This window comes from Geotrypetes seraphini, chromosome 2 (genome assembly GCF_902459505.1).
Source record: "Geotrypetes seraphini chromosome 2, aGeoSer1.1, whole genome shotgun sequence".
Taxonomy (NCBI): Eukaryota; Metazoa; Chordata; class Amphibia; order Gymnophiona; family Dermophiidae; genus Geotrypetes; species Geotrypetes seraphini.
In genome coordinates this window covers 353,287,603-353,359,437 of record NC_047085.1, presented here as the reverse complement: position 1 = coordinate 353,359,437, position 71,835 = coordinate 353,287,603, and the positions used below count along the sequence as shown (strand labels likewise).

Here is a 71,835-nt window from a genome sequence, read left to right as displayed (position 1 = left end):
CTCGATCCAATTCAGCAAGATCCCGCGATGACTACTTCTGCTGCCTCTGCTTCGGAAGAGGTAAGTGACGTCATGGGGGGTGGGCCGGCAGACGCAGGGAGTTGTGGCAAGGTCCCGCGATGACTGTGGCTGCCGGTCCACTCCCTCCGACGTCACTTACCTCTACTGGAGCAGAGGTGGTAGACGCAGTCATCGCAGGACCTACCTGCACTTCAGCACGGCTGCCAACTCTGCTCCGGAATAAGTACAGCAGCCGCGCTGAGGTGCCGTTTAGAGCAGCGTGGGAGGTTCTGGACCCGGTCGGCTGTGCACCCCCTTGGAGTATGCACCCAGGGTGGACCTCCCCCCCGTCCTCCCCCCCCTTGGTATGCCACTGCTTTCTGGTTATGACTTTTATTCTTTTTCATTTCCATCTCCATTTATGCCATTGTCACACATACTTGAGTCATTAGTAATGTTTCCTCTTAGGCCCAGATTCTCTAAAGATAGCGACTGAATCGCTATTGGCCAATTCTCTGGCTGATTTTCAAATAGCGATTGATTCACTATCAAGTTTGCATGTAAATGATTTGTACTGCAAGCTGGCATGAGAGGTCATGGCAGCCATTTTCCAAAGGCACTGCAAGGGACAGGAACAAGAGGGTTGCACTCCTGTCCCCATTGTTTCTGGACCACCATTTATGCAGTTAGGCCTGGAGTATGTGTGTGTGTGGGGGGGGGGGGGGGGGAGGGAGGGGTTTCCAGGCATGGCAGGATTAAATCGTCGAGGGCCCCTAGACACACAAGTACACTGGGCTCCCCTGCCCTACCCCACCCTACCATGCCTCGCCCTCATGTATTTACCCATTTTCTTATTTACTTCTTTATTTCCACTTTATTTCTTTTATTTTAAAATTCAAAACAAACAACAAAGATTACCATACCAATGCCAGTGTACAGTTTTTCTTCTATGCAACCTCCAAACATATCTGAACAAATCTCCCCTTCCTTCCTAGAGAAAGAGATCTTCAGCTGGCAGGGCTTTGGGAAACCCACCAATTTTATATTTTGCATATGGGTAGGAGGCATGGGGCATGGCAGGAAGAAAATTTAGTGCCCATCATTTTATTGGACTAATATATTTTTCACTTAGCTTTCAGAGTTTAAAACCTCTTTCTTCAGATCAGTAAACTATAATGCTGTTACAGTATCCCTGTCCTGACCTGAGGAAAGGAGTTATGTTCTCTGAATTAGTAAAAAATGTATTAAAATTAGTTCAGTAAACAGTATCATCTTATTTCCATTTTCTATTAATAAACGATTATCAACACAGCTACAATAATACCTTATCCTAAAGCAAAAATAAATAAAACAAATATAATTTTTTTTCTACCTTTGTTGTCTGGTTTCTACTTTCCTCATCTTCTCCTCATTTTCTTCCTTCTATCCACTGTCTGCCCTCTCTCTGCCTCTTTCATATGGCATCTGCTCTCTTTCTATTCCTCTTCCAGAAATTGTCTGCCTGTCTCGTCCATATCTCCCTCCCCCCCATTGGTGTGGCATCCATCTTCTTCCCTTCCCTCCTCCAATAGTCTGGCATCTCTCTCCTCTCCTTCCCTTTCCCACACCTCCATGGTCTGGCATTTCACTCTCTCCTCTCCCTTCCCCCCACTTCCATCAGCATCTGACACCTTTCTTTCCCTCCAACACAATTGCATCCAGTATCCTTCCCCCTTATGTCTCTCTCCCCTTTCCATGCACACCAATTCCATCAGCAACTGCCCCCTTTCTCTCCCTCCACCACCCTTCCATACCACGCTACCCCACTACCCTTCCATACCATCCTTCCCACCACCCTTCCATACCACCCTGCCCCCTTTCTCTCCCTTCACCACCCTTCCATACCATCCTGCCATACCACCCTGCCCCTTCTCTCCCTCTACCACCCTTCCAAACCATCCTTCCCACCACCCTTCCATACCACCCTGCCCCCTTTCTCTCCCTTCACCACCCTTCCATACCATCCTGCCATACCACCCTGCCCCTTCTCTCCCTCTACCACCCTTCCAAACCATCCTTCCATACCACCTTGCAGCCTTTCTCTTCCTCCGCCACCTTTTCATACCATCCTTCCCACCACCCTTCCATACCATCTTTCTCACAACCCTTCTATACCACCCTGCCCCCTTTCTCTCCCTCCACCACCCTTCCATATCATCCTTCCCACCACCCTTCCATACAACCCTGCCCCCTTTCTCTCCTTCCACCACCCTTCCATACCATCTTTCTCACCCTTCTATACCACCCTGCCCCCTTTCTGTCCCTCCACCACCCTTCCATACCATCCTTCCCACCACTCTTCAATACCACCCTGCCCCTTTTATGTCCCTCCACCACCCTTCCATGCTCCTTTCTCTTTCCCTCCAAACATTGCAGCTGCCGCTCTGCCCTCTGAGCTCCTTTGCAAAAGGTAGCCCGGAAGCAGAAATAAAACAGCTGGTGGCATCAACGCCCCCCCCCTCCCCATCAACGGCGATGCCCCCCTCCAGCATCGACGGCAACGCGCCGGCTCTGTTACAGGAAGGTCCCACGATGACTGTGCTGCTGGTCCATACCCCTCCATCACTTCTTCTGGAGCAAGTGACGTCGAAGGGGGATGAACCAGCAGATGCAGTCATCGCGGGACCTTCCTGTAACAGAGCCGGCCGTGTTGCCATCGATGGGGGGGGGGGGGTTACCGTTGATGCCAGGAGGGGGCCATTGCTGTCGATGCCGGGAAGAGGGGGGGCCGTTGCTGTTTTTTAAAAAATGGCAAGATGAGTCATCCTCCTTCAGCGGGCCCCCCTCACAGTTTCAGGCCCTAGGCACGTGTCTACTGGGCTTATCCATTAATCCAGCCCTGGGTCCAGGCCTACCTGGACAGCAGGAGGAGGGTGCAGGGCCATTGGGGTGAACGCAGTGATGGACAGATTTTTCTGCAGGCTAAGGGAGGTCAATCAGAGCTCCGGGGTTTTTATTTTTAATTTTTAAAAAATTATGTGCTGGCCTGATATTCAGTCAGGGCCACTTAACTCCTATGTGGGCCCAACTGAATATCAGCTCGGCCAGATAACCACCCAGATTTATTGTCTGGCCTGATATTCAGTGCAGCTGCCTGGACATGGCCTGACACTGAATATCAGTGCATAACTTATCTGGGCCCAGTGACCTATGCAAGTGACTTAGCTGGGCCCATAACTGACCTATACCAGTGAATATCAGGAGGAATGCATTTTCTTGGTCCTGGAATCTTTCAGTCATATTATTTATTTGTGGGACCATAGTTTGCCCCACCTCTGAAATAGCACACTGGATCGACTTCAATGTATATAAATTGCTCTGGGCAAGATAATTTAAACTGTAAAAGAGGTTATTTCCAGGATAATAACCTATGCCTTGAAGAGAGGTTCCTCCTTCAACAACTATGATTGGTAGGCTCTGCTTGACTTCTGCGGTCATTGTAGATGACACACGCAGCTGCTTAGGCAACTTTCTTTGCTCGGGACTCAAAGTGGACGGCAAGCCAAGAGGGTTTGTCTATCCTCCTGTCTCTGACATAACTTTTAATGCAATCTCACATGAGTATTCTCCCCGAATTTCTCCACAGTGAACAAAAGAATCCACAGGACCCAAGAGTGGAGGAACAGGGTGAAGCACAGACCTGTGCCTTTCCCTTCTGCTTCCCCATCAAGGTAAATAAAATGCAGAACCGCAGAGAACATGCAACCATTTTAGTCCCCTCCACCTAGTGACAGATTTCACTCTTTCAAAAAGTCAGCAGCTCTAGAAGAGAAAGAAAGTGCTGTACCATGGCAAGCCAAAGACAGCTGCGACAGGAGGCAACATCTGCAGTGGCAGGAGTCAGTGATCATAGTGGCTGTGAACTGTGGACCAGCTGGATTCTGATGTTCATTAAAGCTATTTTAAAAAATGAATTCAGAAATGTTGTGTAATAATAAGTTATTTAAATTAACATGGAGTCCATTGACAAATTTTGTTAATGATGATTAGCTGGATTATTCTCCGGATTTTTAATTTGATTTACACATCCAGGGAGGGTGGGCGGGCGGAGGAATATTATATTTTGATGTTATCATTGATCAATAAGTTCAATATGATTTTCACTATCAGCCTCTTTTACAAAGCAGTGCGGCAACAGCCCCGAAGCCCTTTAAATCTCTATGGGCTTTGGGGCCGTTAGCGCAGAGCAGGCGCTAGCGCGGCTTTGTAAAAGAGGCCGTATATCTCTGAAATAATAAATTTTGTTTTTGTTCTTGTATTGGGGTGGAAGGGAGGTAGAAATGTTTTTGAAGTATTTCTATGATTGAAGTACTTCTTCACCGAAAGAGTAGTGGATCATTGGAACAGACTCCCACTCCAGGTGATAAAGGCCAGCAGCGTGACGGATTTTAAGAGAAAATGGGATACTCACGTGGGATCTTTAAGGGAGTAAATTCAGGGGAGGGGATACTTGGAATGGGCAGACTTGGTGGGCTATAGCCCTTTTCTGCCGCTTTTTTCTATGTTCCTATGTTTCTTTGATGGCAGATAAAGGCCAAATGGCCACAGCATCCACTATCTCCTCCTCTCCCTATTGGCTAAGGCTCTTAACATTTGCATCTCCTCTTCCTATTGGCTAAAGCTCTTTACATCTGCATTGTGAGGTCATAGGGCTTTATGGTTATAGAAACAGACTCCCACTCCAGGTGATAAAGGCCAGCAGCGTGACGGATTTTAAGAGAAAATGGGATACTCACGTGGGATCTTTAAGGGAGTAAATTCAGGGGAGGGGATACTTGGAATGGGCAGACTTGGTGGGCTATAGCCCTTTTCTGCTGCTTTTTTCTATGTTTCTATGATGTAAATGCAATTTTGAAGTTAATTATACGTATATGTATATTTTAATGCATTGTTTTGGAATGAAAATTAATAAAGATTTATTTTAAAAAAAAAAAAAGCTATTTAAAAAAAGGAGCCATATTGGGCCAAAATGTCAAAGATAATCATGTGTGGATGGGCCTTTCAGGTCATTATCTGCCGTCATTTACTATGTTACTATATGAGATGCAGAAAGTGCTGCGGAGCTTCTCCTGCCAGCTTAAACAATGCTGAATATTCAGTGTAGGATGGGCTGGTGAGAGCATCAATGGGAACTCCACTAACTTGGAACATGAGAACGTTACTGGCCAGACTTTACGGTAGATATCCTGCAAACAACAGGATGGCTAGATAGGCTGGAATGAGCTTAGATGGCAACTTCAGCAGTTGGAACCTAGGACATTACCAGGTGGATTTAGAAGAGACAAGTTAACTACTATGATAGCTTAGCAAGAATACAGAATAGAATAGTGCATACCTTCAAAGGAAGCATATTTTGTCTGAGGTTCTAGAAAAGTTTTCTGTTCATTTTGTAGTTAGCAGTAAGTGCATCAATGGACAGAAGGACATTTTAGCTTTCAAATGGGAGTAGAACCTTTGGTGTGATATCCCAAATCACCTTTTGGACGATATCTACTCTTCAGATGCAGACAACTCTTCAAGGAGACCATTTATGAGAGCTACCCATTCAGTCACACAACGCTGGCTAAAACAATACCTTAGGAGGTGAACATTTTATTGGGATGCTCTAGGGCTTGGTATACTGTGCACATATCAAAAGAGACAATTTTTTTTTTTTTAATTTATAACCCTCTTAATCCTTTTTCGGGTTTCATCTTTTTTAGTTTTATGTACACTATTTTTGCCTGTCTTTCAGTAAAGGTGGTATACGAAGGGGTGCTGAAAAGGTCTCAGCCCCACCAAGAAGGGAATGACGTGAAGCCATGAAACTTACAAGTTATTCCACATACTCACCCCTAAGTTCAACACACTTGGCACATCTGATGCTTGTGTAACCCTTCCAAAAAATACTCTGCTGTCTGGCCATTCAAATACTGTTCCGCTGCTGCAATCACCTCCAAATCACTCAAAAATTGTTACCCTTTCAAACTCTTTTTAAGTTTGTAAACAGAAAATAGTTAGATGGAGCAATATCTGGTGAGTAGAGTGGCTCTATACACTGAAACCCCAAATGCATCAAAACATCTATCATTTTGTCAGCCTTGTGAGCAGATGCATAGCCTTGCAAAAAGAGAACTATTTTCTGCAACTTCCCTCTCCTTTTTTTCTTTCAAGGCCATCTTTAAACAGCACAGCAAGTTACAGTAGTATTCTGAAGTAACTGCTTAGCCCCTTTGAAGATAGTCATTACAACACTTTTCTGATCCCAAAACACTGTGGCCTGACCTTTCCTGCTCACTTTTGAGTCTTGAATTTCCTTGGCCTTGGAGAACTTGAGTTCTGCCATTACATGAACTGTTATTTTGTCTCAGGATCATAGTGGTGTAACCGTTTCATCAACAGTAACTAGTTGTTCCAAAATGTTGGCACCAGCTCACTAAAAATACTGCTAAATCAGCTTGGAAGTGTCCATTCGACGTCGTTTCTTGTCAGCATTCAAACATTTCGGCACCCACTTGGCTGACTGCTTCTGTATACCCAGATGCTTGTGGATTATACACTCAACATGTTCCCTGGATATCTGTAGTGTCTCAGCAATTGTTTTAGCCAATATTCACTGATATGGACATAGACAGCAATGTCTGGAGTCAACACCGTCTAAGGCCTCGAAATCTTCGGTCTCGAAATCTCCACGTTAAAAGTTTGCACACCACTTCTTCACAATGGAGTATGATGAGTATTTGACACTCAGGGGTAAATTCTCTATTAGTACGTCTAACTTCGGCGTGCTTTAGACGTCCGGCAAATGCAAGTGCCAATCAAACGGTACTTAGGCGTGCGGTAGACGTCTCTACAACCGCTTGGCGCAAGATAGACGCAGGTTTCTGAAACGTCATAGCTTGCCGTCCACTTTGAGTCCCGAGCAAAGAAAGTCTCCAATGGACCCGTGATAGACTTCGGTACAATGTTTTTTTTTTTGTTTGTTTGTTTTTTAGATTATACTTTTTTTATACTCTTTATTATCAGTCATTCAGCATTGTAAGTATAGGATGATGAAAAGGATAACCAAAACACAGTATACCATTTTGTAAACTATATATTAGTTGATCTGGTAATATCAGTGAGGTAGGGAATGGCAGACAGAGAACACTGCTGTGTTGTATCTTTTTCCTCTAGGATATCAGAATTGTACAGTTTACCATTAATACAAGGAAAAAAAATATGTTATGTTTCAAAGGAGAACTAGAAGATGAAACGTACCGAGTGAGTGTTGAACTTACATTATCAGTATGGAAAGTGGGAACCGGTAGATGTATGCTACACAGAAAGCTGTACAGGAATGTCATACTTACCTCCTATTAGAAGTGGAAAGGATAGGACTTTGAACACCATATAGACTTCTTATAAACTTCGTTTAAGTTCCACAAAGACTGGCAGGAAAGGCACCCTAAGTCATCCAATAAGCTTTCTCTCGATTTCCCAGACACATTATTTCAGAGAGGATAGTTTAGAAGTGATATCTTGCTCGAAAGAACACTCTCCTGGTCTTAAAACATTCCTACAATCAGCTCATTCTTCAGAACAAAGGTAAATCCCATAACTTACACTGGCCCAACTTAGAAACAGAATCAAAACACAGATCAGACCTGAATGTGGCTTCTAGTTCACAGGAAGAGGAAGTAGCTAGCAGCACAATGCTGACCTCATTGTGACATCATCAAGGTGCACCTGGAAGGTAGATATGCCACAAGTAAAAGACAAGCCGGGAGTTGAACTCACAACCTACAGATGATCGATATAGTGCTTTTACTCACTGACCTACACCTGTGTCTCTGGTTCCCCTGTCATAGCATACCTTAGTGATGTGCTAAAGTATACTCTACTTAGCTATCATATCACAGTCAGTTGAGCCAAAAGACTGGTAGCTCAATGGTGTAAAGCACCGTTGTCACGGATACAACACCCATATTCTTAAGTATGGTTCAATAAATATAATACAGAGTTAAAATTATGCTGTTTATTTTATCAAACCCAAGCTCAACTTTGTAATGTATTGTGTATAGTCTCGCTAATGTGTTTGTGATGAAAATGAGATGCGATAGGTGTATATCCTATATAATAAAACCCTAGCCGCGCATGCGCACATACCTGCGTGCTTCTGTGATCTCTGCTCTGTGATCAGTAGGTCTGTGGCCAGCAGGAGTGCAGATGCAGCAGCCAGGTGACTCCCCCCTCCCGCCCTCACTCACCACCAAAACCACCACCGCCAAAGCCTCCTCCTTCTGCCCAACCGGGAGGAGGGCTCCGAGTCGCTGAAGACTGTCCCAGATCAGCTTACACGGTCCCTAAAAAATGAACCTTTTCATCTGAGGCGCGAGGCTGCGGTGACCTCCCTCCCCGGCTCACTAAGGTTCCGTCTTAAGAAATTCAAATGCGTTGTTGAAAACGCAAGTGACTGTTCTCTGTCATCCTAGACACCCCTGCAACACCCCAACAACACACTCCTGCAGCATAAACCCCTCATGTTATAATCAAGTAAAAGACAAGCCGGGAATTGAACTCACAACCTATGGATGATTGGTACAGCGCGTTTACTCACTGAGCTACTGAGCTACTTAACTCTAGCCCTAACCCTAACCATAAAGTAGCGTTTTACGTCATAGAAGCCGTTAGAATTTTGAAATCGTTTTGGACGTTCATTGGGTGTTCTCAGATCAAATACACCTGTAGATACTTGCAATAATTGCCCCTTGTCAAAGCTTGTACCTAAAGCCATTTCTGGAGACTCCCATTCCCAAATCCCCAACATAGCTCAGTGCTTAAAAGCACTACATGTATCTTCCAAAGGTCAGGGGTTCAAGTCCTGACTAAGGTTACTAAAGACATAATATTATTTTTTTTTCCCACCCACCCAAACATGCATAGCTAAGCTAAAATATGTGAACCTCACTTCCCAATCTTCATTTATTTCATTTATAACTTGTCATTGTGTTTGGGGAAGGTGAAGTTTCATTAGGTTTACATGGAAGCTTCTAAGCGTTCTGCTATACTTTTTTGTATAACAGCGATATCGGCGTGGTTTAGGATGTAATCAACAGTGTTGATGTAGCGCGGATCGGCCGCTGCAAGCACACCCAAGCGGCACAAAAACATCATCGCGTTTTTTTGCGTTGTGACGTCATAGAATCGCCCGTTCTTCATACGCAGTTATTTCTCATAAAATGGCTGCCAGGAGACTGCCCAACTTCAGCACTGCTGACAGTAAACTCCTGGCAAGGCTGTTTTTGGTGCGCGAGCACCATTATTTTGTGATGCCGGGACATCGCAGGACATACTTGCAATATAGAGAGTCCTGGACCCGCCTGACCCGGCGGTACAATCGAAGAGCCTCATGTCCCAGGGAAGTAAGTATTCCAAGTCAGGCCCTCACAAATAATCATGTAAAAAGTAATGATGATGGAAACCTGTCTCAATCAAATTGGTCATGTTATTGTGGGTAAATCTTGATTCCTTTTAAAAACTACAATTGTGCATAATAAATCTTTTACATTGAATACTGAAATTAAAGCACATCCCAAAGGAGCAGTAGTAGGATTTTAAATGACAAATTCAGCTCCTATAAGGCATCTATTCCATTCACAACATGCACACAACTAATTTTTGGGTCATGAACATCGCATTTGTAATAGAAACATCTTGAAATCAACTTTGCCAAAGGAAAACAAATATATTAAAGTGCTGCTATGTCATTTCAAATACCTACAACTTTCCTGTATCAATCTGCTGGTCTAGGGAGATAGTGGCATGACGTTTAAAGTGACAGCGTCAGTACCCTGATGTCAGGGGTTTCAAGCCACGCTGCTCCTTCTGACCAAACTATTTTATTGCCCCTGCTGCATGATTGTAAGCTCACCAGGACATGCTGTAATGTGGGGCAGTGCTGATAGGCTATAGCCTCAGCACCCTGGGGTTGTGAGTTCAATCCCACACTCCTCCTTGTGATGCTGGCCATGTCACCTCACCCCCCCCCCCCCCCCCCCACTGTCCCAGGTACAGTAGAGAGATAGCGATGCCTCCAGCACAGAAAGGGGAAAATGCTGGAGTACGTGAATACATTCATGTAAAACATGTGGCAGAAGGGGGTGGAGGCAGGCAGCAAAGCGGATAGGGGCTCTTGGAGGGCAGCGTACTCCATTTTTATGTGCTTATAGAGGTCAATACTTAAGTAAACATGTTATGCCACAGTGCTAGATGGCACTCATCATATCCCTCCCTCTCTGTTCTTTCTCTCTCTCTCTATTATCCAGGTTGAGGATCTCAGGAAAAGGGGGAGGCTGCTGAGGCGCCAGGAGTGGGCCTTCCTTGAGGGGGTGAGGGAGGAATTGCGCGCTGAAGCCGGTGAGTAATGAGTCCAGCGTGTGTTTCTTTGTGATCAGCCTACCAGAATAAATAGATGAAAATGCTTGAGTAGCTGTAAACCATTCTTAATCATAAAATCTGCAGTAAAGCTGCTATTGTGATATCATGTCACAATGGCGTTATGGTGTTCTACTTGTCTCACTTACTTACGCTACATTTTGATGTTTACAGTGGAGTAGGTGCTTTGCATCCTGTTATTAGCATTTGAAGAAAATAACGTAGTAAAGAATGTCATGTTCAAAAGTGTTGTGGACATATCTGACTGTATCCTATTTCTCTCTTGTCAAGCAGCAGCGCAGGCACCCCCTCAGGAGGGGGCACCCATGACCCCACCCTGGGCCCCGGAGGTGAGGGAGGGGGCTCCGCCCTGGTCATCGGCGAAGGAGGAAGGGGAAGAAGAGGAAGATTCCCCGTGGCAGCTTGCTGAGCCACCCACACCGCCTGCCCCACCACTACCTCCAGGACCCCCACCACCATCCCCTGTTGGACCTTCCCCTTCCCCCATCCATAGCCCTTCCCCTCACTCTCCTGCCCTTCCTGTTCCCATACCACCCCCTTTCCTTGCTGTTCCCCCCCAGGAGCAGCCCGACCAGCCTCAGGAGGGGGCGGTCAGGGAGATAGAGCCCTACTCTGCCCTCTTGGAAGAGGTGCAGGTATTGAGAGGGTGTGTGGAGAGGATGGAACATGCCTTCTTGCGGCTGGTAGCCGAAAGAGGGCTTGGTGCCAGCAGCCATACACCCTCTCAATGTCTGCACCTCTTCCGCCCCCCTCGCCTGAGGTAGCTCAAGCTGCTCTTGGGGGGCACCCACCCTCTTTCCCTGCGTTATATGTTGTTATATATGTAAATAGTTTTTAAAAAAAGTTTACGTTTTTAAAAGTTTTAATAATTTAATAAAAATATTGGTTTATATTTACTTTAAACTTTCCTGTGTGGTTTTAGCCTTGTAGAATCATCAGCTTAGTGGACAGAGTCCAAGGTAGATAGGGGTTCAGGAGGGACTGCTGAATGGGCCCTTTTCAATATAACAACAAGGTGACATATAGAAAGTTTGACAATCTTTATTGGGGTCTGTCATTCATTCTATTACCTGCTAGCCACTCTGATGTCAAATCATTGCAGAATCTAGGAAAGAAGCAAGTGAATGCAAGGGTATATGCAACTGTAGGTAGATGATGACATAAGAACATAAGAACATAAGCAGTGCCTCCGCCGGGTCAGACCACAGGTCCATCCTGCCCAGCAGTCCGCTCCCGCGGTGGCCCAAACAGGTCACGACCTGTCTGTATCACCAGAAGGGGCTCCCTTGCCACCTTGGTTTCTCATTTAAGTCCTGTCTTCCTATCGAAGTCCTAACCCTCCGGTCTTGCACATGCACGACCTGGTTTGGTTTCTATACTCATTACCTGGTTAGCTTTCTATACTTGTGTTACATCCCAGTTCCTCCCTCAGTATCCCATGATCCCTTTATCCTTCAGGAATCCGTCCAATCCCTGTTTGAATCCCTGTACCGTACTCTGCCTGATCACTTCCTCCGGTAGCGCATTCCAAGTGTCCACGACCCTTTGGGTGAAAAAAAACTTCCTTGCGTTTGTTTTGAACCTATCTCCCTTCAGTTTCTCCGAATGCCCCCTCGTATTTGCTGTCCCCTTCAGTCTGAAGAATCTGTCCCTACCCACCCTCTCTATGCCCCTCATGATCTTGAAGGTCTCTATCATATCTCCCCTGAGCCTCCTTTTCTCCAGAGAGAAGAGCCCCAGCCTATCCAACCTCTCGTCATATGGGCAGTGTTCCAGCCCTTTTACCATTTTCGTTGCTCTCCTTTGGACTCTCTCAAGTACCGCCATGTCCTTCTTGAGGTGCGGCGACTAATACTGAACGCAGTAGTCCAGATGTGGACGCACCATCGCTCGATACAATGGCATGATGACTTCCCGTGTTCTGGTTGTTATGCCCTTCTTTATGATGCCAAGCATCCTGTTGGCTTTTTTCGAGGCTGCTGCGCACTGTGCAGATGGCTTCAGTGATGCATCCACCAGCACACCCAAGTCTCTCTCAAGTCTGCTGTCTCCCAACAATACCCCCCCCCAATTTGTAGTTGAACAACGGGCTCTTTTTCCCTATATGCATGACCTTGCATTTATCCACGTTAAAGCGCATTTGCCATTTGTTTGCCCAGTCTTCCAGCTTGTCCAGGTCTCTTTGTAGGTCCTCACACTCCTCCCTGGTCCTAACTCTGCCGCACAGTTTGGTATCGTCCGCAAATTTTATAACCTCGCACTTTGCCTCCTTTTCCAGGTCATTGATAAATATGTTAAAGAGTAACGGCCCCAGCACCGACCCCTGTGGCACACCGCTCGTGACTCCCCGCCAGTCAGAATATTGACCCTTTACTCCGACCCTCTGCAGTCTGCCCGACAACCAGTGCTTGATCCATCTGTGCACATCCCCTCCCACCCCGTGGTTCCACAGCTTCTTAAGCAGCCTTTCATGTGGCACCTTGTCAAAAGCCTTTTGAAAATCGAGGTAAATGATGTCTATGGGTTCCCCATTGTCCACCCGACTGCTTATTCCCTCAAAGAAGTACAGAAGGTTCGTTAGGCACGACCTTCCCTTACAGAATCCGTGCTGGCTTGTTCTCAATAGGTCATTCTTCTCGATGTGCTCGCAAATGCCGTCCTTGATCATAGCTTCCACCATCTTCCCTATAATTGAAGTCAGGCTCACCGGCCTGTAGTTCCCAGGGTCACCCCTCGATCCCTTCTTGAAGATAGGTGTGACATTCGCCAATTTCCAGTCCTCTGGTACCTCACCAGTTTTCAAGGATAGGTTGCAAACATGCTGGATTGTGCCCGCTATTTCTTGTCTTAGTTCCTTCAGAACCCTTGGGTGGATCCCGTCCGGGCCCGGTGATTTGCCGCATTTTAGCCTGTCTATCTGTTTGAGGACATCCTCCTTACTTACCTCTATGTGATCCAATTTTTCAGCCTGTTCCCCACTCATGAGCTCCTCTGAGTCCGGTATATTAGATGTGTCTTCGCTCGTGAAAACCGACTAGAAGAACGTGTTCAACCTCTCAGCTACCTCTTTATCCTCCTTAATCACTCCCTTCCTATCCCCATCGTCCAACTGCCCCACCTCCTCTCTCGCTGGTCGCTTCCCCTTAACGTAACTGAAGAATGCCTAGAAGTTTTTCGCCTCTCTGGCCAGCCCCTCTTCGTATTCCCCCTTTGCTTTTCTAACCTCCCGGTGGCATTCCTTTTGGCATTTCCTGTGCGCCTGGTGATTTTCCTCCGTTGGGTCCTCTTTCCATCTCCGGAAGGATACCTTTTTGTCCTTTATCGCCCTCTTTACTTCTGTTGACATCCAAACCGGGTCCTTTGATCGCTTGTTCTTGCAGCCTTTCCTGAAACTGGGGACCTACATTCTCTGTGCTTCCTGCAGGGTGTCCCTGAATAGGGTCCAGGCGCTTCCCACAGTCTCTACCCTAAAGATGTTTCTGAGCTTCCTCCCCACCATTTCCCTCATAGCAACATAGTTCCCTTTCTTGAAATTCAGCGCAGTTGTTGTGGTCCTCCTTACTATGGGTGTCTCTCTTTCTAATGTGAATCTGATCGTGTTGTGATCACTGTTGCCTAGTGGACCTCCCACTTCTATCCCTCTAGCAGGCCCCCCTAATCCATTTAGGATGAGGTCAAGAGTAGTACCCCCTCGCGTCGGTTCTTTGACTAGTTGCTCCATGAAGCAGTCCTTCACAGTTTCTACAAATCCTGTCTCCCTAGTGCAGTTGGAGTGACCCGTACTCCAGTCTATTCCCGGGTAGTTGAAGTCCCCCATCACTGTTACACTTCCAGTCCTGCATTCCTGTCTCAATTCTGCTTCCAAGTCGTGTCCGACTCCTTCTGGCGTACCAGGTGGTCGATAGTACAGCCCCAGTTTTATGCCGGCACCCTTGTTTCCGGGTAATTTGATCCATAGCGATTCCAGCCCCTCTGCCTTTGTTGCCATATCCATCCCGACCGAGTGGATAGAGTCCTTTATATATAGTGCTATGCCTCCTCCCTTCTTGTGGGTCCTGTCCCTCCTGTAGAGCTTGTACCCCGGCAGCACCACATCCCATTGATTTTCCTCTGTCCACCAGGTTTCTACAATTCCAATTATATCCAGGTCCTCCCCCTTGGCCACGACTTCTAGTTCACCCATCTTGGCCATGAGGCTTCTTGCATTTGCGTATAAGCACCTCAGGTTCCGTCGTTTTTCTTCCACTTCTGCATTTACCTGGGCCACTTGCTCTTGGATTTCGGGCAGTTTTCCCGTTCCCTGTGCTTCTGCTTTGCCCTCAGCCTTTACCCTCTTAGCTTTCAGCTTCTCCACATCCCCGCCACCCCACTTCCCCGCTTTTCCTCTGGGTTTTCTAGCCCTACCGGCCCCCTCCTGGGCTATCGTCCCTTGAGCCTCTGTTTGATCCCCCTCGCCTTGTGGTACCTCTATATTACCCTCGGCTTTCTCCCCCGTGCCACCCAGTCCCCCTGTGTATCCATGCCCATTAGTTTTCTCCCAGCAATCTCCTTTTACCTGATGTTTCCCTCGCTGTCTGATTCTAAGATCTTCCGGTCCCTCTGCTTCCTCCTTGCAGTCAGCCCGTTCAGCATCTGTTCTGGATACTGTTGTCCGAAGCGTCAACATCAGATCAGCTATCGGCTTTCCCCATTTCCTCAGTTTAAAGCCCTCTCGATCTCCTTCCTCACATTGGCTGCCAGTAGTCTAGTTCCCGCTGTGCTCAGGTGCAGGCCGTCCCGCCGGTAGAGCTTGTTCTTTCCCCAGAAGGACGTCCAGTTCCTCACAAAGTGGAAGCCCTCCTCCTGGCACCATCTCCTCAACCATGCATTCACAGCTTGGAGGTCTGCCTGCCTCTTTGCATCTGCTCTCGGTACAGGCAGGATCTCCGAGAATGCTATCCTCCGTGTGCTCTGCTTCAGCTTTCGTCCCAGGACCCTGAACTGGTCAGTCAGTGTGGCCATGCTGAAGTTCCTCCGGCTCACATCATTCGTTCCGACGTGGATTATTACCGCAGTCTCCTCTGTCTCTGCTCCGTCCAGGATCCTCTCAATCCTGTCAGTGATGTCTCGTGTCTTGGCCCCTGGGAGACAAGTCACTAGCCGGTCCTCCCTTCCTCCAGCTACGTGACTGTCTACCTCTCTCAAGATCGAGTCTCTCACCACAATAGCAGACTTCCCTTTCCTCAGCAACCTCCTCTGCCTCAGGTCCGTGTCCTCAATGTAGTGTGGTGTCTCTCCCTCGGGGTCCCGGTGAGTCGCTGACTCCTCCTCTTGCGTGGTTCCTCCGCTAGGTCCTTCCCCGGTGTCGCCTTGTGGATCCTGGGTCTCGTCTGCCGACATCCGTCTGTGCTGCTGCTGATCTCGTTCCTCCACCTTCCTATAGGCCTCCTCGATGAATCTCTCAAGGTCCCTCACCTGGTCCACAATGGGGCCTGCTCCATCTGTGTTCTGGGTAGACCAGTTCGTCTCCTCTGTGGTGCGCAGTCCCTCCAGTTCCTGGACCCTGACCCTCAATCTGCCGACCTCCATCCTCAGGCTTTCCAGTTCCTGACACCGACTGCATATGTACTCCCGCCTTCCCAAAGTACATCTCAGCTATGATATGCAAAGTAAGCCAGTCCCTGTTCCAAAGTACCGTATTTTCGCGGATATAACGCGCGCGTTATACGCGTTTTTACCTACCGCGCATACCCCTCGCGCGTTATATGCCTGAGCGCGGTATACAAAAGTTTTTAAACATAGTTCCCACCCCGCCCGACGCCCGATTCACCCCCCCAGCAGGACCGCTCGCACCCCCACCCCGAACGACCGCTCGCACGCGCTCCCACCCGCACCCGCATCCACGATCGGAGCAAGAGGGAGCCCAAGCCCTCTTGCCCGGCCGACTCCCCGACGTCCGATACATCCCCCCCCCGGCAGGACCACTCGCACCCCCACCCCGAAGGACCGCCGACTTCCCGACAATATCGGGCCAGAAGGGAGCCCAAACCCTCCTGGCCACGGCGACCCCCCTAACCCCACCCCGCACTACATTACGGGCAGGAGGGATCCCAGGCCCTCCTGCCCTCGACGCAACCCCCCCTCCCCCCCCCAACGACCGCCCCCCCAAGAACCTCCGACCGCCCCCCCAGCCGACCCGCGACCCCCCTGGCCGACCCCCACAACCCCCACACCCCCCTTCCCCGTACCTTTGGTAGTTGGCCGGACAGACGGGAGCCAAACCCGCCTGTCCGGCAGGCAGCCAACGAAGGAATGAGGCCGGATTGGCCCATCCGTCCTAAAGCTCCGCCTACTGGTGGGGCCTAAGGCGCGTGGGCCAATCAGAATAGGCCCTGGAGCCTTAGGTCCCACCTGGGGGCGCGGCCTGAGGCACATGGGCCCAACCCGACCATGTGCCTCAGGCCGCGCCCCCAGGTGGGACCTAAGGCTCCAGGGCCTATTCTGATTGGCCCACGCGCCTTAGGCCCCACCAGTAGGCGGAGCTTTAGGACGGATGGGCCAATCCGGCCTCATTCCTTCGTTGGCTGCCTGCCGGACAGGCGGGTTTGGCTCCCGTCTGTCCGGCCAACTACCAAAGGTACGGGGAAGGGGGGTGGGGGGGTCGTGGGGGTCGCGGGTCGGCTGGGGGGGCGGTCGGAGGTTCTTGGGGGGGGGCGGGCGTTGGGGGGGGGGGGGGGGTTTGCGTCGAGGGCAGGAGGGCCTGGGATCCCTCCTGCCCGTAATGTAGTGCGGGGTGGGGTTAGGGGGTCGCCGTGGCCAGGAGGGTTTGGGCTCCCTTCTGGCCCAACTACAGAAAGGTATGGGGAAGGCGGGTGGGGGTGTCGTGGGGGTCGGCCAGGGGGGTCGCGGGTCGGCTGGGGGACGGGCGGAGGTTCTTGGGGGGGGCGGTCGTTGGGGGGAGGGGGTTTGCGTCGAGGGCAGGAGGGCCTGGGATCCCTCCTGCCCGTAATGTAGTGCGGGGTGGGGTTAGGGGGTCGCGGTGGCCAGGAGGGTTTGGGCTCCCTCCTGGCCCGATATTGTTGGGGAGTCGGCGGTCCTTCGGGGTGGGGGTGGGAGTGGTCCTGCCGGGGGGGGGGGATGTATCGGACGTCAGGGGGGGCATCAGGCTTTCAGGATGGAGACAGACCTTCAAGGGGGGACAGGACTTCAAGGGGGGACAGTGCACGGAAAGTCAGGGGGGGTGAACGGAGAGTCGGGACAGCGCACGGAAAGTCAGGGCAGTGCACGGAAGTCAGGGGGGTGAACGGAGAGTCGGGACAGCGCACGGAAAGTCAGGGCAGTGCACGGAAGTCAGGGGGGGTGAACGGAGAGTCGGGACAGCGCACGGAAAGTCAGGGCGGGCGAAAGGAGCGTCGGGCATCATGCGCGGTATACCCGTGAGCGCGATATACAAAAGTTTTTGTACATATCATCGTGATTTCTGCGCGCTATACCCGTGTGCGCGTTTTACACGGGTGCGCGTTATATCCGCGAAAATACGGTAAATGGCTACATAAGGAAGAGAATATAAGTCACTGTGGTAGATTTGTTGTTGAGGAATAGGGTTACTGCTAGTAAGAGGTGGCTCCACACCAGGAGAATCCAAATGAGACATGTGGGTTTTTCTTCCTTTCACTGAAGGTGATGGAAGTAAAGGCCAGATACCTCAATCTATCCTCCTGGTTCTTGAGCTGCACTATTTTGGTTAAGGTGTGGAAACCACAAAGATGCTCACAGCTGCACTGCTCTCAGTAATACAAAACTCCATCTGACAATACTGCAGGAACAACTACAGTTGCCTGAAAACAGAAAAAGCTGGTTTACACAAGGTTCACAAACAGGGGGTTCAACCCCCAAGGTCCATATCTGTCCTCCCTTCCCTGAAGCAAAGTGTTAACCTCATTTATGTTGAGCTGCTTAGATGTCACTGTGGTATAGTTGTTAAAGCAATAGCCTTAACTCGCTGATGGTGTGGGTTAATATCACCTGTAATCCTCCACTGCTACTGTTTAGAACTCATGTGAGGGAATAGACTAACTGAAAACAAAAAGTTTGTGTGCATATAACAGCAGGAATGCGTGCCATGGTGTTCTATGAGGCCAACATTATCAATTTACTATTGTTCCTGAAAGTCATCAAGGATACCTGTGTGAAGAGAACAATAGAAGTGTGAAACATGTTAGCTTTGTGAACATTTATTTCACTCATCAGAAGAGTGACTCAAGTGAAGAATAGTAGAGTAAGCAAATAAAGGTTAGCATATATCATTCTCACCTACAACTGTTTGGCTAGGTGCAAGCTGGTGTGCTGAGCTGCTCGTCTGGTCTCTCTCTGGCAAACACATAGGTGATGAGCATAGTTAACCTGAAATGAAGAATAGAGAGAAACTGTTAACAAAGACCTATGTCTCCAAAATTAAACACTGAAGTTGTGGCAGAACACACACCTAGAAGTAACAGAGGTGCTAACATACCTTTAGACTCCTTATTAAAAATGGCAGCCATTAGGCACTAATTAGGAGTTTTCCACCTGAACCATGTACACTGATTGGATGTCCACTGAATGGCAGTGTTTCCCCCCCTCAACACACCCGACCTATTTTTTTCAATGAGTTAGTACACAGAACCATTCCTCACCTGATTTTAACTTGCCTGTAATTTGATTCTACAAAGAGTTAACTTTAGCTCTATGAGTAAACCCTCTCAGATGTGTGAACACATCCATTTTACTTACATATCCATTTTTCTACCAGCAAAATTTCTACCAGCATGGTCTTTATCAGTCTTCTCAGTCATTTTTGTCAGCCCTGTGGAATGGAGAGTAGGAGATATCAGAAATAAAATAACTATTATAAACAATAGCACACAATGAAAGCCCATAAAGAGAAGTCAGTTTTTCTGGTTGGTTTCTTTAGTTCTATCATAAGGACACCTAAGTAGCTTACAAAATATCATTCTTACCTGGACTTACTATCTGAGCTGCTTCTAGAAAAGATAAAACAACATATTAGAATGACATGTAGCTTGTTAATGGCTCTGTGGAATAGAGAGAAATGGGAGGCAGAGATAGGAAAAAAAATGTAAAAGACTAAGACAGAGTAAAGTCTCAAACATCTGCATAAGCAATAGGACAGAATAGAAAGGAAACACTGCTCACTTGGACCTTCTTATACCCATGCACGCCTATGTAGTGTCTGACGTCAGCAGGGCGGGAAAACTTTCTCTATGCCTATTGGGCGCCGTTCGGGTGCGGTTGCTTGTCCCGCTTCCTAACCACGCCCATCACACCTCATTGGCTGTCCTATGGGGGTGTGTTTGAACGTGTTCTACAAGTAGCCTGAAAAGATGTCTTCACCTTGCAACATGGCTCCAAAACGCAAATCGAATTTCTTGCATGGAGAGGTGCAGATATGGAAAATGGAGGTGGGGCAGACCATGACATTATGAACGCAGGGAGAGTGGTGGGTGTGGGCATCTGTGTATAACCTGGCCTGGCCCCTTCTTTTCCCTAATAAATGATTCCCCTCCACACTTAACACAAAACCTAAGTCCTCAACAATCCCTCACACCAACACCCAGAAAAATCCATAAACTAAAGAAATACAGATAATGGGGGTGGGGAGGAGTGTCAAAGGCAGAAGGGAGTATAAAGGAGAACAGCCAAGTCATAGCACAGTTTCATCATTGAGGAAACGGAACACCACAAACACCAACTCACATGAGGGGGTCTTACATAGGAAAAATGGCTGTGCCAAAGCTTTCTATATACTAAGCACGCCTAATTAGCGGCTGACGTCATAAGAACCGTTAGGATTCAAATCTAATTGGATGTGCATTGGATGTCGTTTTGCCATATACAGCTGTAGTGACATTGTAGTCATTTCCTTCACATCTCTAAGCTTTGATACAAAGCTCTATGTTCTAAACAAAGTTATCTCTATAGCTCTATGCCTTAAGGCATTGCTTTTCATCTTCCATACATAAGGTTAGCAAATAGTTTATATTCATTTCTCAGCCAGGACACCTGGTAACTCTTTAGCCTTGACTTTACATATCAATATTTTGCTTCAGCTTTTATTATGTGCAGCCCATTGTCTAATATTTAATGCAACCTGTTCTCTCTTATGCTGAACACCCTCCCCACACCAAAAACATCCCCCCCTAACTGGATCATTCTTCAACACCTGTCCAAGCCCTCTGAAGTTTGATTTAACTCATAGCTGTTGGCCAATGCCTATATTGCATCAAAAGAAACACATTCCTACTAGAATGGCTTGCAGTTAGGAGCAAATGAAAGTATCTCATGCACCTGTGGCTGCAGAATGCTGAGGAGAAACAGCAAATTCCACCACTTCTGAGAACTGTTAGGATGCAAGGAAACAAAAGTGAACAACAAACAGCACTGCAATCGGCTCTCTTTTGAAAGCAAAGAAAAAACAGCACACATTATCAGCACTTAAAAAGAGAATAAATAGATACACACCTTAACATTCAGCTTCCCTCATTGCAAAATGGAGGTCTTCAGTTGCACAAAACTGACCTCATTGTGACCTCATCAATCTGCACCTTCAAAGTAGTATGCCACAATTAAAAGATGTGCTGGGTGTAGAACTCACAACCTCTGGATGTTAGGAGCACAGGCTCCTAACACATAGGCTCCTAACACATAGAGCTACAGCTGCTTCTACTTAGATCCATCTCACCTCCCTTTCATATCATACTTGACTGAGTTGTCTATGCTCATTAGCTATCATATCAGGATGAACTCAAATAAGTTTAAGCAAAGGAATGCCTAAAGATTTGGAAGGTTTTCAAGTAGAAAACAAATATCAAATATGTATTAAAGAATTGCAGCACAAATGACGCTGATCGGTAAGGGCAAAAAAACACCACTTTTCCGGGTATGACGCCTAAACGGAACAGATTACTTACAGTCATATATCCATTAGTACAGTGCTTAGAATGAAGATTAGCGTGTGAGAAAAATGGAGCTCCACCTCATATGTATTCAAGCACACTTGGGAATATGGGTTTGGGGCTCAGTGAAAGCAGCGCTTTTAATCATTGAGCTACCACTCTTTTGTCCCAGCCTACTATGACATTATAGCTAAACTCCTTTTCCCTTAGCACTTCACTAAGATATGATATGACAAGGGAGCCAGAGACATTGGAGCAAAAGGTGCTGTAGCTCAGTGAGGAAAGGCACTCCACCAATCTTCCGGGCTTTGAGGGTTCAAATCCCAGCCTGTATTTTACTTGTGGCATATCTACCTTCCAGGTGCACCTTGATGATGCTTTCCACTTCTTATAGGAGTTGAATATAACATTACTGTACAACTTTGCTGTGTAGCAGAAAAATAAACTTTTCCCCCTTCCATGCTAAGAATTTGAGTTCAACTCATCTTATATTTCTCCTTTTAAACATGGCATACTTTGTTAGTTTTTATCATGGTAAAGTATACATTTCTGAAATGGTGAAGAAACAATAATATACAACTGCAGTGTTTTGTCTCAGCAAACTGCTATAAGCACAAGAAAGCATTACTAGGTCAACACGGTAATGCTCCTGTTCCGCGCTCTGACCTCTGAAACTCCCTGGTTTGACTCCCACCTTTTCTCATTTTAATAAGGTCCTAGTTTTTTCCTATTAGCTCTTATAACAGGGTCTACATGGTGGACTTTGCCATTTGTAAGGTGCACATTTCCCTTTCCAGGCAAACTTATTTTCAACTTACCATGGCTCGGACATCCTAAGCAGTGATGAGAGGAAACCTTTCCTCTGACAGCAAGATGACATTTGTGGATCGCCTGGTTAATGTGGATCGGCACATTAACCAGGCGATAGGTTTGCCTGGAAAGGGAAATGTGTACCTTACAAATGGCATAGTCCACCATGTAGACCCTGTTATAAGAGCTAATAGGAAAAAACTAGGACCTTATTAAAATGAGCAAAGGTGGGAGTCAAACCGGGGAGTTTCAGAGGTCAGAAGTCAAAACAGGAGCATTACCGTGTTGAGCTAGAAATGCTTTCTTGTGCTTATAGCAGTTTGGATTTGCTTATACCGCTTCTTATAGGCAGTTAATTCTGCTAGGAGACAAAACACTGCAGTTGTATATTATTGTTTCTTCACGATTTCAGAAATGTATACTTTATCATGATAAAAACTAACAAAGTATGCCATGTTTAAAAGGAGAAATATAAGATGAGTTGAACTCAAATTCTTAGCATGGAAGGGGGAAAAGTTTATTTTTCTGCTACACAGCAAAGTTGTACAGTAATGTTATATTCAACTCCTATAAGAAGTGGAAAGCATCATCAAGGTGCACCTGGAAGGTAGATATGCCACAAGTAAAATACAGGCTGGGATTTGAACCATCAAAGCCCAGAAGATTGGTAGAGTGCATTTCCTCACTGAGCTACAGCACCTTTTGCTCCAATGTCTCTGGCTCCCTTGTCATATCATATCTTAGTGAAGTGCTAAGGGAAAAGGAGTTTAGCTATAATGTCATAGTAGGCTGAGACAAAAGAGTGGTAGCTCAATGGTTAAAAGCGCTGCTTTCACTGAGCCCCAAACCCATATTCCCAAGTGTGCTTGAATACATATGAGGTGGAGCTCCATTTTTCTCACACGCTAATCTTCATTCTAAGCACTGTACTAATGGATATATGACTGTAAGTAATCTGTTCCATTTAGGCGTCATACCCGGAAAAGTGGTGTTTTTTTGCCCTTACCGATCAGCGTCATTTGTGCTGCAATTCTTTAATACATATTTGATATTTGTTTTCTACTTGAAAACCTTCCAAATCTTTAGGCATTCCTTTGCTTAAACTTATTTGAGTTCATCCTGATATGATCGCTAATGAGCATAGACAGCTCAGTCAAGTATGATATGAAAGGGTGGTGAGATGGACCTAAGTAGAAGCAGCTGTAGCTCTATGTGTTAGGAGCCTATGTGTTAGGAGCCTGTGCTCCTAACATCCAGAGGTTGTGAGTTCTACACCCAGCACACCTTTTAATTGTGGCATACTACTTTGAAGGTGCAGATTGATGAGGTCACAATGAGGTCAGTTTTGTGCAACTGAAGACCTCCATTTTGCAATGAGGGAAGCTGAATGTTAAGGTGTGTATCTGTTTATTCTCTTTTTAAGTGCTGATAATGTGTGCTGTTTTTTCTTTGCTTTCAAAAGAGAGCCGATTGCAGTGCTGTTTGTTGAGAAAAAAAGGGGGTTGTAAAAGCCATGTGTAAATTATATTATTGTTTGGGCAGAAATGTGGTTTGTTATCCATGCAATATAATGTGTTCCATTGATATGGTGTCATTATATTTATTAGGACAGAGAAAAGATGAAATTTACCTATTCAAACTCACTATTGGAATTATTGATGAAAAAACACAGCGGACGTCTGCCTCGCGTCTAACAAAGAGCCGCAATTACGAAAGTTGAAACGGCATTGAAATCCAAGTTAGACCAGGGTTTCTTACGTCTACATAATACACGATATTTAGACGCAGTTGTCCGCTCAGGTAGCGCCTATCTAGCATCTCCATTTGGCACGCCCACGGCACGCCCACATCCAAAGTTGGAGACGCGACTATGCTTTCTATAGACGTCAGTCCGTCAATTACCTTTTAGGGACGTCTATGTGCCGTCTATTTCCCAATTAACATTAATTAAGACCCTTAACTCCGTAATTATTCACTTACTTCGGACGCCTAAAGCACGCCTAAAATAAACGCAGTAATAGAGAATTTACCCCTCAGTGGACTTCCTTTGGAGTTTTCTTCTGCAGGAATAGGAACTTCATGATGGCTCAGAGTTCCACATTTGAAAATTCCACACTTTTCATTGACACGGTTCAATCAATGTTCTGAAACAATATTAAAACATAGCATTATGATTCTGCAAATTGGCACTTTATCAGCTACAGTGGCAAAATAACAATCAGAATTTAACAAGTTTGGGCTGAGAACTTTTCTGCACCCCCTCATGGAAACTGAAAATAATCACATTTATTTCCTCTCTGCTCTTGAGAAAGCTGGGAAAGGTTTATCTGAAGGTCAGAAAGGTACAAGAGAATTTAAAGACCCTAGACCAGGGGTGCCCAAAAGGTCGATCGCAAAGGCAACGCGAGTCGATCGCGGAGCCCATCCCAGGCTCCGTGATAGACTTGTGTTGCCTTCGTGTTCTACCTGCATCCCGACACAATAAACAGGATGCAGAAGCTCCGGGCTGACCAGCCTTCCTCTTCCCAATGTCAATTCTGACATCGGAGAGGAAGTTGCTGTCTGGCTGGCCCGGAACTTCCTCTCTGACGTCAGAATTGACGTCGGGGAGAGGAAGGCTGGTTGGCCTGGCGCTTCTGCGTCGGAAAGCAGGGAGAGCTTAGGGCGGCATTGGCTGGGGGGCCTGTTTCCCGATGGCGGCGGCAGTGGCTTGAGGGAGGGCAGGGAGAAAGAAAAGTGGCAGGCAGGGAGACAGAAAGAAAGAAGGGAAATGTAAAGAAAGGGGGGACAGGGAGACAAAGAACGAAAGGGGGGCAGAGAGACAGAAATAAAGAAAGAAGAGGGCAGGGAGAAAGAAAGAAAGGGGAGGGGGCAGGGAGAGAGGAAGAAAAAGTTGGGGGAGGGAATGAGGTCTGGAGGAGAGGAAGCATACACTAGGCTGAAAGAAGGGAAGAAATATTGGATGCACAGTCAGAAGAAGAAAGTGCAACCAGAGACTCATGAAATAACCAGACAACAAAGGTAGGAAAAATGATTTTATTTTCAATTTAGTGATCAAAATGTATCCGTTTTGAGAATTTATATCTGCTGTCTATATTTTGCACTATGGCCCCCTTTTACTACACTGCAATAGCGGTTTTAGCGCAGGGAGGGGGGTATATTTGTCTATTTTGTATAGTTGTTGCTGAGGTGACATTGCATAGAGTCATCTGCCTTGACCTCTTTGAAAAAAAACCCAGAATATAAATGATAATTAACATTTTCTCTGTGTACAGTGTGGTTTTTAAAAAATTTTGTTGTTGGTAGATCATTTTGACTTGGTCATTTTAAAAGTAGCTCAAAAAGTGTGGGCACCCCTGCTCTAGACCATTGATTATTTTGTCCTGGTTAAACCTAATACTGATGAGATATTGTGCTTGGGAAGGGAAGCATTTCTCCATTCTGCAGACATGAGGGCCATGCTATGGAGTAGGAATACAGGTTTGTCTCAAAGAGAAAAAAACACATTGCGGGCTATATCTGTTAATAGAACACATAACAAAACTTGGGCACAGAAGGCTGTTGAACTTGTTGGCTACTGTTATCAACATTTACATGTTTATTCACATATTTGCATGAGCTTGGTTCTCTCATATTGTCTACCAGTACTTAAGCAAGAAGGGCTGATTCTCTGAAGCTGAACTCAGCTATTGTTGATAGAAAAAAGCCCACTCTTATCTGAGGACTCTGGCACTGCATCCTGCTCCTCTCTCCTCAGCAGCTGGGTCTCTAATTATGATCTGTGGTAGGGTTACCATATGGCTCCAGAAAAAAAAAAAAAGAGGACGAATTGAGATATCTGGGTTTTACTTCCATTGCTTTCAATGGAAGTAAAAAATCTGGTTGTCTTAATCCGATCTCCTTTCTCTGGAACTATATGATAACCCTAATATGTGGTGAAACATTGCAACCCTACTCCCATCTCCTTTCTTACACAAGTACACAGATCTGCAAAAGTCCTGCATTGAGAATCTATATCCCCAAGACTGAAAAACGCCTGCAAGAGCTGCACTGAGTCTACCCATGGACACAACAAGCAAGTTCAAAAGTGATCAGCCGGCAGGCTCTGCAGCTGATCTCACAATGCATAATAAGATGAGCAACAGGAATTGCCCGTGCTGGTCACCGACTCTGTTCCTTCTCCGAAACAGCAGGTGAGACCACCAGACGCTATATTGAGAGCGCGGAGGAGGATGATCATGATATCGGGTGGCTGGAAACCTCCCGCGTCAACACTGTGGCCCACCAGCTGCTCAACAAACACGTATTCACATGCGAACGCCTAGAGTGTTTTGTTTTGCCCTAAAAAAAAAAAACAAAAAAAAACCCAAACAACAACAGAAAAGTTTCCTGAGGCTGAATGTGAGAGAATATGGAGGCTGCCGCGGAAACTACACTTCCCATCAGGCCTGGCGGGCCCAGCTCAGCGTCACGTGAGCGCGTCCACTGTAAAGAGGGAGGGGGCGGGAAGGGGAAGCCTCGGAGTGTTCTTCGGCCATTTTGTGGGAGTAGCGGCTTCTGGTCAGGTTCCGGCGCTCGACTCTCCTACTGGGGTTAATTTTTTTCCTTTTCGTTCCACTCGCCTGACACCGTTAAAAAAAGACAACAACAACGAAACAAACAACCAAACTTCCCATTTTCCCGCCGTTGTCGCGGTTTTCTTTTAGTCAGAGACAGAAACACCAGAGGAGAAGCGGCAAAAGCCTGCCGAAGCCTTTTCATCGCAACACCGGTCTCGTAATAGTATCGCATGTCCTCTATCCAGAACCTCCAATCCTTCGGTGAGAAGCGGACTCTCTCTCGCGCAGGGTCTTTGCGACACCAAGCATTTTTTTTTTCTTTTCCTTTCCTTTATTTTCCAAATGCATTTCTTGAGGCTTGAAAATGAATACTCCTGGGGGCAGGGTTGTGTGAGGCCTCTCTCGGCCAGTGCGGGGCTGGGCCGCACGCCCGGGGTAGATGTAGCTCCTGTCTGCTCCCCTTGTGCCCTTGTTATCTTAGACAAGAGCTTGTGACGTTTTATTTAAAATCTTCTCGCGGCTTTCGGGCGAAGGGTGAGGCTTATTAAACGCTAAATGGCGGCGAAGGGCTGTAGCCCCCATCTTGATAAGAGATGAGGCTCTTTGGCGGTGAAGAAAACTCATAATACCGTTCCCCCCCCCCCCCCCCCTTTTTGGAGCTATGAGCTCTTAGCTCTTCCTACCTTAAATATATTTTTAAATGAGTACTTAAATCTATTTCTCTACTTGTCTATAACATCGTTCTTTTTCTCCCCCACCTCTTGTTTTGCAGACCCCTTTGCTGATGCAACTAAGGGTGACGATTTACTCCCGGCAGGGACTGAGGATTACATCCATATAAGAATCCAGCAACGAAACGGCCGTAAAACGTTGACCACAGTCCAGGGGATTGCGGATGATTACGACAAAAAGAAACTTGTAAAGGCCTTCAAGAAGGTAAAAACTTCAAATGGTAGCCTTACAAGTTAGTAAAAATTGGAATATCTAAAATATTTGAAGTGGTGTTCTAGGAGGAGGTTCCCAGTAGAAACTATACTATAATAAAACCCTAAGCGCGCATGCACATTTTAAAACTTCGTGACCCTTGTGTCTGTGATCCGTAGGTCCGTGCCAGTAGAATGAGCCTGTAGCTGGCCGATGATCCTCAGCAGGCTGCTTTGAAGAGGAGGGGTAGATGCGAATGAAGAGCAGCAGCGGTTCGTACGGGAAGGGGTAAAACGCGGACCTCACGGACCTGACGGACCTCGCGGATCTAAACCCGTACGGCCTTAAAAATCTGAGGTCCGTGTCGGTCCGTGTCCCTGCCGCTTGTACTTTCTGTCGCTGACAGACCTCGAAGAGATTTTAGCGCTGACGGATCCTTCTCAGCATAGGGAGGGAAAAGTGTTAGGATCCGTCAGCGCTAAAAATCTCTTCGAGGTCTGTCAGAGCCAGAGACTAGTGCTGGAGCGGCAGAGCAGAAGCCAAGAGAGCGGGGACATAGGTTTTGGACGTGCGTTATGAAAAAGAAGTCTCCATACTCCAGCACTAGTCTCTGGCTCTGACAGACCTCGAAGAGATTTTTAGCGCTGACGGATCCTAACACTTTTCCCTCCCTATGCTGAGAAGGATCCGTCAGCGCTCAAATCTCAATCAATATCTGTCAGCGACAGAAAGTACAAGCAGCAGGGACACGGACCGACACGGACCTCAGATTTTTAAGGCCGTACGGGTTTAGATCCGCGAGGTCCGTCAGGTCCGTGAGGTCCGCGTTTTACCCCTTCCCGTTCGTACCGATGCGCCGGAAGAGACTGGGAGGGAGGGTAGGAACGGCGGTTTGGGAGCAGGTATTGGGGAGCAGGGAAGAGGTGCTGCTGGACAGGGGGGAGATAAAACAAAGGGAGAAGGGCTGCTGCGGGACAGGGGGAACAGTGAAGGGGTGCTGCTGGACAATGGGGAGGTAAAAGGAAGGTAGGGCTGCTGCTGCTGGACAATGGGGAGGTAAAAGGAAGGTAGAAGGGCTGCTGGACAGGGGGAGTAGGCAAGGGATGGTGGTGAACAGCCGAGGAAAGAAAGACTGACAAAGTGGCCAAGGAGAGAGAGAAAGAAAGACACACACACATCTATTCTAGCACCTGTTAATGTAACGGGCTTAAAGACTAGTGGTATAATGTACTGGCAAAAAACGTTTAGCATAGGTATTGTGCCTCTGGGAATCTTTAGTTGGGCAGACAAAACAGTGGTAGCGTTTTCATACTGTTTCTATAGAGTTATGCACACTAATGGTAATTCTTGTACAATTCCACTCTATTCCTGCACTAGTGAGTTATTTTCTGGCAAGTATGGGAAATAGTGTAGATTTATGAGAAAGATTAGCAAAGGTAAGAACCTAATATTTTGTTCTTCCCCACCAAAGTCTACTTGCCTGAGTGACTGAGGTGGATTGGACCTGAGAGAAGTACAGTGGTGCCTCACACAACGAACTTAATTCGTTCCAGGAGCAAGTTTGTTATGCGAAAAGTTCGTTATGTGAAACGCGTTTTCCCATAACAATACATGTTAAAAAAAATAATTCGTTCTGTAGCATAAAATATGCTAAGATGACATAAAAAAAGATAAATTTTTGGTTATTTTTATTTAGATACATCTAAAAACATAATTGTTTTTTAAAACAACACACATTTTTTAAATTTAAAGACAGACTAAGTAGAGTCTAATTTTACAGTGAGAGAGGGCAGAGTCTCAGCGGCAAAAACTGGGACTTAACTGTTCATTTTTTTTTTTTTCTACCGTGTTTCCCCGATGATAAGGCAGGGCCATCAAATAAGACAGCCCCCCCTTTTTAGAAAAAAATGTAACATAAGGCACCCCCCCGCAAATAAGCCACCCACCGATACCTGCGCTTACCCGAATCGGGTGGTACGGTGGGTGACTCCGTGTGGTCCCCGACTCCCCGACACGATCGGGGCAAGAGGGAGCTCAAGCCCTCTTGCCCCCCCGACTCCCCGACACGATTGGGGCAAGAGGGAGCTCAAGCCCTCTTGCCCCCCCCGACTCCCCGACACGATCGGGGCAAGAGGGAGCTCAAGCTCTCTTGCCCCCCCGACTCCCCGACACGATCGGGGCAAAAGGGAGCTCAAGCCCTCTTGCCTCCCCGACACGATCGGGGCAAAAGGGAGCCCAAGCCCTCTTGCCCCGCCGATTCCCCAACTCCCCGACAATATCGGGCCAGGAGGGAGCCCAAGTCCTCCTGGCCACGGCGACCCCCTAACCCCACCCTGCACTACATTATGGGCAGGAGGGATCCCAGGCCCTCCTGCCATCGACGCAAACCCCCCCTCCCCCCAACGACCGCCCCCCCCAAGAACCTCCGACCGCCCCCCCAGCTGACCCGCGACCCCCCTGGCCGACCCCCACGACACCCCCAACCCCCTTCCCCGTACCTTTCTGTAGTTGGCCGGACAGACATGTGCCTCAGGCCCCGCCCCCAGGAGGGACCTAAGGCTCCCGGGCCTATTCTGATTGGCCCAGGCGCCTTAGGCCCCACCAGTAGGCGGAGCTTTGGGACGGATGGGCCAATCCGGCCTCATTCCGTCGTTGGCTGCCTGCCGGACAGGCGGGTTTGGCTCCCGTCTGTCCGGCCAACTACAGAAAGGTACGGGGAAGGGGGTTGGGGGGGTCGGCCAGGGGGGTCGCGGGTCGGCTGGGGGGCGGTCGGAGGTTCTTGGGGGGGGCGGTCGTTGGGGGGAGGGGGGGTTTGCGTCGAGGGCAGGAGGGCCTGGGATCCCTCCTGCCCGTAATGTAGTGCAGGGTGGGGTTAGGGGGTCGCCGTGGCCAGGAGGACTTGGGCTCCCTCCTGGGCCGATATTGTCGGGGAGTTGGGGAATCGGCGGGGCAAGAGGGCTTGGGCTCCTTTTTGCCCCGATCGTGTCGGGGGGGCAAGAGGGAGCCAGGCGGAGAGAGGGCAGTTAAGCGCAGTGCCTGCGCGGAAGGATGCAGCTCGGGCGACTTCGTTATGTGAAACGAAGTTCGTTGTACGAATCAAGACATAAAGTTCGTTGTGCGCAGCGTGCGCTGTGCGAGGCGTCCGTTGTGTGAGGCACCACTATACAAACAATAACAAAGTATACATCATTCACTTTAGCGCACCCCCCCCCCCCCCAACACACACAGCGCATTATTGTATCTTAGTACTAGTTCTGTGGGGTCGTCTTGCACATAAAAATGGCCCCAAAATATAGGTCTTGGTTTATAGTGTCTTCCCCCCCTGCCCCATCACAGGCCTTTCCCTGGGCCTACCTTAACCCTGCTGGTTCCTTGGTGAACAAGAGAAATCCTATGTTCCTGCCCTGTGTAACATAGTAACATAGTAGATGACGGCAGATAAAGAACCGAATGGTCCATCCAGTCTGCCCAACCTGATTCAATTTAAATTATTATTTTTTTTTTCTTCTTAGCTATTTCTGGGCGAGAATCCAAAGCTTTACCCGGTACTGTGCTTGGGTTCCAACTGCCGAAATCTCTGTTAAGACTTACTCCAGCCCATCTACACCCTCCCAGCCATTGAAGCCCTCCCCTACCCATCCTCCTCCAAACGGCCATGCACAGACACAGACCGTACAAGTCTGCCCAGTAATTGGCCTAGTTCAATCTTTAATATTATTTTCTGATTCTAAATCTTCTGTGTTCATCCCACGCTTCTTTGAACTCAGTCACAGTTTTACTCTCCACCACCTCTCTCGGGAGCGCATTCCAGGCATCCACCACCCTCTCCGTAAAGTAGAATTTCCTAACATTGCCCCTGAATCTACCACCCCTCAACCTCAAATTATGTCCTCTGGTTTTACCATTTTCCTTTCTCTGGAAAAGATTTTGTTCTACGTTAATACCCTTTAAGTATTTGAATGTCTGAATCATATCTCCCCTGTCTCTCCTTTCCTCTAGGGTATACATATTCAGGGCTTCCAGTCTCTCCTCATACGTCTTCTGGCGCAAGCCTCCTATCATTTTCGTCGCCCTCCTCTGGACTGCCTCAAGTCTTCTTACGTCTTTCGCCAGATACGGTCTCCAAAACTGAACACAATACTCCAAGTGGGGCCTCACCAATGACCTGTACAGGGGCATCAACACCTTCTTCCTTCTACTGACCACGCCTCTCTTTATACAGCCCAGCATCCTGGCAGCAGCCACTGCCTTGTCACACTGTTTTTTCGCCTTTAGATCTTCGGACACTATCACCCCAAGGTCCCTCTCCCCGTCCGTGCATATCAGCTTCTCTCCTCCCAGCATATACGGTTCCTTCCTATTATTAATCCCCAAAGACATTACTCTGCATTTCTTTGCATTGAATTTTAGTTGCCAGGCATTAGACCATTCCTCTAACTTTTGCAGATCCTTTTTCATATTTTCCACTCCCTCTTCGGTGTCTACTCTGTTACAAATCTTGGTATCATCTGCAAAAAGGCACACTTTTCCTTCTAACCCTTCAGCAATGTCACTTACATACATATTGAACAGGATTGGCCCCAGCACCGAACCCTGAGGGACTCCACTAGTCACCTTTCCTTCCTTCGAGCGACTTCCATTAACCACCACCCTCTGGCGTCTGTCCGACAGCCAGTTTCTGACCCAGTTCACCACTTTGGGTCCTAACTTCAGCCCTTCAAGTTTGTTCAACAGCCTCTTATGAGGAACTGTATCAAAGGCTTTGCTGAAATCCAAGTAAATTACATCTAGCATATGTCCTCGATCCAGCTCTCTGGTCACCCAATCAAAAAATTCAATCAGGTTCGTTTGGCACGATTTACCTTTTGTAAAGCCATGTTGCCTCGGATCCTGTAACCCATTAGATTCAAGGAAATACACTATCCTTTCTTTCAGCAACACTTCCATTATTTTTCCAACAACTGAAGTGAGGCTCACCGGCCTGTAGTTTCCTGCTTCATCCCTGTGACCACTTTTATGAATAGGGACCACATCAGCTCTCCTCCAATCCCCAGGAATCACTCCCGTCTCCAGAGATTTGTTGAACAAGTCTTTAATAGGACTCGCCAGAACCTCTCTGAGCTCCCTTAGTATCCTGGGATGGATCCCGTCTGGTCCCATCGCTTTGTCCACCTTCAGTTTTTCAAGTTGCTCATAAACACCCTCCTCCGTGAACGGCGCAGAATCTACTCCATTTTCTCGTGTAACTTTGCCAGACAATCTCAGTCCTTCTCCAGGATTTTCTTCTGTGAACACAGAACAGAAGTATTTGTTTAGCACATTTGCTTTCTTCTCATCACTCTCCACATATTTGTTCCCAGCATCTTTCAGCCTAGCAATTCCATTTTTTATCTTCCTCCTTTCACTAATATATCTGAAAAAAATTTTTATCTCCCTTTTTTACATTTTTAGCCATTTGTTCTTCCGCCTGTGCCTTCGCCAAACGTATCTCTCTCTTGGCTTCTTTCAGTTTCACCCTGTAGTCCTTTCTGCTCTCCTTGGGTTTTTTTATATTTCATGAACGCCAACTCTTTCGCCTTTATTTTCTCAGCCACTAGGTTGGAGAACCATATCGGCTTCCTTTTTCTCTTGTTTTTATTGATTTTCTTCACATAAAGGTCCGTAGCCATTTTTATCGCTCCTTTCAGCTTAGACCACTGTCTTTCCACTTCTCTTATGTCCTCCCATCCTAACAGCTCTTTCTTCAGGTACTTTCCCATTGCATTAAAGTCCGTACGTTTGAAATCTAGGACTTTAAGTATCGTGCGGCCGCTCTCCACTTTAGCCGTTATATCAAACCAAACCGTTTGATGATTGCTACTACCCAGGTGAGCACCCACTCGAACATTAGAGATACTCTCTCCATTTGTGAGGACCAGATCCAATATCGCTTTTTCCCTTGTGGGTTCCGTCACCATTTGTCTGAGCAGAGCCTCTTGAAAGGCATCCACAATCTCCCTACTTCTTTCTGATTCCGCAGACTGAACATTCCAGTCCGCATCCGGCAGGTTGAAATCTCCCAACAGCAGAACCTCCTCTTTCCTTCCAAACTTTTGGATATCCACAATCAGATCCTTATCAATTTGCTGCGATTGAGTCGGAGGTCTGTAGACTACACCCACGTAGATAAAAGTTCCATCTTCTCTTTTCAGAGCAATCCATATCGCTTCTTCCTCTCCCCAGGTCCCTTGCATTTCGGTCGCTTGGATATTGATCTTTACATAGAGAGCTACTCCTCCACCTTTATGACCATCTCTGTCCTTCCTAAAAAGATTATTTCCCGGTATGTTTGCATCCCATCCATCCATCCCATCTCGCTACTTAAAATGACACAAGTTCCTACAGTGGTTGCTGTGTTTTACTAAAGGGAATCATAAAGTGGTACTAAAGTGGTTACAATATACTGCATAGTAAACGGGTACTCTTTAAATATTTTCCCTATTTGTCCCTGCAGGCTCACAATCTAACTGGTAACTGGGGCAATAGAAAGATTAAGTGAAATGCCCAGAGTCACAAGAAGCAGGCTAAGCTTAAACTCATAACCTCAGGCTGAGGCAGCAGCTCTAATCACTAGGTCACACTCCCACACTAACCTTGTAAGACTGATGTAAGTTCAGTTTATATCGGAGTCATAAAGGTTACCTTGGTTTATATTCAGATAGGTTTATATTTGAGTATATACAGTATATGTGGAAGTTGTATGCTGTTGCCCAAAGTAGGTGACTGACTAAGGACACCGATTAGGGAGTCAACCAGAAAGTAAAATTTGAAAACGGTCAAGTTGTTTTGATGTATAAGGAACACTGCTAGTAGAACCATGTGACACTGGTCTAGAAAAACTTGATCTGAATGCAGAGAGATCATTATAAGGTTGTGGCCCTACAATGCACCAGAGGTCCTGTGTTCAGTAGTGAACCTTAGTGAAGGTTCAGTGGGAAGTGAAATTAATGACAGCCATGAGTGATTGCACATAATATATTATGTAGAAATAGGCTTAATATTACAGATTTGCAATGTTAGTAGAAAGATACATCAAACAAGTATATGCTTGGTTCTAAAGTACAGAAAAATATTCTATTATAGAGATAGAAATAGGCTTTTCCAGTGCAATAGGTGAGATATTCTAGACAAGTGGGTAGTGTCTCCATGGCTGCATGTCATCTGAAGGAATCTAGTCTGGCTTTTTCTTTGTGCCTCTTCAATGAACTCCTTAGCTCCACCTACAGTTTTTCCCTTCTGCATGTGTGCCTACAGGAGTGTTAGTTATGCTCTCCACATTTCATTATTTAGTGTTTTTAGTCCTTATTTCTTGGGATTTTTGTGCTCAGAGGATTACTGGTAAGGCCTACAGCTTAGAGAGCTAGTGGAGTCTGTTCTGAAAAAAAAAAAATCCTGAGGCAGTGCTGGTCTGAAGGGAGCTGTCGGTGCTTTGTAATTGTTTAGATTTTTTTTTCTTTAACTGGCACTTTTCTTGCAGCTAGGTCGCGTACTGCGCAATGAGCCCTTTTAAAGATAGAAGTGCTCATTGTGCTCCAGATGTGAGGCAGCTGCGGTTGGCCTGTACATTTGGTGTGCAGGCTGCCGTGAAGGCGAATCCTTGTCGGCTTTGGGTGCTGGTGTCCAGGGATCCCCTTCGCGAATACCTCACTTGCCGGCAGTTGACAGCGGGGAAGCTCCGGCTTCCCTCTCCGCCCATGCAGGAATTTCCCCAGCCACCGACAGGGTAAAATTCCTTTACTGCTGATGATGCTGGGGACTCCCTCGCAGCTGCTGCCAGCTTGCCTGCTTTAGTGGCTGGGGCAGTTCAGACATCTCAGTTGCTACAGGCCTTGGGGGCTCTGTTTTTTGTGGGCTCTGCTCTGATTTTGGCGGGAAGCACTGCCATCTTTTCTGTAGCATCAGGTGACTTCCCCCTGTATTGAAGGGACAGGGTCAGGTTTCTGCTGTGGCAGGGAGTCCATTGGGCCACCAAAGGGTTTTCCCTCTGGTTTTGTTTTTGCCTTGTGCAAAACTTATTTTCAGGCAGCCAGGGGTCCTCCTTCCGCCCAAGGGGTCTCAGGTGGTGTTTTTTTTCCTTCGGCCCCCCCTTAGCGCCAGTTGTGTCTATCTCCTCTCTTGTCCAAGCAGCCAAGGGTCTTATGGGTTGATAATTTTGCATATGAGGAGCAGTTTTCTATTGAGGACCTGGACCTTTTGGGAGTACTCCATTATCCTCACGAAGGGACAGATACCGTTAATAGTGGGTTTGTGGTTGAGGATGTGTCCGTGGTATGCATTTTTCAGCGAGAAGAGCTCCCAGAGCTTATTATTCAGGTCTCCTCGGTATTGCATTTGAGGAAGATGTGAAGTCCCCGCTTGTGGTCAATTCTCTGCTTAGAGGGATCCACTCTGCATCCCGCTCCCTTCCTATGCATCGCAATATTTGGGATTTTTGTTCTTGCACAGTGGAATGTACCAGAGGCGCCATTCCATTTTGTGCCTGTATCCCATCTGTTGTGGACGTGTTGCTCTCTGCCATCGCGGCAAAGCGGCATTTTGTGCCCGTTGAGAGTGGCTCAGCCTTATGGGACTCTGAGGAGTGTAGGTTAGACTTGAGCTGAATTTTTATGTCTCTTCCTTAGCAGTTCAGGTAGTAGTCTGGTGGCTCGGGCCTGTTTTCGGTGTGCCGAGCATGTCCTTGACTGACTGACTGGTCTCACTGCACAACAATTTTTTGGTTAAGTCTTGATTCCTGAAAAGTTTTTGGTGATTATGACAGGTACCAACTTGGTATGCTCAAATATGGTTTTGGTTTTACTGCATCACGTAAGAACTATGAGAAATAGACATTTTTATGTTTACTGACAATAAAATATATAGTCAAGTTTACGTTTCGCACAAGCGACTAAATGAAACAGAATTAAAAGTGTTTTGCTCCCGAGTTTCTTTTATATTCAGTGTCTGGTGCATCACGTTGTAGCATCCAACAATAGTCGGCAAGCATTGACGGATTCCAATTGCCCTGGTATCGTTTCTCCATCGTAGCTATGTCTTGATGAAACCTTTCACCGTGCTCGTCACTCACAGCACCGAGATTTGCGGGGAAGAAGTCCAAGTGTGAATGGAGGAAATGAATCTTGAGTGACATATTGCACTTCATTCTCTTGTATGCTTTGAGAAGTTTGTCTACCAGCTGAATGTAGTTTGGGGCTCTGTAATTGCCCAGAAAATTGTCAACAACGTCTTTCAAGGCTTTCCAGCCAATTTTTTTCCGGCCCAACTAACAGATCTTCAAATCGCTTGTCACTCATAACATGTCTGATCTGGGGGCCAACAAAAATACCCTCTTTGATCTTGGCATCAGTTATTCTTGGGAACATCTGTCTTAAATAACGAAAACCTTCCCCTTCCTTGTTCATTGCTTTCACAAAATTCTTCATGAGTCCCAGTTTAATGTGAAGAGGAGGCAAAAATATCTTTGTCGGGTCAACAAGCGATTCATGTGCTACATTTTTCTGTCCTGGAACTAACTTTTTACGGAGTGGCCAGTTCTTTCTAGAATAGTGCGACTCTCTGTCTCGGCTGTCCCATTCGCAGATGAAACAGCAGTACTTTGTATAGCCAAGCTGCAGTCCTAGTAACAGAGCAACGACTTTGAGGTCTCCACAGATATTCCAGTTATACCTGGTATACTGGACATACTTTAGTAACATTTCCATATTCTCATATGTTTCTTTCATATGTGCTGCATAGCCAACAGGTACTGAAGGATAAACGTTGCCATTGTGCAACAGAACAGCTTTCAGGCTTAACATTGACGAATCAATGAAAAGACGCCACTCTTCCGGGTTGTGATCACAACCAAAGACCGAGAACAATCCTTCAATGTCACAACAGAAACAGAGACTGTCGACTTGTGCAAAAAATTTGGTTATATCATGATGCCGGTCTCGAAACACAGAAATTTTCGTACCTGGTGATAGCAAACACCATTCCTGCAGTCTCGAACCTAGCAGCTCAGCTTTTGCTTTTGACAGACCCAAATCTCTGACCAAATCGTTCAATTCGGACTGTGTTATCAGATGTGGATCGCCTGATGAGGATGGTTCAAAATCCGGGTCAATGTCACTGTTAGAACCCTGCACTGCAGTTTCTTCATCTGGTTCGTCTAAGGTCCAATCCTCTGGTGGTTTCGGAACTGGAAGACTGTCATCATGTGGCATGGGTCTCATTGCTGAAGGCAGATTAGGATATTCAATTGACTTCTTGTTTTTGGCAGAGAAACCAGACACATTAGTCAAACAGAAATAACAGTCCGTCACATGGTCTTTCTGTTCTCGCCATATCATCGGAACAGCAAATGGCATCGTCTTTCGAGTACCTCTGAGCCAGGCTCTCAGACTAACAGCACATGTCGCACAGCAAATGTGAGGCGCCCATTGCTTGTCTTGATCACCTATTTTGCAGCCAAAATACAGATGATAGGCTTTCTTTACAAGGGCAGTCATCGAACGTCTCTGAGGCGTAAGTGTATATTCCCCACAGATATAGCAGAATGTGTCGCGGCTGTTACGACACCGACGAGACATATTGCCCGACACCAAAACGTCTATAGCATCAAGCTTACTTACTGTTATATTGCTACAGCTACTATACTACTATACTTTACTATACTGATACTATATACACACACGGACTATCTATATTAACCAAATGAGCAGGATCGGTGTATGGAAGCCACCATTATAGCATGGTGAGACAACGCAAGCTCATTCAGACCTGCCCAGACATGCCCAGGATGTCATCTTCCATAAAACAGCTTCCAACCTGGCTAGATTTTATGCATGGACATACCCAGGCGGCACAAACCGTTGTTGATAAGACACTTATGGGAGAAAAAATTGTTTGCATCCAAATATAAGAAAAAATCACGACAAAATTGAAGATTTCTCTGAAATGGTACGTGATGGGTAATTTTTGATGTAATATTCATGATCAGCACCCAAAATTCTATAAGAAACACCCAGCAGTGTTCAGGAAGCAAAAACTTTGTTGTCCACTCCATAGCGCCCCCTTGAGTCCACGAGTGCCATTACTGCTCAATGGAGAGAGGACCCAAGCTCAGCACTGATCTCTGTGGTGCTCACCTTCCTGTAGGAAGGTCTGGGAAAATACCTAGTGGTTGGCTCCCTGAAAGTTCAGATTGTGGGGCTCTCATGTTTTGGGCCTATAATAGGATTAATAAAAGCACCATAACCACACAACCAGATCTAGCCAGGTTTTTGAAGGATGCTTTGCTCCTCTGTCCTGTGGTACAACAGACTTTTTCAGCATGGAGTTTTAATCTAGTCCTCCAGGCCCTGGCAAGAGCACCTTACAAACCTCTGAAGCAAGCTTCTCTGATGGACCTTACCATCAAGATGGTGTTTTTGGGGTGTTTACCTCAGACTGATGAGTTTCAGATCTACAGGCTATGTAATGCAGAAATCCCTTCCTTAGAATTTTGGATTTAGGTATGGTTTTACGCACAGTCTTACCGAAAGTGGTTTCCAGCTTCCACATCAACTAAGAAGTATGTTTTCCTGCCTTCACTTCCTTAGAATCAGGAAGTAGCCAAACTTGAAATAGGCTCCTTATCTCTCTGATGCTCTGTAGGACCTGTGGTGAGCGTCGGCTAAGTCCATGGCAATTGGGGTGGCTGCTTGTCGTACCTTGTGGATTCTGGCTTGGTCAGCAGATGCGGCATTTAAGGCTAAGCTGACAAAATTTCCTTTTCCTTGGAGTCTTTTTGTCGGCGAGGATTTGGGACAGGTTGGTTCAGACCTTGACGGACTGTAAGGTGGTCTCCTGAGGACCATGCCCATACGCCTGCATAGCTTGCTCGGGGACGGTTGCATGATTTTCGCAGATATCGCCCTGGTCGAGGGGCTGCTTCCTTTCTGGCCTCTGGGTTACCCCAAGGCCACTTGTTTCAGCGCATGCAGTCCTTTTGGGGACTCATCAGGGGGGGGGGGGACTTGATTCCTCCGCCAGTTTCCCTGCTGCCCATCCGGCCCAATGACTCCTTGCCGGCGCCTCCCTTGGTTCCTATGGGTGCTCGGTTGCGAGATTTTTAGCAAGGGTGGGCTGCGATCATTATGGTCCTGGAGGTGATTCGGGACGGATTTGCTCTAGAATTTTCTCACTCCTTGCAAGCTCACTTTCTTGCTTCTCCTTGTCGGGTGACATGGAAGCAACGGGCCTTTTACCAGACAACAGTTGCTAGCTCTCCAGGCGGTAGTGCCACTGCCTCCGCAGGAGTGTGGCACCAGCGGATATTCAATTTACTTCATGGTGCCCAAGTAAGAGGGAACCTTTTGGCCCATCTTAGATCTGAAGGGCATCAACAGGGCGCTGCATGTTCCATCTTTTTGCATGGAGACCCTGAGATCTGTCATTCTGGCGGCTTAGCCGGGGGAATTTCTGACCTCTATTTGATGGAGGCCTACTTGCATGTTCGATTTGTGCTTCCCATCAGCGGTTCCTTCACTTTGCGATATTCGGTTGGCCCTACCAGTTTTCTGATCTCCCTTTTTTGTCTGGCCACGGTTCCGCAGTCATTCACCTAGATCGTGATGGTCGTGGCGGCGGCATTGCGCAAGGAGGGCATTCTGGTTCACCCCTATCTGGCTGGTTGATCAGAGTGCGGTCTTTTCAGGAGAGCTCTCAGGTTGTGGAATTCCTGCATATCCCCTGTGTTCCCCAACCTGAAAAATATTAAAATCAACTTTTTTTTTTTTTTTTTTTAACTTTGATAAGTTTAGAAAATATTGCAATTTTGGCACACATTTCACTGTCAGGCTGGGGACACCCCTCTACAGATAGGGGGCATGCTGTCAGCATTCCTGCTGGCTTGGGTTTGCATTACTTCTGACCTGTGGGTTCTGAACTTTATTTGGTGAGGCTGTAATTGAAATTTGCCAGCCTCTGACCAATTGGTTTGTGGAATCTCCTGCAGAGCACCTAGATAAGGCGCTCCAAGTGCAGGCTACTATACAATGCTTGCTGGATATTTGAGAGAGTGCTCAATGCTCCAATCTTTTGGGTTCCAGCAGATACTTTATATGCTTTTTGCCTGGAGGCCTATTCTGGAGCTGCAACACATACATGAGGCTCTCAAGATTCTGTGCTCACATGGAAACAGTGCGATCTGTCATAGCATGGGCCCTAGGAGAGTCCCTTGCCTCTGGATTCATGGGGGTCATGCTTACACATTCTGATCTTTCCAGCCCATCGCAGATACTTGCGGTTTCACATCTTGCACAAGCATTGCCAGTGTTCGACTCTGCTCTATGGACTAGCAGTGACTCATACTTTCACCTAGGTGATGGCAGTCTTAGCTCTATATCAGACTAGCCCCATTTCCTGCACTTTTTGTGCAGATGTACTGGCTGAGGAGCGGCCATGTTCCACGTTCTGTAGAATGTGGGAGGAAGGGGTAGGCGCTTAGGGCTCAGCCTCTAATCAGTCCTCCAGGGTGTTAAAAGCACGGGAGTAATAGGGAGCAATGCAAGCGCATGGAGGCAGAGGAGAGCCTGATTCTCCAGTTTGGGATCTTGCAGGGGTACTCGGGGCCTCCAGTGCAAGACATGTCAGTCTTTTATGTAAAGCATTAGGCAACTTTATATCCTGTTCTCCCCAATGAACGTAGAACAGGTTACAAGGTTGACATAATGCATACAGATTGATTATGAATTTACCTGTGTATCTTTTCCTACGTTGAAAGGCGTCATCTATACTGGTAAATTATGGAAGTCTCTCTTCAAAATTACTGAGCTCTGGAAAATTTTTCTATCCATTGCGTGATCTGGGCTCTCTCCAATTATTTCAAAAACATCTGAAAACCTGGCTTTCTTTTCAAAATTGTAAACTTCGCTTCCCCTCCATATTATCTCTATTCCTATCGTATTTACTCTTAATTTCTGTAAACCGTGCCAAGCTCTTATTTTTATAGAGACGATGTGGTATATAAGCCTAAAGTTTAGTTTAGGAAGGTTATTAATGTCCAGGAAGCCCTGCTCTGCCTATGGGTGCAATGGCTTAGCCTCAAGGGGATCCTTCTAAGCAGGCATCTCTACCTCGTACTACGCTGGTTCCCACTGTCTGTGACTCTTCGAAGCAGAACTGAGATGATTGAACCGTAAGGTAACAGAGGAATAGAAATCACTAATGTAATGTAATTGTAAGTCTTTCTATGCCCTTATCCACAGACGCAGGGGAGCAACATGATTTGGGATCTCTTTCGGGGATCTGGGAGGCAAGAGTGGCAGCAGATTACGGTGGTGATCCCTCGGTGTGTCACCTTTTCAAATTTGCTTCCATTTCATATATTTCTGACACTGTGTTGAAGCTCAAGGCCCAGCAATCCACCTCTCAATGCTCCATTATGAGTGACACTAATGTACAGAAGCTCTTTTTGCTTTCCCATCTAGACATCACTGCCTTAATCACTGACCAGTTGGAGTCGCCTCAAAGCTCTCTGAAGGTGGCCAAGGCTGTCTAGGCTCTGTCCTATAGCTCCAGACTTCAACAGTTGTTTGCAGCCAAAAGTGGTTTCCGCAGTAGCTCAAGTGATAAGCTGCAGCAACTGCTTCCTTCATGGCACAGGCCTGTCACACCAGACTTCGGACTAGTTCTCGGAGCCTGGGGTTGCCTGTCCTTGCATGTTTAAGGAGGGAGTGGATTATGTGGCCAGTGCCCTTTATATCTGAGTCCTGAATAGTGTTTTGGTCTACTCCATGTCTGCCTGCCAAATGCTCTGGGGTCAGCCTCCAAGGCCATTCTTGGTGGATTACCCTTCAATGAGCAGTAGCTTTTTGGGAAAGGGCTAGACAACCTTGTGGCCAATGTGGCAGATTGCCATCCCAAATCCCTCACACAGCAGGAGCCGGTGTTCTACAAGGGGCAGCAGAGACAATTTTTTTGTGCCTCTAGGAGATCCTGCCAATTTTCCTTTGGTTACTCTTTTCAGAGACCTTTTCAGGTGTCCAGACAGATTGGCAGTTACAGGTTCCAGCCACCAGGTTCTTGTGGTGGCTCAGCCTCCAAGAAGTAACACCACCAGGATAACGGCCATCCCACATATCAGCAGGTGGCTTGTCAGCTTTCTGGAAGGAATGGGAACATTGATCTGTTCCTTGACTCCCTAGCTGGATGGCCAGAGTCCAAGTTACAGTGCAATGCTTTTTGGATTTTCATACCATAGTACCAGTCCCCGGAGTAGAATTGGGCTGAGGCAGATACTCTATACTTCATAGTGCCCAAGAAAGGCACATTTGAGGCCCATTCTAGATTTGAAGTCTGTAAACGAGGCCCTGAGAGTTCCCTGCTTTTGCATGGAGACGGTCCACTCTATTATAACAACGGTGGCTCCAGGAGAGTTCCTTGCTTCTCTGGATTTAACAGAGGCATATCTTCAAATCCTCATCTTTCCGGATTACAGGAAATATCTAAGATGTCATGTTCTGCAGTGACATTTTCAGCTTGGAGTTCTCCCTTTTCAAATTTACCAAGGGGATGGTTGTATCAAGCTACCTACGTGGGATGGGTATCCAGGTGCATCCTGATCTGGATGATTGGCTGATAAGGGCCCTCTTACAAAAGGAGGGCAAGCATGCAGTGCAGCAAGTGAAGAAACTCCTCCAGAGTCTGAATTGTATAGTCAACTTCCAAAAGTCATCTTCAGCTGACTCAGTGCTTGGAATATCTGGGAGTCCATTTTTGATAAGGTACAAGGCTGTGTTTTTCTTCCCGAGCCACGCAAACAGAAGCTCAGGGTGCAGATCTTAGATATCCTGGCTCTACTGATCCTAATGGCCTGGCATTACCTTCAGGCACTGTGCTCAGTGGCAGTCTCCCTGGAAGTCGTTCCCTGGGCAAGAGCTCTTATGTGCCCACTCCAGTACTCTTCTGTCCCTGGTGGTCTCCATTGCTCCCCTGGATATTGGGAGCAAAGTGTGGTTTGTGCTCATGGCTCCAGGGGATGCTTCTCAGATCTACAAATGATCGACGCCAGCCTGAGCAGCTGGGGGGCTCACTGCTGTAATCACCCCCCCTTCCGTGCAAATGAACCCCATTGGAGAGCAAGTGGTCCATTAATCTTCTGGAACTGAGAGCCATTTACTTGGCTCTGAAGGCATTGGCAATCCTTCCTGACAGAGAAGGCTTCAGAATGTTTTCAGCAATGCCACTGGTCGTTTATGTGAACAGACAAGATGGCACCAGAAGCACTCCCCTATTTCTGGAGGTGCAGAAGTGCACTTGCAGGTCCCCTCGGCTGCCCGTGTGGCAGGTTTGAGAACATCCATGACAATTTTTCTCAGTAGGCAGACTGGATCCAGCGGAGTGTTTGCTCTTATCGTGCAATGCTGGGGAAGACCAGATATGGATCTAATGGCCACAGTCCTTGTGTAATACATACAGAAAACTCCTGATCCGTGCAGCAGTTTGCGACAGGTAGTGTTTGTGGCTCCTAGGGGGTGGAGGGGAGGTGGTGGTTTGAAGGCCTGTTCCCTGATGGTGGCGGCAATGGCTTTGGAGTAGAGAGCTGCACGGGAACGGGGATGACGGGAATCCCGCGGGACCCGCGGGTTCCCCCTTTGGGTCACGGGGATCCCGTGGGGATGCCCCCTAGGGTAGCGGGGATCCCGTGGGGACGCCTCCGAGGGTCGCGGGGTTCCTGCAGGGTTGGATCACAGTGCACTCGAGCCGCGAGGGTAGTCTCCTTCTCCTTACCTGCCCTGTCGCAGCACACAGCCGAACGGAAATCTTCCCGATGTCAGCACTGACGTCGGAGGGAGGGCTTAAGCAAAGCCATCCCTTCCTCCAACATCAGCGCTGACATCAGGAAGACTTCCGGTCGGCTGTGTGCGGCAGGGCAGGTAGGGAGAAGGCAATGGCGTACGAAAGAGGGGGGAGGGGGCGGTCCGCCCTGGAGAATGTGCACAGCCGGTCAGGTCCCCCGATCGACCGACAACAGGCCCGGCCGACAAATCTCCCTGCCCTGTAGCCGCAAATCTAAATTACCTCTTACAGCAGCTTCACTACTCCAGCTGCTGTAAGAAGGTAATTTAAATTCGCGGCTACAGGACAGGGAGATTTGTCCGACTGGGCCTGTTCTGTTGGTCGGGTGCAAAAGCGCCACAAAGGTGGAGGCAGGGAGGGAGGAAAGGTGGAGTGGAGAAGAAAAGACGCTTAAGGGGGGAGAAGGCCGCTGAAAGCACTGGGGAAGACAAAGGGGTGGAAAAGAATGCTGAAAGGACATGGGGTAAACGGGAGGAGGGCGGGGAAGGACCCTGAAAGCACTGGGGAAGACAAAGGGGTGGAGAATGCCACTGAAAGGACATGGGGAAAACAGGGGTGGAGAAGGCCGCTGAAAGGACATGGGGAAGAAGGCAGAGGGGGGAGAAGGATGCTGCCTGACAGGACATGGGGAAGATGGTGGGGGAGAAGGACACAGAAAGGAAATGGGGAAGAGGGAATGGGAAGAAGACGCTGGCAGGGAAGAAGACAGAGGTGCCAGACTATGGGGGGAGCGGAGGGAAAAAGATGGGTGCCAGACCAATTTGGGAGGGGGGAGAAAGGGAGAGGCACAGTAACAGAGCAAATGGAAGACACAGAGAGAAGAGAGGCAGTGGATGGAAGGAATTGAATGAGAACATGAAGAAAGCAGAAACCAGGCAATAAAGGTAGGAAAAAAATTCTTTTTTTTGCTTAAGGATAAAGTAGTATATTGTGTTGATAAAAATTTATAAACATTAGAGGCTCTGGTAGAAACCCGTTTACAAAGTATGTATTCTTCCCAATTAATATTTCCAAATTAATAAAGTCCTTTTGCTTATTTTTAAGTGGATTTCTACCAGAGCCTTTAATTCAGTAGCATAATTAAATGAAATAACTATTTCTGTAGTTTATAGGGACGGACGGGGACGTAGGGGATTCCTCGCAGGGACGTAGGGGATTCCTCGCGGGGACGGGTGGGGACGGAGGGGATTCCTCGCGGGGACGGAGGGATTCCTCGCGGGGACGGGTGGGAGTCCTCACGGGGACGGGCGGGACTTGGGTGGGGACGGGTGGGATTTCTGTCCCCGCGCAACTCTCTACTTTGGAGCAGGCAGGGAGACAGAAAGAAAGTGGGGACAAGAAGACAGAAAGAAAAGGGGGAGGGGGCAGGGAGAGAGGAAGAAAGTTGGCGGAGTGAACGAGGTCTGGAAGCATATAGTAGGCTGCAAGAAGGGAAGAAATATTGGATGCACAGTCAGAAGAATAAAGAGCAACCAGAGACTCATGAAATCACCAGACAACAAAGGTAGGAAAAATGATTTTATTTTCAATTTAGTGATTTTGAGAATTTATATCTGCTGTCTATATTTTGCACTATGGCCCCCTTTTACTAAACCGCAATAGTGGTTTTTAGCGCAGGGAGCCTATGAGCAGCGCGAAGCATTCAGAATATTTTTTTCTTGGTTTTTCCTCCTCTGAATCTAGGGTGTGTTTTATGGTCAGGTGTGTCTTATGGAGCGAAAAATACAGTAGTTGCACTTAGCAGGTTAGTTCTTAGCTACTTGTGTGTGTATTGTTCAGTGTTAAAAATGTTACATGTTAATCATTGTTTCATTTATTATAAGTCGCAGAGCAGAATGTGATTTGTGCTGGGGAAGCTCCCCCGTGCCTCTTGTTTCAGTGGAGTTTGATTGCTTTGGTACCGACTGAAGAGGGGACTGTTCTCCACCAGGGCTGCGGAGTCAGAAACATTTTTGGGTACCTGGAGTCGGATGGGTACCAGAAACTGAGGAGTCGAAAGAGTTATCCATTGACTCCTCAGCCCTGACTAAACATGGAATCCCATGTCTTGTAAAAGAAAGACTAGCAAGATAATCTATCATTGTAGCCTGATATGATAGGGTTGTGGATTTAACAAATGATTGGTTACTATATTTTGAATGGTCTTGGAATCTGGCAACAAAACTAACTGGCATTCTTAAGTAACCTTTTTAGCTGGCTGTTATCTGATTTCAACAGATGCTATACAAGAGGGTTTTTTCCAAAATTCCCTTTTGAGGATGTGCCAGCTAATCTTGAGCACGAGACTAAACTTGCCATATACTCATGTGCAATTCTTAGGTATTTTCTTTAGCTTCAATCTACATACCATGTTTTATCCCAGGACAAGCAGGCAGGTATTCTCACATATGGGGTGACGTTATCCGACGGAGCTTCGATGCGGACGCCTCACAAGCAGACTTGCTTGAAGAAACTAGAAGTTTCGAGTCGCCCACACCATGCATGCGCGAATGCCTTCCCACCCAGTGCACAGGGTGCGTCTCCTCAGTTCTTAGGTTTCCACGGAGCCGAGAAGTCTGTCTTTTTGGCTCTCTCCGATAAGTTCGTCGTTCTTGCCTTCTCTCACTGCAGTTTGTGTTTTTTTCTCACGAATCGCTGTGTTAGTCTTTCTTTCTTTAAAAAAAAAAAATTTGACCTCGTCCAGTACAGGCCGCTCGGCCGCGGCTCGCGGGCTTCGACTTTGCGTCGGCTGTCTTTTTGTCTATGGCCCAGCCTGTTACCGGTTTCAAACGGTGTCGCAAGTGCAAGCGCACGATATCCCTTACGGACCCTCACTGACGCTGCCTCAAGTGCCTTGGGCCAAAACATCCTACCTCGTGCCTGCCTTGCCAAACACTTAAGCCTCGTTGCGTTCTAGTGGATAAGATAACCTCTTTGAGATGGTCTTCTACTCTCTCGGCATCGAAGGTGTCTTCGGCATCAGCCCCGGTCGACGCCTCTCCTTCTACCTTGAACCTCATCAGACCTTCGTATTTTGGAGTGGCTCTCGCTTCGATGTCCTCGGCTGCCATATCTTCTCCTATTTCCTCAGGTCAGATAGCTCAGCACTCAGTTCCGCCAGTGGTGATTAAAGTTTCAAAGCTTTCCAAGTTGAAACACTCTCACACCACTGTGCGAGAACCTCTAGCCAAGGCAGGTGGGCTGGATTCAGACGCGGTACCCTCCTTGCTGGCTACACCCCAGCCCTCTTTGGAGGAGCAGATTATTAAAGTCCTCACTAACATGGGACCCACACTGCTTAATCTGCTTCAGCCTGGGCATGTAGAAGTCTGTGCCCCGGTCTGATCCTCCACACTCAATGCAGGGAGCGGAGTCTCGCAAGTGTCTGATCGTGCTTCCAAGCACAAAACGCATAGAGTCTGTGCGAGTGCATCGACAGGATGCCTCCCATTCTACCAAGGGAGTCCAGTCTTCGAAGTTGCTTCAGGGCTCCTCCACGCCTATAGATTTTCAATCAACTGCTTCCGAGGCAACCTCTGCTCGATATCACTCGAGACCTGCTTCGAGACATCATTCCTCAAAGCCTCGGTCTTCTCCAGCCTCGACAAGACCTCCAACTCCTCATTCTAAGTCTCCGATGCCGGCCCTGGAGGATATCCCGATGTCCAGTGCCTCATCCAAGTCTCCCGGTTCCTTCGTACCATGGTTTCCTGTCGAGGCTTCGTCTTCTTCGACTCCAGTTGCCTTGAAGTCCTCGAGTCCTTCTCGAAGCCGTGCCACTGCAGATCAGTTATCTTTCCTCATTTTTGAGACAAATGGCTGTAGACTTAAGCGTTCCATTGGACACTGGTTCTAAGTACTCTAAAGAATACCTCGAGACCATGCCTCTTCCTCAACCTCCGGCTGAGTCTCTCAATCTGCCATTACACAAGCTTCTTGATCAGACTTTTACTAGATGCATGGAATGCATGGAGACTCCTTTTTCCATTCCAGCATTTCCAGTAAAGTTGGATGCCAGATATAAAACAGTGCATCATAAAGGTTTTGACAATTCCCAATTGTCACATCAATTTTTGCTTGTGGAATCCTCTTTAAAGAGATCCCATCCTTCCAGAGTGTATGCCACAGTTCCTCCTGGCAGGGAAGGGAAGACCATGGATAAGTTTGGATGCTGCATTTACCAAAATGCTATGAAGTTTTCGAAGGTCCTCAATTATAACTTTCATTTTATTACTTATTTTGAATTTCTTTTGTGTCTTCTCCCGAAGTTTTTGGGTTACTTAGATGATAGCATGCATTTTGAGTTCCAAGAAGTCATTGCTTCTTTTTCTCAGTTGCGTATCCATCTTTTGCAATCATCTTATGATGCCTTTGAGCTCTCTGCCCGAGCAGCGGTTTGTTCTGTGGCCATGTGTCGTCTAGCCTGGCTTCGCTCCATAGACATGGACTCTAACCTCTGGGTTCTTTCCATCATCAAGGAAGGATACTCTCTTCATTTCAATCAAGTTCCTCCAGAGCTTCCTCCAAGAGAGTATCCTTCCAGTCCATCTCAGACCGCCCTTCTTCTTCAGGAAGCTCAAGCTCTGCTTCGTCTCCATGCCATCGAACCAGTTCCCTTGGAACAGCAGAACAGGGGGTTTTACTCCCGTTACTTCCTTGTTCCAAAGAAGACGGGCGATCTGCGACCCATTTTGGATCTCAGGACTCAACAAATTTTTAGTCAAAAGTTTCGAATGTTGTCCCTGGCATCTCTCTCTCCCCTTCTTGAGCAGAGCGATTGGTTATGCTCTCTGGATCTCAAGGAGGCCTATACTCGCATCCCCATTCACCCGGCCTCACGTCAGTATCTCAGATTTCAGGTGGGGAATCTGCATTTTCAATACAGAGTACTACCCTTCGGCCTGGCCTCGTCTCCCAGTGTGTTCACCAAGTGCCTGGTTGTGGTAGCGGCAGCTCTACGGAATCATGGCCTTAAGGTATTTCCCTACCTCGATGACTGGCTCATCAAAGATTCCACCTCTCAAGGGGTTATTCTAGTGACCCAACGGACTACCTGGTTTCTACAAAGTTTGGGATTCGAAATCAACTTTCCCAAATCTCAGCTTCAACCCTCTCAGAATCTACAATTCATTGGAGCTGTTCTGGACACTGTCCAACTAAGAGCATTCCTTCCTCAACAACGTCTGGAAGCTCTTCAACTCTGTCATACAGTGTCTTCCCGCTCTTCCATCTCAGCGAGACACATGATAGTGCTTCTGGGTCACATGGCCTCCACAGTACACGTGACTCCTTTTGCCAGACTTCACCTCAGAATTCCTCAGTGGACCCTGGCATCTCAATGGACACAGGTCTGCGATCCTCTTTCTCAACACATTAACAGTCACTCCTTCATTGAAGCAGTCTCTCCATTGGTGGATGCTCTCTTCCAATCTCTCCAGAGGCTTGCTTTTTCACATGCCCCTTCATCAGAAGGTCCTCAAAACAGACTCGTCGACCTACGCTTGAGGCGATCATCTCGATGGTCTCCATACTCAAGGCCTCTGGACCAGGATGGATCGTCAGTGTCATATCAATCAGTTGGAACTCAGAGCGATCCTCAAAGCTCTCCATGATTTTCAACATCTCCTTCACGACACAGTCCTTGTCCGCATGGACAACCAAGTCGCCATGTATTATGTCAACAAACAGGGAGGGACGGGGTCTGCCTCCCTTTGTCAAGAAGCTCTGGAAGTTTGGGACTGGGCAATCCGTCACAATACCTTCCTCAAAGCTGTCTACATTCAAGGGGCTCAGAATTGCTTGGTGGACAATTTGAGTCATCTTCTGTAACCTCACGAATGGACTCTCCATTCCTCATCTCTTCATCACATTTTCTCACAGTGGGGAACGCCTCAGATAGACCTCTTTGCAGCTCCCCAAAACTACAGACTGCCTCAGTTTTGCTCCCAGGATATACTCTCTTCACCGCCTCGAGGCAGATGCTTTTCTTCTGGAATGGACAAATCTTTTCCTCTATGCATTTCCTCCATTCCCTCTCATTCTCAAGACTCTAGTCAAATTGAAGAACGATCATGCCACCATGATTCTAATAGCTCCTCGGTGGCCGAGACAACCATGGTACTCCCTTCTACTTCAACTCAGCAGCAGGGAGCCATACCTTCTACCAGTTTTTCCTTCTCTGCTTACACAGTCAAGGATCTCTGCTTCATCCCAACCTGCAGTCTCTACACCTGACAGCCTGGTACCTCTCAGCATAGCCCCTCTTCAGTTTTCTCAATCTGTAAGAGATGTTTTAGAAGCTTTTAGAAAGCTTACAACTAGACAATGCTAGCACCAAAAATGGACTAGATTTTCAACATGGTGTTCCTCATCATAAGGAGCCTCAACATTCCTCCTTATCTGTTTTGGACTATATTTTGCACCTATTCAACTCTGGACTCAAATCTACATCCTTTTGAGTCCATCTCAGTGCAATTGCAGCTTTTCATCAGCCTATTGAAGGGAAACCCCTCTCTGCTTATCCCGTGGTTTCCAGATTCATGAAAGGACTTTTCAATGTCAAACCTCCTCTCAAACTACCGCCTGTGGTTTGGGACCTCAATGTTGTCCTTCCTCAACTCATGAAGCCTCCTATTTGAACCAATTGATAAGGCTCATTTGAAGTATCTCACTTAAGTGGTGTTTCTCATTGCCTTCACTTCTGCTCGACGAGTCAGTGAGCTACAAGCTTTGGTTACTGATCCACTATTCACTGTGTTCCATCATGACAAGGTGGTTCTTCGTACTCATCTGAAATTCCTGCCTAAAGTGGTTCCTAATTTCATCTCAACCAATCTATCGTACTTCCAGTGTTTTTTCCAAAGCCTCATTCTCACCCTGAAGAATCAGCTCTTCATACTCTAGACTGTAAACGTGCTTTGGCCTTCTACTTGGAACGCACCAACCACACAGAACTGCTCCTCAACTTTTTATTTCTTTTGATCCAAAAAAGTTGGGACATCCAATTTCTAAACGCACCATCTCTAATTGGATGGCGGCTTGTATATCTTTCTGCTATGCCCAGGCTGGATTACCACTTCACAGTAAAGACACAGCCCATAAAGTCGGAGCAATGGCAGTTTCTGTAGCTTTCCTCAGATCGACACCGATTGAGGAGATTTGCAAGGCTGCTACTTGGTCCTCGGTTCATATCTTCACTTCTCACTATTGTCTGGATGCATTCTCCAGACGGGATGGTCAGTTTGGCCAAACAGTTTTACAAAATTTATTCTCCTAAGTTGACAACTCTCCCACCATCCCATTCTGGTTAGCTTGGAGGTCAACCATATGTGAGAATACCTGCCTGTTTGCCCTGGGATAAAGCACAATTACTTACCGTAACGGGTGTTATCCAGGGACAGCAGGCAGCTATTCTCACAACACACCCACCTCCCCTGGTTGGCTTCTCGGCTAGCTAACTGAACTGAGGAGACACGCCCTGTGCACTGGGCGGGAAGGCACTCGCGCATGCGCGGTGCGGGCGACTCAATACCTCTAGTTTCTTCAAGCAAGTCTGCTTGTGAGGCGTCCGCATCGAGGCTCCATCGGATGATGTCACCCCATATGTGAGAATAGCTGCCTGCTGTCCCTGATAACACCCGTTACGGTAAGTAACTGCTTTTTGCTCCATAAGACGCACCCTAAATTTAGAGGAGGAAAACCAAGAAAAAAATCCAAATGGTGTCTCGCTCTCACTCTCTCCTATGTCCCGATTTTGTGCCCCCTCACTGCCTTCCAGCCTTTGTCCTTCCAACTTCCTGCACCGAAGCTGGCCTGCTGGGCCGATTCCTCCTCCCTGATCCGCCACTCACCACTGCTGCCGCAACTCCACGAAGGGAAGGGCTGGCGCTGTGCAATCAGTCCCACAAGCCCTAGACCTTCTCTCTGACGTCAGAATTGACGTCGGGGGAGGGGGATAAGGTTTCTGGGCTGGCTGCATGTAATCGCTGCACCCGTCTGGCCCTTCCCAGCAATTTGTTCTGTGCCGGCTCCCTGCTCGTCCCTCGCTCTTAGGCCGCAGCGATGCCATGGCTTGCCGTACTGCGCTAACGAGTTTGACCCATTGCTGAGCCAGGCATGTGTCCTCCGCAGCTGATGCTTCGTCCGGCGTGGAGCACTCACCCTTCGGCAACTTGTCTTCACAGCGGCAGCAGTGGGAGGTAATTAAATCCAGCAGGCAGGTTTGGGGAAGGGGAGAGAGGACAAAGGCTGGAAGGCAGTGAGGGGAACATAGGGAGGGAGGAAAGGACAGTTGGCTCTGAGGGAGGGGGAGAGGACAAAGACTGGAAGGCATTGAGGGGAACATAGAAGGGAGGGAGTGAAGGAGGAAGGGACAATTGTTGGGTCTGAGGAAGGAAAGAGAGAGAAAAATCGCCAGACAGGGTGGGAGAAGGAAGAGGACAAAGGCTGGAAGGCTTTGAGGGGGACATAAGAGGGAGGTAGGAAGGGACAATTGTTAGGCCTGAGGGAGGAAAGAAAGAAATCATCAGACAACAAAGGTAGGAAAAATGATTTTATTTTCAATTTAGTGATCAAAATGTGTTGGTTTTGAGAATTTGTCTATTTTGCACTATTTGTCTATTTTTCTATAGTTGTTACTGAGGTGACATTACATAATTTAAAAAGTCATCTGCCTTGACATCTGTGCCCTATCCCGGCTTACCACTAGATCAGTGTTTTTCAACCTTTTTTGGGCAAAGGCACACTTGTTTCATGAAAAAAATCACGAGGCACACCACCATTAGAAAATGTTAAAAAATTTAACTCTGTGCCTATATTGACTATATATAAAGTAATTCTCTTGAATAGGAATCAAATAAACACAAAAAGTATTTTATAATTACTTTATTATGAAATATTAAGTAAACAGAATAGTGAAAAATTATAAAATACTTTATTCAGTGCGAAACCTGGGCCTGTTTGGCTGAACACAAAGCTGATATTCTGGCTGGAATCGAAGAAAGACACACACGTAGCTCTTAGTCAACAGCTCTCAGTCTCTCTCTGTATTTGGTTTTTATAGCATACAAAAATAGACAAATATACCCTCCATCCTTTTTATTAAACCACAATAGCAGTTTTTAGCGCAGGGAGCTGCGCTGAATGCCCAGCGCTGCTCTTGACGCTCATAGGCTCCCTGCGCTAAACCACTATTGCGGTTTAGTAAAAGGTGACCATATTGTAAAATATAGACAGCAGATATAAATTCAGAACTGTGCATAGTAAGTGAAGGGAAGTTTTCATCTCTGGGAATTTACCCAGTTAACTATTAAGTTATTTGGGCAAATTCCTTTGAAAACTGTGGTAATACTGCCTCCACTTTGCTAAATTTAAAATAAAATCATTTTTCCTACCTTGTCTGGTGATTTCTGGTTGCACTTTCTTCTTCTGACTGTGCATCCAATCTTTCTTCCCTTCTATCAGCCTGTATGCTTTCTCTCCACACCTCATTCCCTCCCCCAACTTTTTCTTCCTCTCTCCCTGACCTTTCTTTCTTTTTTTCTGTTTCTCTTTCCTTCTGTTTCCCTGCCTGCTCCCTTTCTTTCTTTCTCCCTGCCGTTCCCCAAGCCACTGCCACTGCCGCTGCCATCGGGGAACAGGACCCACCAATGGATAACAGGCCCCAAAGCCGATGCATGCTCTCCCTGATGTCAATTCTGCAATCGGAGAGGAAGTTCCGCCCAGCCAGGCAGCGATTGGCTGGCCCGAACTTCCTCTCCGACTGCAGAATTGACGTCGGGGAGAAGAAGACTTACCGGCTCGATAGATTAGATCGCCAAGACAAAGTGAGTCCTGGGTGATCGACTCACTTTGCCTTGGCGAGCTACTGGCGCCCCTGCCTTGGGCCCCCTGTCAGCTCCGGGCCCCTGAATGCAGGACTGGTAGTACTGCCCTGATGGCGGCCCTGCGGCAAGCCGCGGAACAGCGGTTGAAAAACACTGCACTAGACCACCAGAAGGGGGGTGGTGCAGAGCCTGGCAGAGAATTTGGTTCAGAATGTGTTTTTTCTTTTCCTCACCTAAATCTAAGCTGTGTCTTATGGAGCAAAAAATACAATAAATTTACGAATTTTACATTAGTAAATGTAAAATTGAAGTTTGAATTCCTTGTTTTATAGCTTGGCTGCATATAGAAATAAGAATAGTAAGCAGTGTGTCTAAATTCTTTTGATTTAATATTGTGGCTGTAGATAACAAGTATATATTTATTTTCAGAAATTTGCTTGTAATGGTACCGTGATTGAGCATCCAGAGTACGGAGAAGTTATCCAGCTACAAGGTGATCAGAGAAAGAACATCTGTCAGTTTCTCTTAGAGGTAAGCAAATTTTAGATGTTCATACATTTCCAGACCTATATTGTCTAGTTAGCTAGCTACATTTTTGCTGCTGACTATAGGCAATTGACTCGAATACACTATTTCCCCTGCAGTAGGAATGGTGTCCTGAACCTTAGGGTACTCTGTCCATTCTTGTGAACATACTGCAGAAAGATGTCTTGTCACAGCTTTTGAAACACCCTTCTCCCAGGAGTCTGCTGCCTCTTCAGTTTCTCTTTCTGCAGCGCATGAAAGGTGTCTTCTGATTTGCTCAGTTAATTATTTTGTGAGTTTTGTGTGTGTGTGAGGGGAGTTCTTCTCTAGTTGTGGTCTTTTTGTGACCCTTTTGGTAAGGACCTATTGTGCCTGTGTGGAAAGGAGTAGATTTTAAATCTGTAGCTGGCAGGTGTAACCTTTGAGCTGTTCAGCGAAGTAGCCAAGTGGAAGCATAGGGCCTCTCCTAGAGCAGCTGCACTTGAGAGGAGCTGAGGCAGGCAGTTTCAGCAACATTTCCACAGTACATGGTCTGTCAGGCTGTGACAGCCTGTGGGGAAAAATTGGTGGGGGGGGGGAGAGGTTGTCTTCAGAAGTTGTTTTTTGTTTTTTTTTTTTGAATTGTTTCTGTAGCTAGTGTCTGCATCCCTCCAGACTGGCAAAGATGGATGGGTTTGCGCTCCTCTGCCAACAGTTGGAGAATGGGAACAAACTGAACTGTAGTAGTACAGGTAGGCTGTGCAGTTCCCCTGAGATCAGTTTGTTTTCAGTCCAGCAATTGGAGGTGGTAAGCCTTTGTTTAAGAGAGAAGACAGTTGTCAGTTGGGAATTCCATTAGAAAGGATAGAAAGTAGCCATGGCTGGAGGTAGGGGCCCACAGGGATCCCTTCTTTACTTTGGGAGTGCTACATTCATGTGGCAGAGTGTCACCCCCATTGCCCCACCCCTCCTTTAATTAGGGTTTCCTATCGTATTAGCTGGCCAGTGGTGGGGAGGCCAGATTTCCCTTGCTGCCGCAGAAAACAGGGAATGTGCCCCCATTCCAAGACTTTGTTCGTAGGCCTCTTAGCGACCTTGGGGGAACATTTTGATGGTTTTCTTCTTTGGTAGGAAACTTTGCCAGATTGGATGAGTCATCTGCTGAACTCCCACTTTGGGGGTGGGGGGGTTGATACGGGTGGCTGGGTAACAGAGCTGCTCTTCTGTTTGGCCAAGCCTTAGCACGGCATACTTTGTCAAAGATTATGATGGTTGTGATAGCAGCCTTATGCAAGGAGGGCATTCTGGTTCATCCTTATGTGGACAACTTGACTCGGATGAAATACTTCCCGGAAAGTTTGTGGGCCATGGCTCAAGTAAGTGGAGCTGCTGAAGTTGTTAGACTGAGGAGTCAACGTAGCCAAGAGTTGGTTGACTCGGTCCCAATGCTTGGAATTAAAGAATGACACAGTGGATGTTACCTGCGGCTAGCTACAAGTAGCTGCGGATAACCCACCAAACAGTGGAGGGGGGGAAAGGTGCTCACAGCAGGTATGGGAACAAGGCCATCCACCTTGAAAACATAAATCCAATGGAAACTAAAATCAATTTGTCATAAGGAAAAGGGGAATAAATCAATCTAATTTGATAGAAATTTTTTTTTTTAATGTCACTATTTGCTGTTTTTGCATATTTATGATATTAACAAATATGTAAAGGACAACAAAATATTTTCACATAAAAACCTGGGAGAGAGCTTTTGGAGAAAGGTTCCTGGCAAAGGAGAGTGGAGCACTGTGATAATTACCTATTGGAGACGATTGGAGCAAGGTCAGTGATTGTGCACACCTTGAGTTTTTGTTGATAGTATAATTTCAAGGTTTTTTCTATGGGGAAGCGCAAAGCCAAAATTAAAGTTTCAACCCCTTGTCGCCAATTGACAAACATTTGATGTTTGCAGTGACAAAACACTATCCAGTCTAAGAAAATGGATCAAATATCAGGAGCTTCACTTAGCTCTCCAGAAAGAACTCTTCCTCTCCCTCCAGAAGTTCCTGTTAATCTGGGTCCTGAAGTTGGTCCCAGTGCTTCTGGGGAAGCCTCAGAGCCTCAGGTCTCTCAGACAATATCATATACGAAATTGCCTCAAATTACTTATTTACCTGAAGGACTAGAAAGCTCTGCTGAGAATAAACAGGAAGTGTCCTTAAATGATTTGTGGCAAATTAATATCAGGATGGAGAAAATGTTGAAATAGTCATAACCCAATCTCGGGGTTTTTCCAAAGAAGTAGTCAAAACTGGAAAATGTTTGACTCAAATATAAAAATTCTAGATGCGCGCATGACTAAGGTAGAGAAACAAATTACTAACCTACAGGCAGTTTCTATGTCTGCTATGAAGGATTCTCACTCAATTCATGTTAAATTAGAAATAATGGAAAACACAACAAGGTACGGAATTTACGTCTAATTTCCTTGAACACACATCCCCTGAGATCCTTTTTTCAGAAGTATCTCAGAGAGATATTGGGGATTACTAATTCAGAATCAATGCCTATTTCATCACTTTATTATATTCCAAAAAGGAAAAAAAATTACAGTGGAACAGGGACTAGACCAATTGGCTTCTATTGATGTAAATTTGACAGAATTTTTGGAAGACTCACAGGACACAATACAAACCAGGTCAACTTTTAGTTTCATGAAAGTGATAAGGCATTGATAATGAAATTATATTTTCAGAATAAGCAAGCAGTGTTCTGCGACGCTAGATTTCAAATATTTCTAGATGTGGCGAGATCAACACAGCTCAGATGAAAGGCCTTTTTGGCTCTTTAAGTCTAAGGTTGTGGAATCTGGAGCCACTTTTTTTTTTTTAATATCCATGTAAATGCTTAGTAACAGCTCAAAGGATTGTTTTTCGATCCGCTTCAATTGGAACATTTCCTTGAACATTGAGTTTTTCTTCTGTTATGATGCTTGAATTGGAAGTTGTGATATTTCACTGAAATTAGGAGTTCATAAATGCTAACCTTTCTTAAAGTAAAGGGTATATACCCATTTTTGGATTTCCTTATTTCATTAAGATTTTTCTCCCCCCAAAATGTGGGCTTGATGGGATTTGTTTATTGACTATCTGTGATATAAGTTGTATACATAAGTTTGTTTTATTCCTTTTTGTACATTTACTTGATTGATGTAAATTGATAAATCTGCAATAATAAAAAACCCCACAAAAACTGTTATAGTCGTGGCCACTGAGGGGCACCCCACTTCAAATCTAGCATGCACCCAATATATGAGGGAGAAAAGTCTCAGATTAAAATAGAAGTGCATATACCAAAAGGTTCAAGTTAAACTGCTTTGAAAACTGTCATAAGAGGAAAAAAAAAACCCCCAACCTTCCTCATAAATAGCTTAGATTCAGAAATGCGAACTTCCACCCAGAAACAAGCTCAAGGACTGCTGGAAAGGGATAACTTGAGCTCCAACACTGTCGCATCTCTTCAGACCTCCCATAGGTCCTCCCTGGTTCCTTGCTATTAAATTTTCAGTTACAATTTGTCTAGCTGATATTCTCAACACTTCTTTCCAGTATTTCTTGGATTGGAACATCTAGTATGATTTTGTATTGTAGAACTTATATTGGCTTTGTCTGTCCTTGCTGGTAAGCAGCATAAAATGTTTGGGAATTTTTTTCACTGTTAAGTGATCCAGTTTTTCCAGTTTCCACCTATCTTTGTGAACTGCAAGAGCTGCTTGTGTTCAGTGAGGTTTTTGTGGGTTAAGTAAACTTAACATAGTTTCCTAAATTAGTTGCTGTGTTCATGCTTTTTAAATTTTTATGTTTTTTTTCTGTGCTAGATTGGCATCGTCAAGGAGGAGCAACTTAAAGTTCATGGCTTCTGAAATGTGTATAAACACTTGAAGAATCGTTTGTGGATTTTTCTCTTGTCATTGCTGGGTACTTCACAAAAAATGAATCTTTGCAGTATATGGACTTTCCACTTGTCTGAGCATTCAACATTTAATTTGTATTTGTATGACCACAGAGGTGTGATGTGTAGGCTAATAACACATAAGAAAACAGCTGTAAGATGGTAATGGAAGACTTTTGTGATTTTTAGCACATTTCCAATGGAAATGTTTTAGTGCTGATTGTTCAGTTTCTTTTCACCAAGATGTTTTTGTTGTAATAAAACCATGTTATGTTGCTACTCAACAAAATTGTCTTTATTGGTGGTTAATAGATAAACTGATCACTACTAAACTTTCAAGAAATTACTTAATCTTGGGAATTACGACTAAAACAGGTACAAATTGACATCTTACCATAACTGTAGATTGTTGGTTTCATACCTTTTTTAGTAGTGGTGCATTTTGATTAACCTTTTAATTGTGATTAAAATTGTTTTTTACCCACTGCAGCTCCTCATGACTCCAGATAACAGAGTTAAGTGATTTGCACAGTGACAAGGAGCTTTAATGTGGAAAATAAAATATAACCATTAATTGTGCAAATCTATTAGAAATTTTAATAAAAAATGCAGCCCTAAAAATATTTAAAAATAGAATGAAATAACTGATTTTACAAATTAAAGAATATAAAATGTTCTCAGCCTACTTCAGAAAAGCAAGATTACTTTCTAGCATGACTTTCTATATAGGGATCCTATGCACGTTTGCTCTTTTTTTTTTAAAATATGTTTATTGAGGAGTCAACAAGAGAGACCAAGAAAATACAAAGAAAGAACATAACAATGGTCAGTAAGAATACAATAATCTCAGCAGAAGCGCAAAACACAACCATGGAAACTACTGCACACATCCAAAACATAAGAACATAAGAAATGCCTCTGCTGGGTCAGAGCCGAGGTCCATCGTGCCCAGCAGTCCGCTCACGCGGCGGCCCAAACAGGTCCAGGACCTGTGCAGTAATCTATTTATACCCCTCTATCCCCATTTCCAGTAGGAATTTGTCCAATCCTTTCTTGAACCCCAGTACCGTACTCTGCCCTATTACGTCCTCTGGAAGCGCATTCCAGGTGTCCACCACACGTTGTGTAAAGAAGAACTTCCTAGCATTTGTTTTGAATCCGTCTCCTATCAGCTTTTCTGAATGCCCTCTTGTTCTTTTATTATTAGAAAGTTTGAAGAATCTGTCCCTCTTTACTCTCTCTATGCCCTTCATGATCCTATAAGTCTCTATAATATCCCCTCTAAGTCTCCTCTTCTCCAGGGAAAAGAGACCCAGCTTCTCCAATCTCTCAGAATATGACAGGTTTTCCATACCTTTTATCAGACGTGTCGCTCTCCTCTGAACCCTCTCGACTAACACCATATCCTTCTTAAGGTACGGCGACCAATATTGGACGCAGTACTCCAAAAGCAAGAATGATGCAGCAACCCCAACATGAATTTTTCCTTATATAGCAAACAACCCCACCTGCTAGATCCCTGAAACAAAAACAAGCACACCATCTCCTACCTTCACTTTTTTTTTTTTTTTAATGTTGAAATTGTAATTGTTTGGGATTCTGTTTCTAAGGTAGAGGGGGCACGGGGTAATTTGCATCCTGTTTTTCACTTTTCTTTCATTCCTTAAATCCTGGACTTAGAGATGGACTTCTATTTTAGGGGCCCTATCACTTACATTGGGCACTAATTCACACCTAACAATTTATAGCATACCATGGAACACTCGGGGCATCCTGTGTTAACTGCCAATTTAGTATGTGCTAATCTGGGTGCTACTTTTTTTTTCTGAGAGAAATGTAGGCAGAGTACATTCCTACCCTAAACAGCGCATTCACATCAGCATGTGCTAACTGGTTAGCATAGGATTACTGTGTGACCATTTACTGCCTACAAAGTAGGTGGTGGTAAGTGCTCAAGCAGTATACTTTTTCTTAATGGCCATTCAGTAAGTAATGGCAACTTAGTGCATAGCCATAATACAAATTCTTGTACAATAAACTCTGGAATCTTCACCAGCGGGTTTGTGAATCTTCTCTAGCTTTCAGCTGCAAGTACTCAAACACAAACCTTTAGCCCCTCCCTAGGTGTATACATCGTGTCACATGCCCTGAAGGACTCCAGTCTGAAGCTGCAGCTTTGACTGCTGGTTTTGTCTCTTCTGCTCGTGATTAATTTTATATTTAATTTCTTTTTTGCACGGGTTTTGCCCTTGTGCTGTGGATTCTCCGTTCGGGGATATCCTTCGGCAAGAGATTGCAAACTTGTATTTACATTGTCTGCTTCTGGAGGTAATTGTTAGCAGACCTACAGTAAACCTCACCCTGCAGGTCAGATTGGGTCTCCGGGATTGGGAGCCACCTCACCCTTGGTTCATCCGCAAAAGGGTAGAGTGCAGGCTGCGCAGTTCTGTGGAGATACACCGTGAAATGGGAAATGAGGTTCAACGTGGATAAGTGCAAGGTGATGCAGGTCGGTAACAAAAATCATAAGCACGAATACAGGCTATACTCCGGTGCTATACTCAGAGAGTACCCTCCAGGAAAGAGACTTGGGAGCACTTGTAGACAAGTCAATGAAACCGTCCGCAATGTGTGGCGGTGAAAAGGGCAAACAAAATGCTAGGAATGATTAAGAAGGGGATCACAAACAGATCTGAAAAGGTTATCATGCCGCCATACCGGGCCCCCACCTGGAATACTGCATCCAACACTGATCGCTGTACATGAAAAACAACATAGTACTACTCGAAAGGGTCCAGAGAAGAGTGACAAAAATGGTTAAGGGACTGGGGGAGTTGCTGTACAATGAGAGGCTAGAGAAACTGGGCCTCTTCTCCCTTAAAAAGAGGAGACTGAGAGGGGATATGATCGAAACATTCAAGATATTGAAGGGAATTGACTTGGAGAAAGAGATTATTCACCCTCTTCAAGGTGACGAGAATGAGAGAGTACTCGCTAAAGTTGGAATGGAAAAGATTCCATACAAATGTAAGGAAGTTCCTTACCCAGAGAGTGGTAGAAATCTGGAACGTTCTGGAGGCTGTTATGGGGAAAAGCACCCTTCAGGGATTCAAGACAAGGTTGGATAAGTTCCTATTGGAACAGAACATACGCAGGAAAGGCTAGACTCAAATAGGGCACTGGTCTTTGACCTAAGGGCCGCAGCATGAGCGGACTGCTGGACATGATTGGCCACTGGTCTGACCCAGCAGTGGCAAATCTTGTGTGTCTTCCCTAATTTTCCTATGAGGTCCTGGTAGTCCCTGTCTGGGGTGACTGGAAAGGTGAGGCAATCAGAAGATCTGAAATAGTCTTATCAGATTCTGAGGTATGGTCTCTCTGATTGCTGTTAGATGGCTGCCTTTGATTTCTATAGCAACACATGTCTCTGTGTGTGTCTGTGTACCCACGAGTTTAGCACATTTTTTTTTTTTTTGTGGGGGGGGGGGAATGTCCTAAAAAGGAGTCTTTGGGTGGTTTCCCTGCATGTCCTAGTTTCCCCCTCCTGTAAAATCTAAAAATCATTTTTCTGGGTTCCCTGTGGTTTCCCGGGCTGGTCCTCATCAGCTTGTGTCCATCAAGGTTATCAATGATGCGATCCTTTAGCAGCGCCTCTACCATCTTTCCCAGTAACGAAGTCAGACACTGGTTTGTAGTTTTCCGTATCTCCCCTCGAACCTTTCTTTAAGATCAGCGTAACATTCGCCACTTTCCAGTCTTCCGGAATCCGTCCTGATTTGTTCAACAGATTGGCTATTAGTTGAAGCAGTTCAGCTATAACACCTTTCAGTTCCTTGATTGCCCTCGGATGGATGCCGTCTGTTCCTAGGAATTCATAGTTTTTAAGCCTATCAATCTGCCTGCATACCTCTTCTAGACTAGTGTTCTTCAATTGCCGGTCCGCAAAAATCTCCCTCCGGTCCGAAGGACCAAGTTCCCCCGCAAGCACAGAGTTAAAAAGATGGCTCACTGCGAACACCTTGTGGACCATCCAAGCAAAAAAAACAGTGCAGCCGTCCAACACCTCCAGGCAGCGCTAGGGCCACTAATGGGGAGCTCGCCGGAATCTGATGCAGTGGCCAATGGGCAACTCTGGATCAAAGGCCACTGGCGAGCTGAAGTGTGTGAAGCGTACGCCACGCAGCGAGTCCGCTGACTGTGCTGCCCGAAGGCATCCACTGTGAATGCACAGAAAGCCACTGCCTCCCTAGCCTGCGCTCTCGGTCCTCCCCGGAAGGAACGGATGGTTCCCTAGCTCACAGACCCGGCCAAAAGGATTGAAGGTCCTGCTGCTGCAACAAGCAGCATGGAACCGGAGCAGCGAGACACGACCTCCCGAGCACCCATGTAGGCTGAGGAGAAGCCTCCTAATAGGAAAAGTCTTCCTCCCCCCTTCCCATTCTCCCTTGGCAGTCCAGTAGCGGCACCCGAGTACACACCAGCACTTCTCAAATGCCGGTCCGCAAAACAATTCCTCCATTTCTGCTGGTCCATAGGTACAAAATTTTTTTAAAACACTATTCTAGACTGACCATGAACAGTGTCAGTTTCCCACAAACCGGCGTGGCTCACTGTAGAGGTGAAGGAAGCGATCGGAGACAAAACTTATTTTAAGGAATGAAAAAGGTCGAGAACGGACGAAAACTGGAATAAGCACAAATGCCATCAACACAGGTGCCATAAGGCGGTAAAAGGTGCCAAAAGAGACTACAAGGAAAAAATAGCTGAGAAGGTTATCATGCTGCTGTTCTGAGCCATGGTGTGCCCTAACCTAGAGTACTGTGTCCAGCACTGGTCGCCATACATGAAGAAGGACAAGTTACTACTCAAAAGGGTCCAGAGCAGAGCGATTAAAATGGTTAAGGGGCTGGAGGAGTTGCTGTAAAGTGAGAGATTGGAGAAACTGGGCCTCTTCTCCCTTGAAAATAGGAGACAGATGGGGACATGATCGAAATATTCAAAATACTGAAGGGAATACACTTGGCAGATAAAGACAGATTGTTCACTCTCTCCAAGATAGGGAGAACTAGAGGGCACTCTCTAAAGTTGAAAAGGGATAGATTCCATAAAAACGTAAGGAAGTTCTTCACCCAGAGAGTGGTAGAAAACTGGAACGCTCTTCCAGAGTATGTTATAGGGGAAAACACCCTCCAGAGATTCAAGGCAAAGTTGGACAAGTTTCTGATAAACTGGAACGTACGCAGGTGAGGCTGGACTCATTTAGAGCATTGGTCTTTGACCTGGGGGCTGCTGAATGAGCAAACTGCTGGGCATGATGGACCACTGGTCGGACCCAGCAGCGGCAATTCTTATGTTCTTGTGTTCCTGTGTATAGCCTTTCGGCTTCTGGCATATTGGATATATCCTCTTCGGTAAATACAGACATAAATATGTTCAGTTTGTCGGTGATGGCTTTGTCCTCCTTTAATACTCCCTTTATTCCATAGTCATCTAATGGCCCCACTGCTTTCTTCACGGATCGTTTTCCCTTAATATATCGAAAGAACGGCTTAAAATTTTTTGCCTCCTTGGAAACATTTTAAAATATGCTGTTAATTTTTTTATTTATTTATATGCCGTATATCCTACAATTTTGTGCAGGTTATAAATTATTCAGGTATTCAAACATTTTTCCCTAACTGTCCCAGTAGGCTCATACTGTACCTGGGATGGGCTCACACTCTATTTTATCCCAGGACAAGCAGGCAGCATATTCTCTCTACATGTGGGTGACATCATCCACAGAGCCCCGTCGCGGACAGCTTTTCAAGCAAACTTGATTGAAGATCTCAAAGTTGCTAGTGCTGCCCACGCATGCGTGCCTTCCTGCTTCACTAGAGGGCGCATCCCCTCCTTGTGGTCTTCAGTTCTTAGTTTTCTGCGGAGCCAGAAAATCCTATGTCTCTTCTCTGCGTTTTCTTTCTAGCACCGTGGCTTCTTTGTTTTCTATCGGGAGTCGCTGTGCGTGTTTCATTGTTTTACTGCTCTAGTTATCTCTTTTTTGTTTTTCATGTCGGCGTCCGGGGGCTCCCGGTTCGCTGTGGCCGCTTTGCCTCATGGGGCTGCGGCCTTCTACACCTATGTCCCGGCCTCTTACCGGGTTAAATAAGTGCTCCCAGTGCGGTCGGGTTATCTCCATCGCTGACCCGCACCGCTGGTGTATTCTGTGCCTGGGTGCTGATCACCCGACGGATTCTTGTCCACGCTGTGCCACGCTCCAACCTTGGGCTCTTTGGCGACGTAGGGCCAGGATTGCGGAGCTTTTCGCCATGGAAGTTGCTCTTGCTTCGACCCCGGTCTCGGCCTTGGTCTCGACGTCGGCCTTGAAGACCTCAGCCCCGGGCAAGTCTCCCTCGACCTCGAAGACCTCGGCTCTGGGTAAGTCCCCTCTTCCTCCTTCAGGTTCAGCTCTACCGAAGAAGCCTTCCTCGGAGTCTCCGGCCATCCCGCCGGCCTCGACGAGAGCACCCTCCAAAGCCTCCAAGCGTGCTTCCACCATACGGAAATACTCATCCTCAAGGTCGCCCTCGGTGGAACGCACTGCTGCACCAGCCCGGCCTAACATGGTCACAATGCCGATGTTCGAGGAGGTACTGAAGGCTATCATCTCCTCAGAGCTTTCCTCGTCGTTGGCTCAGCTTGCTCTGGCCTTGACCTCATGTGTTGTGGACCAGCCTGAGCGTCGCATTGAGGTTTCTCGAAGCAGGGACCGTCGCTCTCGGCGCCTGTCCTCATCTGATTCCTCTTCTCTTCTATCGAGGCACACTTCTCTCTTGAGCCGGCCTCGGTCTAGGCGCCTTGTGAAGTGTCTGCGAGACTCCCCCCCCCTTGAGGTGGGGCAGGTCCCCGGGTACTACCGGTTCCGTTAAGGCCTCGGACTTTACTCTGTCTAACCCGAGTCTGTTGAGGTAGCCGGTCCGGCTGAATTCCCCGATTCGTGAGGAGCCAACCTCGGGGGAACGGTGCTCCATTTCCCAAGGCTTGTCTTCGGGCCAGGGTTCCCCGGGGCATCGTCCTCAGACCTCATTGGCCCGTGCCTCGCGGGCCTCTCCTCTAGGGACTACGAGGCGCAAGCTCTCGTCGATGCCTCCTCGTTCTTGCAGCGGGGCTTCCTCGGCGTCCATGCTGGTGGATACGGATATGCCACCACAGTATTCCAGGGAGGCTTCCCCCTCCTTTTCTGCTGCCCTGCGGACTCGTTCCACCACTCCCCTCGGGCATTCTGAAGGCAGGCCCTCTTCCTTTGCTAGATTTGTTCAGGACTTGGGGAAGGCCTTGCACTTGGACCTCCAGTCAGATTCCAAGTATACCAAGGAGTATTTGGAGGAGATGGAGCTTCCCTACCTCCCTAGGGAATCCTTGTGGCTGCCTCTCAATCCGGTGTTGCAGCAGACTTTCTTTCGTAATCTGGAAACGCCCTACGCTATTCCAGCTATTCCCTCCAAAATGGAGTCTCGATACCGGAAGGTGCCTTGCAAGGGGTTTGAGAAAGCGCAGCTCTCTCACCAGTCTTTGGTAGTGGAGTCTACCCTTAAGTCTCACCCGTCCAAGGTCTATGCCGCTGTCCCGCCAGGCCGGGAGGGCAGGACAATGGATAAATTTGGGAGACGTCTCTATCAGAACTCCATGATGGCAAACCGAGTTCTGAATTATAACTTACTTTTACTTCTTATCTCAAGTGGTGCATCAAGTCCTTGCCATCCTTCGAGGATGCTTTGCCTTCTTCACGCCATGCGGAGTGCCGCTGGCTCATGGACACACTGTCGCAGCTTCGGCTGTACGTTTCAGGCCTCTTATGATGCCTTCGAACTCTCATCTAAGGTCTCTGCATTCGCGGTCGCCATGCGTTGATTGGCATGGCTCTGCATTGTCGATATGGACCCGAACCTGCAGGACAGGTTGGCCAATCTCCCGTGTTTGGGAAATGAGCTGTTTGATGATTCTATCGAGGCCGCCACGAAACGCCTCTCCGAACACGAACGTTCCTTCGCTTCCCTGGTCCGGGCTAAGATGAAACCTGCACCGCCCAAAACCTACCGGCTGCCTCCCCGGCGGTATCTGCAGAAGTCCACGACGGCGTTTTCTCACCCTCGCCTCGACGCCCACAGCAGCAGAGGGCTCCTAAGCCTCAGACACCCGCTGCACCTAATCTAATCTAATCTAAACCTTAAGTTTATATATCGCATCATCTCCATGAGAATGGAGCTCGACACGGTTTACAAGAACTTAAAATAGTGGGTAGAGAAGAAGAAAAAGGATTACATGAACTTATGTGTAGAAGGGGGGAGAGAAAGGGGGGAAGGATAGAGCTACAATTTGCTGAAAAGCCAGGTTTTCAGTTGTTTGCGGAATAACTGAAGGGAGCTCAGGTTCCGCAGCGGGGTGGTGAGGTCGTTCCAAAGACCTGTGATTTTGAAGAGAAGGGATTTTCCCAGTTTGCCTGAATAGTGGATGCCGCGTGGAGAGGGGAAGGCTAGTTTAAGCCTTTGGGCAGTTCTGGAGGAGTCGGGACTGGAGGAGTTGAAAGACAGTGGGATAAGAGGAGGCAGGATTCCGTGAATGATCTTGAAAGCCAGGCAGGAACATTTGAAATGGGTTCTGGAGATTATTGGGAGCCAATGAAGTTTGGCAAGGAGTGGGGAGGCATGGTCAGACTTGCGTTTTGAGAAGATCAGTTTGGCTGCAGTATTCTAAGCAGCAGCCGTCCTTTTGACTGGCTCGGCGGGAGGGGACTGACCCCTTCCGCCTTGGGGGTTCCCCCTTTGCCCATCGGGGGATATCTCCACGCCTTTTATCATCGTTGGGCGGAGATCACTGCGGACTCTTGGGTCCTCTCCGTCATTCGGGAGGGGTACTCCCTCAACTTCCGGGCTTTGGTTCCAGACAGACCTCCCAGAGAGTCTCTTTCCGACAGGACGCAACTTCCTTTACTTCTTTTGGAAGCGCAGGCCCTCCTTCGCCTGTGGGCTGTGGAGGAGGTTCCCCCTTGCCAACGGGGCTCCGGGGTTTATTCTCGGTACTTCCTGGTAACCAAAAAGACGGGGACCTTCGTCCCATTCTGGATCTGCGGACCCTGAACAAGTTCCTGGTTCGGGAGAAGTTCCGCATGCTTTCGCTTCCCATTTTGTATCCCTTGATGGACGAGGGGGACTGGTTGTGTTCCCTGGACCTGAAAGAAGCCTACACTCACATCCCGATACATCCAGCTTCTCGGCGGTTTCTCCGCTTTTAGGTGGGAAGCCTCCACTTGCAATATCTAGTCCTCCCATTCGGGCTTGCTTCATCTCCTCGGGTCTTCATGAAGTGCCTCATGGTGGTAGCGACGGCCCTGCGGTCACAGGGCCTTCAGGTTTTCCCGTACCTCGACGATTGGCTTATCAAAGCCCCGTCGAGGGAGGGAATTATTTCAGCGACCCATCAGACTATTATCTTCCTTCAGCGTCTGGGGTTTGAGATCAACTTCCCCAAGTCTCAGTTGTGCCCCTCTCAGTCCCTGCAGTTCATCGGGGTTCTGCTCGACACGGTCCGTCTCCGGTCGTTTCTACCTCTGTCTCTGCAGGCCGTCCTCCTGTGGCTGTGTCAGCTGGTGTCTCAGCAGGATTCGGTCTCGGCCAGGCGGATGATGATTCTCCTGGGACACATGGCCTCCACCGTTCACGTGACGCCGTTTGCCCGGTTGCATCTTCGGGTTCCTCAGTGGACTCTGGCGTCTCAGTGGCGTCAGGATGGGATCCCGCTTCTCAGCAAGTTGCGGTGACTCCCTCCTTGCGACGCTCGCTCCGTTGGTGGGCCAGCTCTGCCAATCTGTCCAGAGGTTTGCTCTTTCTCGTACTCCCGCATCAGAAGGTTCTGACGACGGACTCGGCGTACACTTGGGGGGTGCACCTTGACGGCCTTCGGACTCAGGGTCTTTGGTCATGTGCGGACCGTCGCTGCCACATCAACCTGCTGGAGCTCCGGGCCATTTACAATGCCGTGGTGGCTTTTTGTCATTTGCTGCAGGATTCCGTTGTCCTGGTGCGTATGGACAACCAGGTGGCGATTTATTATGTGAACAAGCAGGGGGGTATGGGTTCACTGTCGCTTTGCAGGGAAGCCCTTTGTTTTTGGCAGTGGGCACTGCGCCACAACATCTTCCTTCTGGTGGTGTATACCAGGGTGAGCAGAATTGTCTGGCAGACAGGTTGAGCCGCCTTCGGCTGCACGAATGGTCGCTCCATTCTCTGACTCTGTGGCAGGTCTTTGTTCGGTGGGGAACGCCACAAGTAGATCTATTTGCTTCGTCCCACAATCACAAGTTGCCTCGATTTTTCTCTCGGATGTACTCCCTGGATCGTCTCAAGGCGGATGCTTTCCTTCTCGATTGGACGGGCAGGTTCCTCTACGTGTTCCCTCCCTTTCCTCTGATTCTCCGGACGCTGGTGCATCTCAAGTCAGTCCGCGCCACCATGTTCTTGATAGCGCCTCGGTGGCCCCGGCAGCCGTGGTTCTCCCTGCTTCTTCAGCTCTGTCAGGGAGCCTCTGCTACTGCCTGTGTTTCCTTCTCTTCTGTCTCAGAGTCGGGATTCGCTGTTGCATCCCAATCTGCAGTCTCTACACTTAACAGCTTGGTTCCTCTCTACATGCCTCCCTCCTTAGTTTTCTCTCAGTCGGTGAGGGATGTTCTCGAGGCCTCTCTGAAGAGCTCCACTCGGCAGTGCTATTCCCAGAAATGGACCAGATTTGCTGCGTGGTGTGCTGCACGTCGCTTGGAGCCAGTCTCTGCCTCCTTGTCTTCCATGCTGGATTATCTGTTCCACTTGTCTCAGTCTGGCCTCAAATCGACATCTATTCGAGTCCACCTCGGTGCAATTGCTGCCTTTCATCAGCCGCTTGAGGGGAAACCACTTTCTGTCCATCCGGTAGTTTCCCGCTTTATGAAGGGCCTCTTCAATGTCCATCCTCCTCTCAAACTTCCCCCAGTGGTTTGGGATCTTAATGTGGTTCTGGCTCAATTGATGAAACCTCCGTTTGAACCCATTGATAAGACTCCACTGAAGTGTCTCACTTGTAAGATGGTGTTCTTGGTTGCTCTCACGTCTGCCCGCAGAGTCAGTGAGCTGCAAGCTCTGGTTGCGGATCCGCCTTTTACTGTATTTCATCATGACAAGGTGGTCCTTCGCACTCATCCTAAGTTCTTGCCTAAGGTGGTTTCGGATTTCCACCTCAACCAATCCATTGTTCTTTCCGAAGCCCCACTCTCATCCTGGTGAAGTGGCGCTCCACACGCTTGATTGTAAGAGGGCGTTGGCCTTTTACCTGCGACGCACCGAGTCTCATTGGTCTGCGCCTCAACTTTTCATCTCTTTTGATCCTAATCGGTTGGGCCGTCCTGTTTCCAAGCGCACCTTGTCCAACTGCTTGTATTTCCTTTTGCTATGCTCAGGCTGGTCTCTCGCTACAAGGTCGGCTCACGGGACATAGAGTCCGAGCAATGGCGGCGTCTCTCGCTTTCCTCAGGTCCACGCCTATTGAGGAGATCTGCAAGGCTGCCACTTGGTCTTCGGTTCATACCTTCACCTCTCACTACTGTCTGGATGCCTTTTCCAGGCGCGACAGCCAGTTTGGCCAGTCGGTTTTGCGTAATCTGTTTTCAAAAATTGCCAACTTTCCCTCCGTCCCTTTTTGGCTAGCTTGGAGGTCACCCACATGTAGAGAGTATGCTGCCTGCTTGTCCTGGGATAAAACACGGTTACTTACCGTAACAGGTGTTATCCAGGGACAGCAGGCAGATATTCTCGCAACCCTCCCGCCTCCCTGAGGTTGGCTTCTTTGCTAGCTATCTGAACTGAAGACCACGAGGAGGGGATGTGCCCTCTAGTGGGCAGCACTAGCAAACTTTGAGATCTTCAATCAAGTTTGCTTGAAAAGCTGTCTGCGATAGGGCTCCATGGATGATGTCACCCACATGTAGAGAATATCTGCCTGCTGTCCCTGGATAACACCTATCATGGTAAGTAACTGTGCTTTATGTACTTGGGGCACTGGGAGATTTAGTGACTTGCCCAGGGTCACAAGGAGCAGTGATTAAGCACAGTGTCATATAATAGATGACAAGATCCCCATACAAGTTTACAGATTGCCAGTCTCATGTATGGTCCCTCTTTTTTGGGGCTCAGTGGTAGTTCATCTAGATCAGGGGTAGGCAATTCTGGTCCTCGAGAGCTGAAGCCAGGTCAGGTTTTCAGGATATCAACAATAAATATGCATGAGATAGATTTACATTATGGATATCCTGAAAACCTGACCTGGCTCTGGCTCTCGAGGACCAGAATTGCCTACTCCTGATCTAGATGTAGCTTGTTTTCTTTAGGACGCTCTACAGCAGGGGTGTCCAATGTCGGTCCTCGAGGGCCGCAGTCCAGTCGGATTTTCAGGATTTCCCCAATGAATATACATGAGGTCTATTTGCATGCACTGCTTTCATTGTATGCTAATAGATCTCATGCATATTCATTGGGGAAATCCTGAAAACCCGACTGGATTGCGGCCCTCGAGGACCGACATTGGACACCCCTGCTCTACAGCTTTGGTCTCCGTTGCACCTGCCCTGCCCGATATGTAATCTTAATCTGGTTCTTTGTTTTCTGACATGTTCTCTGTATGAGCCTTTGGAGCAGGAATCTCTAATGGATTTCATGATAAGATGGTCTTTCTGGTAGCTATTACCTCAGCGCGAAGGGTCTTGGAGCTCCAGGATCTCTTACTGCAGGGATCCCTTTCTGCATATTACAGATTCTGATGTGCTGCTTACTGTTCTTTAGGGCTTCCAGACCAGTACAGTTCACTGATTGTAATGACTCGCCATTACCAGAAGGTAGAGATTGAGACAAAACCTTTTGGCTGTAATACAAGTAGCTGTGCTTCCTCTTAATATAACCCAGTGTTTTTCAACTTTTTTGAACCTATGGAGCGGCAGAAATGGAGGAATTGTTTTGTGGACCGGAGGTAGAGGAGTACTGCTGTGGA

The 71,835-nt window shown here is 47.1% G+C and overlaps 1 protein-coding gene across 1 annotated transcript; it reads left to right on the top strand.

Annotated features, from left to right (window-relative positions):
• Window positions 1-26,714: 26,714 nt before the first annotated feature.
• EIF1B (eukaryotic translation initiation factor 1B) lies at window positions 26,715-59,077 on the top strand. The gene is made up of 4 exons (XM_033930405.1): window positions 26,715-27,019; window positions 27,531-27,694; window positions 54,775-54,876; window positions 58,715-59,077. Exons 1-4 carry the CDS (start codon window positions 26,989-26,991, stop codon window positions 58,757-58,759), a joined length of 342 nt encoding a protein of 113 aa, XP_033786296.1. The 5' UTR covers window positions 26,715-26,988; the 3' UTR covers window positions 58,760-59,077.
• The last annotated feature ends 12,758 nt before the right edge of the window (window positions 59,078-71,835 follow it).

What these genes read in the sequence shown, in the direction of transcription:
- EIF1B (XM_033930405.1), top strand. Translation starts at nt 26,989, where the DNA reads ATGTCCTCTATCCAGAACCTCCAATCCTTCG. An exon ending in TTGTAAAGGCCTTCAAGAAG is followed by an intron (nt 27,695 to 54,774) that starts GTAAAAACTTCA and finishes ATTTATTTTCAG; the next exon opens with AAATTTGCTTGTAATGGTAC. An exon ending in TCTGTCAGTTTCTCTTAGAG is followed by an intron (nt 54,877 to 58,714) that starts GTAAGCAAATTT and finishes TTTCTGTGCTAG; the next exon opens with ATTGGCATCGTCAAGGAGGA.